The following is a 72089-nucleotide window of genomic DNA, read 5'->3' as shown; positions in this document are numbered from 1 at the left end:
AATGAGTGTCTGATCAAACTATGTGATCAAATTGATGGAATGAGTGTCTGATCAAACTATGTGATCAAATTGATGGAATGAGTGTCTGATCAAACTATGTGATCAAATTGATGGAATGAGTGTCTGATCAAACTATGTGATCAAATTGATGGAATGAGTGTCTGATCAAACTATGTGATCAAATTGATGGAATGAGTGTCTGATCAAACTATGTGATCAAATTGATGGAATGAGTGTCTGATCAAACTATGTGATCAAATTGATGGAATGAGTGTCTGATCAAACTATGTGATCAAATTGATGGAATGAGTGTCTGATCAAACTATGTGATCAAATTGATGGAATGAGTGTCTGATCAAACTATGTGATCAAATTGATGGAATGAGTGTCTGATCAAACTATGTGATCAAATTGATGGAATGAGTGTCTGATCAAACTATGTGATCAAATTGATGGAATGAGTGTCTGATCAAACTATGTGATCAAATTGATGGAATGAGTGTCTGATCAAACTATGTGATCAAATTGATGGAATGAGTGTCTGATCAAACTATGTGATCAAATTGATGGAATGAGTGTCTGATCAAACTATGTGATCAAATTGATGGAATGAGTGTCTGATCAAACTATGTGATCAAATTGATGGAATGAGTGTCTGATCAAACTATGTGATCAAATTGATGGAATGAGTGTCTGATCAAACTATGTGATCAAATTGATGGAATGAGTGTCTGATCAAACTATGTGATCAAATTGATGGAATGAGTGTCTGATCAAACTATGTGATCAAATTGATGGAATGAGTGTCTGATCAAACTATGTGATCAAATTGATGGAATGAGTGTCTGATCAAACTATGTGATCAAATTGATGGAATGAGTGTCTGATCAAACTATGTGATCAAATTGATGGAATGAGTGTCTGATCAAACTATGTGATCAAATTGATGGAATGAGTGTCTGATCAAACTATGTGATCAAATTGATGGAATGAGTGTCTGATCAAACTATGTGATCAAATTGATGGAATGAGTGTCTGATCAAACTATGTGATCAAATTGATGGAATGAGTGTGTCTGATCAAACTATGTGATCAAATTGATGGAATGAGTGTCTGATCAAACTATGTGATCAAATTGATGGAATGAGTGTCTGATCAAACTATGTGATCAAATTGATGGAATGAGTGTCTGATCAAACTATGTGATCAAATTGATGGAATGAGTGTCTGATCAAACTATGTGATCAAATTGATGGAATGAGTGTCTGATCAAACTATGTGATCAAATTGATGGAATGAGTGTCTGATCAAACTATGTGATCAAATTGATGGAATGAGTGTCTGATCAAACTATGTGATCGAAATTGATGGAATGTGTGTCTGATCAAACTATGTGATCAAATTGATGGAATGAGTGTCTGATCAAACTATGTGATCAAATTGATGGAATGAGTGTCTGATCAAACTATGTGATCAAATTGATGGAATGAGTGTCTGATCAAACTATGTGATCAAATTGATGGAATGAGTGTCTGATCAAACTATGTGATCAAATTGATGGAATGAGTGTCTGATCAAACTATGTGATCAAATTGATGGAATGAGTGTCTGATCAAACTATGTGATCAAATTGATGGAATGATCAAATTGTGTCTGATCAAACTATGTGATCAAATTGATGGAATGAGTGTCTGATCAAACTATGTGATCAAATTGATGGAATGAGTGTCTGATCAAACTATGTGATCAAATTGATGGAATGAGTGTCTGATCAAACTATGTGATCAAATTGATGGAATGAGTGTCTGATCAAACTATGTGATCAAATTGATGGAATGAGTGTCTGATCAAACTATGTGATCAAATTGATGGAATGAGTGTCTGATCAAACTATGTGATCAAATTGATGGAATGAGTGTCTGATCAAACTATGTGATCAAATTGATGGAATGAGTGTCTGATCAAACTATGTGATCAAATTGATGGAATGAGTGTCTGATCAAACTATGTGATCAAATTGATGGAATGAGTGTCTGATCAAACTATGTGATCAAATTGATGGAATGAGTGTCTGATCAAACTATGTGATCAAATTGATGGAATGAGTGTCTGATCAAACTATGTGATCAAATTGATGGAATGAGTGTCTGATCAAACTATGTGATCAAATTGATGGAATGAGTGTCTGATCAAACTATGTGATCAAATTGATGGAATGAGTGTCTGATCAAACTATGTGATCAAATTGATGGAATGAGTGTCTGATCAAACTATGTGATCAAATTGATGGAATGAGTGTCTGATCAAACTATGTGATCAAATTGATGGAATGAGTGTCTGATCAAACTATGTGATCAAATTGATGGAATGAGTGTCTGATCAAACTATGTGATCAAATTGATGGAATGAGTGTCTGATCAAACTATGTGATCAAATTGATGGAATGAGTCTGATCAAACTATGTGATCAAATTGATGGAATGAGTGTCTGATCAAACTATGTGATCAAATTGATGGAATGAGTGTCTGATCAAACTATGTGATCAAATTGATGGAATGAGTGTCTGATCAAACTATGTGATCAAATTGATGGAATGAGTGTCTGATCAAACTATGTGATCAAATTGATGGAATGAGTGTCTGATCAAACTATGTGATCAAATTGATGGAATGAGTGTCTGATCAAACTATGTGATCAAATTGATGGAATGAGTGTCTGATCAAACTATGTGATCAAATTGATGGAATGAGTGTCTGATCAAACTATGTGATCAAATTGATGGAATGAGTGTCTGATCAAACTATGTGATCAAATTGATGGAATGAGTGTCTGATCAAACTATGTGATCAAATTGATGGAATGAGTGTCTGATCAAACTATGTGATCAAATTGATGGAATGAGTGTCTGATCAAACTATGTGATCAAATTGATGGAATGAGTGTCTGATCAAACTATGTGATCAAATTGATGGAATGAGTGATCAAATTGATCAAATGAGTGTCTGATCAAATTGATCAAATTGATGGAATGTCTGATCAAACTATGTGATCAAATTGATGGAATGAGTGTCTGATCAAACTATGTGATCAAATTGATGGAATGAGTGTCTGATCAAACTATGTGATCAAATTGATGGAATGAGTGTCTGATCAAACTATGTGATCAAATTGATGGAATGAGTGTCTGATCAAACTATGTGATCAAATTGATGGAATGAGTGTCTGATCAAACTATGTGATCAAATTGATGGAATGAGTGTCTGATCAAACTATGTGATCAAATTGATGGAATGAGTGTCTGATCAAACTATGTGATCAAATTGATTGATCAAACTATGTGATCAAATTGATGGAATGAGTGTCTGATCAAACTATGTGATCAAATTGATGGAATGAGTGTCTGATCAAACTATGTGATCAAATTGATGGAATGAGTGTCTGATCAAACTATGTGATCAAATTGATGGAATGAGTGTCTGATCAAACTATGTGATCAAATTGATGGAATGAGTGTCTGATCAAACTATGTGATCAAATTGATGGAATGAGTGTCTGATCAAACTATGTGATCAAATTGATGGAATGAGTGTCTGATCAAACTATGTGATCGAATTGATGGAATGAGTGTCTGATCAAACTATGTGATGAAATTGATGGAATGAGTGTCTGATCAAACTATGTGATCAAATTGATGGAATGAGTGTCTGATCAAACTATGTGATCAAATTGATGGAATGAGTGTCTGATCAAACTATGTGATCAAATTGATGGAATGAGTGTCTGATCAAACTATGTGATCAAATTGATGGAATGTGTGTCTGATCAAACTATGTGATCAAATTGATGGAATGAGTGTCTGATCAAACTATGTGATCAAATTGATGGAATGAGTGTCTGATCAAACTATGTGATCAAATTGATGGAATGAGTGTCTGATCAAACTATGTGATCAAATTGATGGAATGAGTGTCTGATCAAACTATGTGATCAAATTGATGGAATGAGTGTCTGATCAAACTATGTGATCAAATTGATGGAATGAGTGTGTGATCAAACTATGTGATCAAATTGATGGAATGAGTGTCTGATCAAACTATGTGATCAAATTGATGGAATGAGTGTCTGATCAAACTATGTGATCAAATTGATGGAATGAGTGTCTGATCAAACTATGTGATCAAATTGATGGAATGAGTGTCTGATCAAACTATGTGATCAAATTGATGGAATGAGTGTCTGATCAAACTATGTGATCAAATTGATGGAATGAGTGTCTGATCAAACTATGTGATCAAATTGATGGAATGAGTGTCTGATCAAACTATGTGATCAAATTGATGGAATGAGTGTCTGATCAAACTATGTGATCAAATTGATGGAATGAGTGTCTGATCAAACTATGTGATCAAATTGATGGAATGAGTGTCTGATCAAACTATGTGATCAAATTGATGGAATGAGTGTCTGATCAAACTATGTGATCAAATTGATGGAATGAGTGTCTGATCAAACTATGTGATCAAATTGATGGAATGAGTGTCTGATCAAACTATGTGATCAAATTGATGGAATGAGTGTCTGATCAAACTATGTGATCAAATTGATGGAATGAGTGTCTGATCAAACTATGTGATCAAATTGATGGAATGAGTGTCTGATCAAACTATGTGATCAAATTGATGGAATGAGTGTCTGATCAAACTATGTGATCAAATTGATGGAATGAGTGTCTGATCAAACTATGTGATCAAATTGATGGAATGAGTGTCTGATCAAACTATGTGATCAAATTGATGGAATGAGTGTCTGATCAAACTATGTGATCAAATTGATGGAATGAGTGTCTGATCAAACTATGTGATCAAATTGATGGAATGTGTGTCTGATCAAACTATGTGATCAAATTGATGGAATGAGTGTCTGATCAAACTATGTGATCAAATTGATGGAATGAGTGTCTGATCAAACTATGTGATCAAATTGATGGAATGAGTGTCTGATCAAACTATGTGATCAAATTGATGGAATGAGTGTCTGATCAAACTATGTGATCAAATTGATGGAATGAGTGTCTGATCAAACTATGTGATCAAATTGATGGAATGAGTGTCTGATCAAACTATGTGATCAAATTGATGGAATGAGTGTCTGATCAAACTATGTGATCAAATTGATGGAATGAGTGTCTGATCAAACTATGTGATCAAATTGATGGAATGAGTGTCTGATCAAACTATGTGATCAAATTGATGGAATGAGTGTCTGATCAAACTATGTGATCAAATTGATGGAATGAGTGTCTGATCAAACTATGTGATCAAATTGATGGAATGAGTGTCTGATCAAACTATGTGATCAAATTGATGGAATGAGTGTCTGATCAAACTATGTGATCAAATTGATGGAATGAGTGTCTGATCAAACTATGTGATCAAATTGATGGAATGAGTGTCTGATCAAACTATGTGATCAAATTGATGGAATGAGTGTCTGATCAAACTATGTGATCAAATTGATGGAATGAGTGTCTGATCAAACTATGTGATCAAATTGATGGAATGAGTGTCTGATCAAACTATGTGATCAAATTGATGGAATGAGTGTCTGATCAAACTATGTGATCAAATTGATGGAATGAGTGTCTGATCAAACTATGTGATCAAATTGATGGAATGAGTGTCTGATCAAACTATGTGATCAAATTGATGGAATGAGTGTCTGATCAAACTATGTGATCAAATTGATGGAATGAGTGTCTGATCAAACTATGTGATCAAATTGATGGAATGAGTGTCTGATCAAACTATGTGATCAAATTGATGGAATGAGTGTCTGATCAAACTATGTGATCAAATTGATGGAATGAGTGTCTGATCAAACTATGTGATCAAATTGATGGAATGAGTGTCTGATCAAACTATGTGATCAAATTGATGGAATGAGTGTCTGATCAAACTATGTGATCAAATTGATGGAATGAGTGTCTGATCAAACTATGTGATCAAATTGATGGAATGAGTGTCTGATCAAACTATGTGATCAAATTGATGGAATGAGTGTCTGATCAAACTATGTGATCAAATTGATGGAATGAGTGTCTGATCAAACTATGTGATCAAATTGATGGAATGAGTGTCTGATCAAACTATGTGATCAAATTGATGGAATGAGTGTCTGATCAAACTATGTGATCAAATTGATGGAATGAGTGTCTGATCAAACTATGTGATCAAATTGATGGAATGAGTGTCTGATCAAACTATGTGATCAAATTGATGGAATGAGTGTCTGATCAAACTATGTGATCAAATTGATGGAATGAGTGTCTGATCAAACTATGTGATCAAATTGATGGAATGAGTGTCTGATCAAACTATGTGATCAAATTGATGGAATGAGTGTCTGATCAAACTATGTGATCAAATTGATGGAATGAGTGTCTGATCAAACTATGTGATCAAATTGATGGAATGAGTGTCTGATCAAACTATGTGATCAAATTGATGGAATGAGTGTCTGATCAAACTATGTGATCAAATTGATGGAATGAGTGTCTGATCAAACTATGTGATCAAATTGATGGAATGAGTGTCTGATCAAACTATGTGATCAAATTGATGGAATGAGTGTCTGATCAAACTATGTGATCAAATTGATGGAATGAGTGTCTGATCAAACTATGTGATCAAATTGATGGAATGAGTGTCTGATCAAACTATGTGATCAAATTGATGGAATGAGTGTCTGATCAAACTATGTGATCAAATTGATGGAATGAGTGTCTGATCAAACTATGTGATCAAATTGATGGAATGAGTGTCTGATCAAACTATGTGATCAAATTGATGGAATGAGTGTCTGATCAAACTATGTGATCAAATTGATGGAATGAGTGTCTGATCAAACTATGTGATCAAATTGATGGAATGAGTGTCTGATCAAACTATGTGATCAAATTGATGGAATGAGTGTCTGATCAAACTATGTGATCAAATTGATGGAATGAGTGTCTGATCAAACTATGTGATCAAATTGATGGAATGAGTGTCTGATCAAACTATGTGATCAAATTGATGGAATGAGTGTCTGATCAAACTATGTGATCAAATTGATGGAATGAGTGTCTGATCAAACTATGTGATCAAATTGATGGAATGAGTGTCTGATCAAACTATGTGATCAAATTGATGGAATGAGTGTCTGATCAAACTATGTGATCAAATTGATGGAATGAGTGTCTGATCAAACTATGTGATCAAATTGATGGAATGAGTGTCTGATCAAACTATGTGATCAAATTGATGGAATGAGTGTCTGATCAAACTATGTGATCAAATTGATGGAATGAGTGTCTGATCAAACTATGTGATCAAATTGATGGAATGAGTGTCTGATCAAACTATGTGATCAAATTGATGGAATGAGTGTCTGATCAAACTATGTGATCAAATTGATGGAATGAGTGTCTGATCAAACTATGTGATCAAATTGATGGAATGAGTGTCTGATCAAACTATGTGATCAAATTGATGGAATGAGTGTCTGATCAAACTATGTGATCAAATTGATGGAATGAGTGTCTGATCAAACTATGTGATCAAATTGATGGAATGAGTGTCTGATCAAACTATGTGATCAAATTGATGGAATGAGTGTCTGATCAAACTATGTGATCAAATTGATGGAATGAGTGTCTGATCAAACTATGTGATCAAATTGATGGAATGAGTGTCTGATCAAACTATGTGATCAAATTGATGGAATGAGTGTCTGATCAAACTATGTGATCAAATTGATGGAATGAGTGTCTGATCAAACTATGTGATCAAATTGATGGAATGAGTGTCTGATCAAACTATGTGATCAAATTGATGGAATGAGTGTCTGATCAAACTATGTGATCAAATTGATGGAATGAGTGTCTGATCAAACTATGTGATCAAATTGATGGAATGAGTGTCTGATCAAACTATGTGATCAAATTGATGGAATGAGTGTCTGATCAAACTATGTGATCAAATTGATGGAATGAGTGTCTGATCAAACTATGTGATCAAATTGATGGAATGAGTGTCTGATCAAACTATGTGATCAAATTGATGGAATGAGTGTCTGATCAAACTATGTGATCAAATTGATGGAATGAGTGTCTGATCAAACTATGTGATCAAATTGATGGAATGAGTGTCTGATCAAACTATGTGATCAAATTGATGGAATGAGTGTCTGATCAAACTATGTGATCAAATTGATGGAATGAGTGTCTGATCAAACTATGTGATCAAATTGATGGAATGAGTGTCTGATCAAACTATGTGATCAAATTGATGGAATGTGTGTCTGATCAAACTATGTGATCAAATTGATGGAATGAGTGTCTGATCAAACTATGTGATCAAATTGATGGAATGAGTGTCTGATCAAACTATGTGATCAAATTGATGGAATGAGTGTCTGATCAAACTATGTGATCAAATTGATGGAATGAGTGTCTGATCAAACTATGTGATCAAATTGATGGAATGAGTGTCTGATCAAACTATGTGATCAAATTGATGGAATGAGTGTCTGATCAAACTATGTGATCAAATTGATGGAATGAGTGTCTGATCAAACTATGTGATCAAATTGATGGAATGAGTGTCTGATCAAACTATGTGATCAAATTGATGGAATGAGTGTCTGATCAAACTATGTGATCAAATTGATGGAATGAGTGTCTGATCAAACTATGTGATCAAATTGATGGAATGAGTGTCTGATCAAACTATGTGATCAAATTGATGGAATGAGTGTCTGATCAAACTATGTGATCAAATTGATGGAATGAGTGTCTGATCAAACTATGTGATCAAATTGATGGAATGAGTGTCTGATCAAACTATGTGATCAAATTGATGGAATGAGTGTCTGATCAAACTATGTGATCAAATTGATGGAATGAGTGTCTGATCAAACTATGTGATCAAATTGATGGAATGAGTGTCTGATCAAACTATGTGATCAAATTGATGGAATGAGTGTCTGATCAAACTATGTGATCAAATTGATGGAATGAGTGTCTGATCAAACTATGTGATCAAATTGATGGAATGATGTCTGATCTGATCAAACTATGTGATCAAATTGATGGAATGAGTGTCTGATCAAACTATGTGATCAAATTGATGGAATGAGTGTCTGATCAAACTATGTGATCAAATTGATGGAATGAGTGTCTGATCAAACTATGTGATCAAATTGATGGAATGAGTGTCTGATCAAACTATGTGATCAAATTGATGGAATGATCAAATGTCTGATCAAACTATGTGATCAAATTGATGGAATGAGTGTCTGATCAAACTATGTGATCAAATTGATGGAATGAGTGTCTGATCAAACTATGTGATCAAATTGATGGAATGAGTGTCTGATCAAACTATGTGATCAAATTGATGGAATGAGTGTCTGATCAAACTATGTGATCAAATTGATGGAATGAGTGTCTGATCAAACTATGTGATCAAATTGATGGAATGAGTGTCTGATCAAACTATGTGATCAAATTGATGGAATGAGTGTCTGATCAAACTATGTGATCAAATTGATGGAATGAGTGTCTGATCAAACTATGTGATCAAATTGATGGAATGAGTGTCTGATCAAACTATGTGATCAAATTGATGGAATGAGTGTCTGATCAAACTATGTGATCAAATTGATGGAATGAGTGTCTGATCAAACTATGTGATCAAATTGATGGAATGAGTGTCTGATCAAACTATGTGATCAAATTGATGGAATGAGTGTCTGATCAAACTATGTGATCAAATTGATGGAATGAGTGTCTGATCAAACTATGTGATCAAATTGATGGAATGAGTGTCTGATCAAACTATGTGATCAAATTGATGGAATGTGATGTCTGGAATCAAAACTATGTGATCAAATTGATGGAATGAGTGTCTGATCAAACTATGTGATCAAATTGATGGAATGAGTGTCTGATCAAACTATGTGATCAAATTGATGGAATGAGTGTCTGATCAAACTATGTGATCAAATTGATGGAATGAGTGTCTGATCAAACTATGTGATCAAATTGATGGAATGAGTGTCTGATCAAACTATGTGATCAAATTGATGGAATGAGTGTCTGATCAAACTATGTGATCAAATTGATGGAATGAGTGTCTGATCAAACTATGTGATCAAATTGATGGAATGAGTGTCTGATCAAACTATGTGATCAAATTGATGGAATGAGTGTCTGATCAAACTATGTGATCAAATTGATGGAATGAGTGTCTGATCAAACTATGTGATCAAATTGATGGAATGAGTGTCTGATCAAACTATGTGATCAAATTGATGGAATGAGTGTCTGATCAAACTATGTGATCAAATTGATGGAATGAGTGTCTGATCAAACTATGTGATCAAATTGATGGAATGAGTGTCTGATCAAACTATGTGATCAAATTGATGGAATGAGTGTCTGATCAAACTATGTGATCAAATTGATGGAATGAGTGTCTGATCAAACTATGTGATCAAATTGATGGAATGAGTGTCTGATCAAACTATGTGATCAAATTGATGGAATGAGTGTCTGATCAAACTATGTGATCAAATTGATGGAATGAGTGTCTGATCAAACTATGTGATCAAATTGATGGAATGAGTGTCTGATCAAACTATGTGATCAAATTGATGGAATGAGTGTCTGATCAAACTATGTGATCAAATTGATGGAATGAGTGTCTGATCAAACTATGTGATCAAATTGATGGAATGAGTGTCTGATCAAACTATGTGATCAAATTGATGGAATGAGTGTCTGATCAAACTATGTGATCAAATTGATGGAATGAGTGTCTGATCAAACTATGTGATCAAATTGATGGAATGAGTGTCTGATCAAACTATGTGATCAAATTGATGGAATGAGTGTCTGATCAAACTATGTGATCAAATTGATGGAATGAGTGTCTGATCAAACTATGTGATCAAATTGATGGATGAAATCTGATCAAACTATGTGATGTCTTGATGGAACTATGTCTGATCAAACTATGTGATGGAATTGATGGAATGTGTCTGATCAAACTATGTGATCAAATTGATGGAATGAGTGTCTGATCAAACTATGTGATCAAATTGATGGAATGAGTGTCTGATCAAACTATGTGATCAAATTGATGGAATGAGTGTCTGATCAAACTATGTGATCAAATTGATGGAATGAGTGTCTGATCAAACTATGTGATCAAATTGATGGAATGAGTGTCTGATCAAACTATGTGATCAAATTGATGGAATGAGTGTCTGATCAAACTATGTGATCAAATTGATGGAATGAGTGTCTGATCAAACTATGTGATCAAATTGATGGAATGAGTGTCTGATCAAACTATGTGATCAAATTGATGGAATGAGTGTCTGATCAAACTATGTGATCAAATTGATGGAATGAGTGTCTGATCAAACTATGTGATCAAATTGATGGAATGAGTGTCTGATCAAACTATGTGATCAAATTGATGGAATGAGTGTCTGATCAAACTATGTGATCAAATTGATGGAATGAGTGTCTGATCAAACTATGTGATCAAATTGATGGAATGAGTGTCTGATCAAACTATGTGATCAAATTGATGGAATGAGTGTCTGATCAAACTATGTGATCAAATTGATGGAATGAGTGTCTGATCAAACTATGTGATCAAATTGATGGAATGAGTGTCTGATCAAACTATGTGATCAAATTGATGGAATGAGTGTCTGATCAAACTATGTGATCAAATTGATGGAATGAGTGTCTGATCAAACTATGTGATCAAATTGATGGAATGAGTGTCTGATCAAACTATGTGATCAAATTGATGGAATGAGTGTCTGATCAAACTATGTGATCAAATTGATGGAATGAGTGTCTGATCAAACTATGTGATCAAATTGATGGAATGAGTGTCTGATCAAACTATGTGATCAAATTGATGGAATGAGTGTCTGATCAAACTATGTGATCAAATTGATGGAATGAGTGTCTGATCAAACTATGTGATCAAATTGATGGAATGAGTGTCTGATCAAACTATGTGATCAAATTGATGGAATGAGTGTCTGATCAAACTATGTGATCAAATTGATGGAATGAGTGTCTGATCAAACTATGTGATCAAATTGATGGAATGAGTGTCTGATCAAACTATGTGATCAAATTGATGGAATGAGTGTCTGATCAAACTATGTGATCAAATTGATGGAATGAATGTGTCTGATCAAACTATGTGATCAAATTGATGGAATGAGTGTCTGATCAAACTATGTGATCAAATTGATGGAATGAGTGTCTGATCAAACTATGTGATCAAATTGATGGAATGAGTGTCTGATCAAACTATGTGATCAAATTGATGGAATGAGTGTCTGATCAAACTATGTGATCAAATTGATGGAATGAGTGTCTGATCAAACTATGTGATCAAATTGATGGAATGAGTGTCTGATCAAACTATGTGATCAAATTGATGGAATGAATGTCTGATCAAACTATGTGATCAAATTGATGGAATGAGTGTCTGATCAAACTATGTGATCAATGGAATGAGTGTCTGATCAAACTGTGATTGATGGAATGAGTGTCTGATCAAACTATGTGATCAAATTGATGGAATGAGTGTCTGATCAAACTATGTGATCAAATTGATGGAATGTGTCTGATCAAACTATGTGATCAAATTGATGGAATGAGTGTCTGATCAAACTATGTGATCAAATTGATGGAATGAGTGTCTGATCAAACTATGTGATCAAATTGATGGAATGAGTGTCTGATCAAACTATGTGATCAAATTGATGGAATGTGTGTCTGATCAAACTATGTGATCAAATTGATGGAATGAGTGTCTGATCAAACTATGTGATCAATTGATGGAATGAGTGTCTGATCAAACTATGTGATCAAATTGATGGAATGAGTGTCTGATCAAACTATGTGATGGATGGAATGTGTCTGATCAAACTATGTGATCAAATTGATGGAATGAGTGTCTGATCAAACTATGTGATCAAATTGATGGAATGAGTGTCTGATCAAACTATGTGATCAAATTGATGGAATGAGTGTCAAACTATGTGATCAAAAACTATGTGATCAAATTGATGGAATGAGTGTCTGATCAAACTATGTGATCAAATTGATGGAATGAGTGTCTGATCAAACTATGTGATCAAATTGATGGAATGAGTGTCTGATCAAACTATGTGATCAAATTGATGGAATGAGTGTCTGATCAAACTATGTGATCAAATTGATGGAATGTGTCTGATCAAACTATGTGATCAAATTGATGGAATGAGTGTCTGATCAAACTATGTGATGGAATGAGTGTCTGATCAAACTATGTGATCAAATTGATGGAATGAGTGTCTGATCAAACTATGTGATCAAATTGATGGAATGAGTGTCTGATCAAACTATGTGATCAAATTGATGGAATGATGTCTGAAAACTATTGATCAATGATGAATGAGTGTCTGATCAAACTATGTGATCAAATTGATGGAATGAGTGTCTGATCAAACTATGTGATCAAATTGATGGAATGAGTGTCTGATCAAACTATGTGATCAAATTGATGGAATGAGTGTCTGATCAAACTATGTGATCAAATTGATGGAATGAGTGTCTGATCAAACTATGTGATCAAATTGATGGAATGAGTGTCTGATCAAACTATGTGATCAAATTGATGGAATGAGTGTCTGATCAAACTATGTGATCAAATTGATGGAATGAGTGTCTGATCAAACTATGTGATCAAATTGATGGAATGAGTGTCTGATCAAACTATGTGATCAAATTGATGGAATGAGTGTCTGATCAAACTATGTGATCAAATTGATGGAATGAGTGTCTGATCAAACTATGTGATCAAATTGATGGAATGAGTGTCTGATCAAACTATGTGATCAAATTGATGGAATGTGTGTCTGATCAAACTATGTGATCAAATTGATGGAATGAGTGTGATCTGATGGAAACTATGTGATCAAATTGATGGAATGAGTGTCTGATCAAACTATGTGATCGAATTGATGGAATGAGTGTCTGATCAAACTATGTGATCAAATTGATGGAATGAGTGTCTGATCAAACTATGTGATCAAATTGATGGAATGATGGAATGTGTCTGATCAAACTATGTGATCAAATTGATGGAATGAGTGTCTGATCAAACTATGTGATCAAATTGATGGAATGAGTGTCTGATCAAACTATGTGATCAAATTGATGGAATGAGTGTCTGATCAAACTATGTGATCAAATTGATGGAATGAGTGTCTGATCAAACTATGTGATCAAATTGATGGAATGAGTGTCTGATCAAACTATGTGATCAAATTGATGGAATGAGTGTCTGATCAAACTATGTGATCAAATTGATGGAATGAGTGTCTGATCAAACTATGTGATCAAATTGATGGAATGAGTGTCTGATCAAACTATGTGATCAAATTGATGGAATGAGTGTCTGATCAAACTATGTGATCAAATTGATGGAATGAGTGTCTGATCAAACTATGTGATCAAATTGATGGAATGAGTGTCTGATCAAACTATGTGATCAAATTGATGGAATGAGTGTCTGATCAAACTATGTGATCAAATTGATGGAATGAGTGTCTGATCAAACTATGTGATCAAATTGATGGAATGAGTGTCTGATCAAACTATGTGATCAAATTGATGGAATGAGTGTCTGATCAAACTATGTGATCAAATTGATGGAATGAGTGTCTGATCAAACTATGTGATCAAATTGATGGAATGAGTGTCTGATCAAACTATGTGATCAAATTGATGGAATGAGTGTCTGATCAAACTATGTGATCAAATTGATGGAATGAGTGTCTGATCAAACTATGTGATCAAATTGATGGAATGAGTGTCAATCAAACTATGTGATCAAATTGATGGAATGAGTGTCTGATCAAACTATGTGATCAAATTGATGGAATGAGTGTCTGATCAAACTATGTGATCAAATTGATGGAATGAGTGTCTGATCAAACTATGTGATCAAATTGATGGAATGAGTGTCTGATCAAACTATGTGATCAAATTGATGGAATGAGTGTCTGATCAAACTATGTGATCAAATTGATGGAATGAGTGTCTGATCAAACTATGTGATCAAATTGATGGAATGAGTGTCTGATCAAACTATGTGATCAAATTGATGGAATGAGTGTCTGATCAAACTATGTGATCAAATTGATGGAATGAGTGTCTGATCAAACTATGTGATCAAATTGATGGAATGAGTGTCTGATCAAACTATGTGATCAAATTGATGGAATGAGTGTCTGATCAAACTATGTGATCAAAACTATGATGGAATGAGTGTCTGATCAAACTATGTGATCAAATTGATGGAATGATCAAACTGTCTGATCAAACTATGTGATCTGATCAAACTATGATGGATTGATGAGTGTCTGATCAAACTATGTGATCAAATTGATGGAATGAGTGTCTGATCAAACTATGTGATCAAATTGATGGAATGAGTGTCTGATCAAACTATGTGATCAAATTGATGGAATGAGTGTCTGATCAAACTATGTGATCAAATTGATGGAATGAGTGTCTGATCAAACTATGTGATCAAATTGATGGAATGAGTGTCTGATCAAACTATGTGATCAAATTGATGGAATGAGTGTCTGATCAAACTATGTGATCAAATTGATGGAATGTGATGTCTGATCAAACTATGTGATCAAATTGATGGAATGAGTGTCTGATCAAACTATGTGATCAAATTGATGGAATGAGATCAAACTATGTGATCAAACTGATGGAATGATGTGATCAAATTGATGGAATGATGGAATGTCTGATCAAACTATGTGATCAAATTGATGGAATGAGTGTCTGATCAAACTATGTGATCAAATTGATGGAATGAGTGTCTGATCAAACTATGTGATCAAATTGATGGAATGAGTGTCTGATCAAACTATGTGATCAAATTGATGGATGATGAGTGTCTGATCAAACTATGTGATCAAATTGATGGAATGAGTGTCTGATCAAACTATGTGATCAAATTGATGGAATGAGTGTCTGATCAAACTATGTGATCAAATTGATGGAATGAGTGTCTGATCAAACTATGTGATGATGGAAATGATCAAATTGATGGAATGAGTGTCTGATCAAACTATGTGATCAAATTGATGGAATGAGTGTCTGATCAAACTATGTGATCAAATTGATGGAATGAGTGTCTGATCAAACTATGTGATCAAATTGATGGAATGAGTGTCTGATCAAACTATGTGATCAAATTGATGGAATGAGTGTCTGATCAAACTATGTGATCAAATTGATGGAATGAGTGTCTGATCAAACTATGTGATCAAATTGATGGAATGAGTGTCTGATCAAACTATGTGATCAAATTGATGGAATGAGTGTCTGATCAAACTATGTGATCAAATTGATGGAATGAGTGTCTGATCAAACTATGTGATCAAATTGATGTGAATGGAATGTGTCTGATCAAACTATGTGATTGATGGAATGAGTGTCTGAATTGATGGAATGATGTCTGTCAAACTATGTGATCAAATTGATGGAATGAGTGTCTGATCAAACTATGTGATCAAATTGATGGAATGAGTGTCTGATCAAACTATGTGATCAAATTGATGGAATGAGTGTCTGATCAAACTATGTGATCAAATTGATGGAATGAGTGTCTGATCAAATCAAACTATGTGATCAAATTGATGGAATGAGTGTCTGATCAAACTATGTGATCAAATTGATGGAATGAGTGTCTGATCAAACTATGTGATCAAATTGATGGAATGAGTGTCTGATCAAACTATGTGATCAAATTGATGGAATGAGTGTCTGATCAAACTATGTGATCAAATTGATGGAATGAGTGTCTGATCAAACTATGTGATCAAATTGATGGAATGAGTGTCTGATCAAACTATGTGATCAAATTGATGGAATGAGTGTCTGATCAAACTATGTGATCAAATTGATGGAATGAGTGTCTGATCAAACTATGTGACTATGTGATCAAATTGATGGAATGAGTGTCTGATCAAACTATGTGATCAAATTGATGGAATGAGTGTCTGATCAAACTATGTGATCAAATTGATGGAATGAGTGTCTGATCAAACTATGTGATCAAATTGATGGAATGAGTGTCTGATCAAACTATGTGATCAAATTGATGGAATGAGTGTCTGATCAAACTATGTGATCAATCAATGGAATGAGTGTCTGATCAAACTATGTGATCAAATTGATGGAATGAGTGTCTGATCAAACTATGTGATCAAATTGATGGAATGAGTGTCTGATCAAACTATGTGATCAAATTGATGGAATGAGTGTCTGTGATCAAACTGATGTGATGTCTGATCAAACTGATGGAATGAGTGTCTGATCAAACTATGTGATCAAATTGATGGAATGAGTGTCTGATCAAACTATGTGATCAAATTGATGGAATGATGTGTGTGTCTGATCAAACTATGTGATCAAATTGATGGAATGAGTGTCTGATCAAACTATGTGATCAAATTGATGGAATGAGTGTCTGATCAAACTATGTGATCAAATTGATGGAATGAGTGTCTGATCAAACTATGTGATCAAATTGATGGAATGAGTGTCTGATCAAACTATGTGATCAAATTGATGGAATGAGTGTCTGATCAAACTATGATGAAACTATGTGATCAAATTGATGGAATGAGTGTCTGATCAAACTGTGATGATTGATGGAAATTGATGGAAATGAGTGTCTGATCAAACTATGTGATCAAATTGATGGAATGAGTGTCTGATCAAACTATGTGATCAAATTGATGGAATGAGTGTCTGATCAAACTATGTGATCAAATTGATGGAATGAGTGTCTGATCAAACTATGTGATCAAATTGATGGAATGAGTGTCTGATCAAACTATGTGATCATTGATGGAATGATGTCTGAAAACTGTGTGTCTGATCAAACTATGTGATCAAATGAATTGATGGAATGAGTGTCTGATCAAACTATGTGATCAAATTGATGGAATGAGTGTCTGATCAAACTATGTGATCAAATTGATGGAATGAGTGTCTGATCAAACTATGTGATCAAATTGATGGAATGAGTGTCTGATCAAACTATGTGATCAAATTGATGGAATGAGTGTCTGATCAAACTATGTGATCAAATTGATGGAATGAGTGTCTGATCAAACTATGTGATCAATTGATGATGGAATGTCTGATCAAACTATGTGATCAAATTGATGGAATGTGTCTGATCAAACTTGATGGAAATTGATGGAATGAGTGTCTGATCAAACTATGTGATCAAATTGATGGAATGAGTGTCTGATCAAACTATGTGATCAAATTGATGGAATGAGTGTCTGATCAAACTATGTGATCAAATTGATGGAATGAGTGTCTGATCAAACTATGTGATCAAATTGATGGAATGATCAAATATGTGATGGAATGAGTGTCTGATCAAACTATGTGATCAAATTGATGGAATGAGTGTCTGATCAAACTATGTGATCAAATTGATGGAATGAGTGTCTGATCAAACTATGTGATCAAATTGATGGAATGAGTGTCTGATCAAACTATGTGATCAAATTGATGGAATGAGTGTCTGATCAAACTATGTGATCAAATTGATGGAATGAGTGTCTGATCAAACTATGTGATCAAATTGATGGAATGAAACTATGTGTCTGATCAAACTATGTGATCAAATTGATGGAATGAGTGTCTGATCAAACTATGTGATCAAATTGATGGAATGAGTGTCTGATCAAACTATGTGATCAAATTGATGGAATGAGTGTCTGATCAAACTATGTGATCAAATTGATGGAATGAGTGTCTGATCAAACTATGTGATCAAATTGATGGAATGAGTGTCTGATCAAACTATGTGATCAAATTGATGGAATGAGTGTCTGATCAAACTATGTGATCAAATTGATGGAATGAGTGTCTGATCAAACTATGTGATCAAATTGATGGAATGAGTGTCTGATCAAACTATGTGATCAAATTGATGGAATGAGTGTCTGATCAAACTATGTGATCAAATTGATGGAATGAGTGTCTGATCAAACTATGTGATCAAATTGATGGAATGAGTGTCTGATCAAACTATGTGATCAAATTGATGGAATGAGTGTCTGATCAAACTATGTGATCAAATTGATGGAATGAGTGTCTGATCAAACTATGTGATCAAATTGATGGAAAACTGAGTGTCTGATCAAACTATGTGATCAAATTGATGGAATGAGTGTCTGATCAAACTATGTGATCAAATTGATGGAATGAGTGTCTGATCAAACTATGTGATCAAATTGATGGAATGAGTGTCTGATCAAACTATGTGATCAAATTGATGGAATGATGTGTCTGATCAAACTATGTGATCAAATTGATGGAATGGTCTGATCAAACTATGTGATCAAATTGATGGAATGAGTGTCTGATCAAACTATGTGATCAAATTGATGGTGTCTGATCAAACTATGTGATCAAATTGATGGAATGATGTCTGATCAAACTATGTGATCAAATTGATGGAATGAGTGTCTGATCAAACTATGTGATCAAATTGATGGAATGTGTGATCAAACTGATCAAATCTGATCAAACTATGTGATCAAATTGATGGAATGAGTGTCTGATCAAACTATGTGATCAAATTGATGGAATGAGTGTCTGATCAAACTATGTGATCAAATTGATGGAATGAGTGTCTGATCAAACTATGTGATCAAATTGATGGAATGAGTGTCTGATCAAACTATGTGATCAAATTGATGGAATGAGTGTCTGATCAAACTATGTGATCAAATTGATGGAATGAGTGTCTGATCATCAAATTGATGGAATGTGTCTGATCAAACTATGTGATCAAATTGATGGAATGAGTGTCTGATCAAACTATGTGATCAAATTGATGGAATGAGTGTCTGATCAAACTATGTGATCAAATTGATGGAATGAGTGTCTGATCAAACTATGTGATCAAATTGATGGAATGAGTGTCTGATCAAACTATGTGATCAAATTGATGGAATGAGTGTCTGATCAAACTATGTGATCAAACTATGATGGAATGATGGAATGAGTGTCTGATCAAACTATGTGATCAAATTGATGGAATGAGTGTCTGATCAAACTATGTGATCAAATTGATGGAATGAGTGTCTGATCAAACTATGTGATCAAATGGAATGATGTCTGATCAAACTATGTGATCAAATTGATGGAATGAGTGTCTGATCAAACTATGTGATCAAATTGATGGAATGAGTGTCTGATCAAACTATGTGATCAAATTGATGGAATGAGTGTCTGATCAAACTATGTGATGGAAATTGATGGAATTGATGGAATGTGTCTGATCAAACTATGTGATCAAATTGATGGAATGAGTGTCTGATCAAACTATGTGATCAAATTGATGGAATGAGTGTCTGATCAAACTATGTGATCAAATTGATGGAATGAGTGTCTGATCAAACTATGTGATCAAATTGATGGAATGAGTGTCTGATCAAATGGAATATGTGATCAAATTGATGGAATGATGTGTGTCTGATCAAACTATGTGATCAAATTGATGGAATGAGTGTCTGATCAAACTATGTGATCAAATTGATGGAATGAGTGTCTGATCAAACTATGTGATCAAATTGATGGAATGAGTGTCTGATCAAACTATGTGATCAAATTGATGGAATGAGTGTCTGATCAAACTATGTGATCAAATTGATGGAATGAGTGTCTGATCAAACTATGTGATCAAATTGATGATCAAACTATGTGATCAAATTGATGGAATGAGTGTCTGATCAAACTATGTCAAATTGATCAAAACTATGATGGATCAAAAATTGATGGAATGAGTGTCTGATCAAACTATGTGATCAAATTGATGGAATGAGTGTCTGATCAAACTATGTGATCAAATTGATGGAATGAGTGTCTGATCAAACTGTGATCAAATGATGGAATGAGTGTCTGATCAAACTATGTGATCAAATTGATGGAATGAGTGTCTGATCAAACTATGTGATCAAATTGATGGAATGAGTGTCTGATCAAACTATGTGATCAAATTGATGGAATGTGTGTCTGATCAAACTATGTGATCAAATTGATGGAATGAGTGTCTGATCTGATCAAACTATGTGATCAAATTGATGGAATGAGTGTCTGATCAAACTATGTGATCAAATTGATGGAATGAGTGTCTGATCAAACTATGTGATCAAATTGATGGAATGAGTGTCTGATCAAACTATGTGATCAAATTGATGGAATGAGTGTCTGATCAAATTGATATGTGATCAAATTGATGGAATGATGTGTCTGATCAAACTATGTGATCAAATTGATGGAATGAGTGTCTGATCAAACTATGTGATCAAATTGATGGAATGAGTGTCTGATCAAACTATGTGATCAAATTGATGGAATGAGTGTCTGATCAAACTATGTGATCAAATTGATGGAATGTGTGTCTGATCAAACTATGTGATCAAATTGATGGAATGAGTGTCTGATCAAACTATGTGATCAAATTGATGGAATGAGTGTCTGATCAAACTATGTGATCAAATTGATGGAATGAGTGTCTGATCAAATTGATATGTGATCAAATTGATGGAATGATGGAATGTGTCTGATCAAACTATGTGATCAAATTGATGGAATGAGTGTCTGATCAAACTATGTGATCAAATTGATGGAATGAGTGTGATCAAACTGATCAAACTGGATGTGATCAAACTATGTGATCAAATTGATGGAATGAGTGTCTGATCAAACTATGTGATCAAATTGATGGAATGAGTGTCTGATCAAACTATGTGATCAAATTGATGGAATCAAAACTATGTGATCAAATTGATGGAATGAGTGTCTGATCAAACTATGTGATCAAATTGATGGAATGAGTGTCTGATCAAACTATGTGATCAAATTGATGGAATGAGTGTCTGATCAAACTATGTGATCAAATTGATGGAATGATGTGTGTGATCAAACTATGTGATCAAATTGATGGAATGAGTGTGTGATCAAACTATGTGATCAAATTGATGGAATGAGTGTCTGATCAAACTATGTGATCAAATTGATGGAATGAGTGTCTGATCAAACTATGTGATCAAATTGATGGAATGAGTGTCTGATCAAACTATGTGATCAAATTGATGGAATGAGTGTCTGATCAAACTATGTGATCAAATTGATGGAATGAGTGTCTGATCAAACTATGTGATCAAATTGATGGAATGAGTGTCTGATCAAACTATGTGATCAAATTGATGGAATGAGTGTCTGATCAAACTATGTGATGAAATTGATGGAATGAGTGTCTGATCAAACTATGTGATCAAATTGATGGAATGAGTGTCTGATCAAACTATGTGATCAAATTGATGGAATGAGTGTCTGATCAAACTATGTGATCAAATTGATGGAATGAGTGTCTGATCAAACTATGTGATCAAATTGATGGAATGAGTGTCTGATCAAACTATGTGATCAAATTGATGGAATGAGTGTCTGATCAAACTATGTGATCAAATTGATGGAATGAGTGTCTGATCAAACTATGTGATCAAATTGATGGAATGAGTGTCTGATCAAACTATGTGATCAAATTGATGGAATGAGTGTCTGATCAAACTATGTGATCAAATTGATGGAATGAGTGTCTGATCAAACTATGTGATCAAATTGATGGAATGAGTGTCTGATCAAACTATGTGATGATGGAATGAAACTCTGATCAAACTTGATGTGATCAAATTGATGGAATGAATGTGTCTGATCAAACTATGTGATCAAATTGATGGAATGAGTGTCTGATCAAACTATGTGATCAAATTGATGGAATGAGTGTCTGATCAAACTATGTGATCAAATTGATGGAATGAGTGTCTGATCAAACTATGTGATCAAATTGATGGAATGAGTGTCTGATCAAACTATGTGATCAAATTGATGGAATGAGTGTCTGATCAAACTATGTGATCAAATTGATGGAATGAGTGTCTGATCAAACTATGTGATCAAATTGATGGAATGAGTGTCTGATCAAACTATGTGATCAAATTGATGGAATGAGTGTCTGATCAAACTATGTGATCAAATTGATGGAATGAGTGTCTGATCAAACTATGTGATCAAATTGATGGAATGAGTGTCTGATGTATGTGATCAAATTGATGGAATGAGTGTCTGATCAAACTATGTGATCAAATTGATGGAATGAGTGTCTGATCAAACTATGTGATCAAATTGATGGAATGAGTGTCTGATCAAACTATGTGATCAAATTGATGGAATGAGTGTCTGATCAAACTATGTGATCAATTGATGGAATGAGTGTCTGATCAAACTATGTGATCAAATTGATGGAATGAGTGTCTGATCAAACTATGTGATCAAATTGATGGAATGAGTGTCTGATCAAACTATGTGATCAAATTGATGGAAAACTATGTGATCATGTCTGATCAAACTATGTGATCAAATTGATGGAATGAGTGTCTGATCAAACTATGTGATCAAATTGATGGAATGAGTGTCTGATCAAACTATGTGATCAAATTGATGGAATGAGTGTCTGATCAAACTATGTGATCAATTGATGGAATGAGTGTCTGATCAAACTATGTGATCAAATTGATGGAATGAGTGTCTGATCAAACTATGTGATCAAATTGATGGAATGAGTGTCTGATCAAACTATGTGATCAAATTGATGGAATGAGTGTCTGATCAAACTATGTGATCAAATTGATGGAATGAGTGTCTGATCAAACTATGTGATCAAATTGATGGAATGAGTGTCTGATCAAACTATGTGATCAAATTGATGGAATGAGTGTCTGATCAAACTATGTGATCAAATTGATGGAATGAGTGTGATCAAACTATGTGATCTTGATGGAATGAGTGTCTGATCAAACTATGTGATCAAACTATGTGATCAAATTGATGGAATGAGTGTCTGATCAAACTATGTGATCAAATTGATGGAATGAGTGTCTGATCAAACTATGTGATCAAATTGATGGAATGAGTGTCTGATCAAACTATGTGATCAAATTGATGGAATGAGTGTCTGATCAAACTATGTGATCAAATTGATGGAATGAGTGTCTGATCAAACTATGTGATCAATTGATGGAATGAGTGTCTGATCAAACTATGTGATCAAATTGATGGAATGAGTGTCTGATCAAACTATGTGATCAAATTGATGGAATGAGTGTCTGATCAAACTATGTGATCAAATTGATGGAATGAGTGTCTGATCAAACTATGTGATCAAATTGATGGAATGAGTGTCTGATCAAACTATGTGATCTGAAAACTTGATGGAATGGAATGAGTGTCTGATCAAACTATGTGATCAAATTGATGGAATGTGTGTCTGATCAAACTATGTGATCAAATTGATGGAATGAGTGTCTGATCAAACTATGTGATCAAATTGATGGAATGAGTGTCTGATCAAACTATGTGATCAAATTGATGGAATGTGTGTCTGATCAAACTATGTGATCAAATTGATGGAATGAGTGTCTGATCAAACTATGTGATCAAATTGATGGAATGAGTGTCTGATCAAACTATGTGATCAAATTGATGGAATGAGTGTCTGATCAAACTATGTGATCAAATTGATGGAATGAGTGTCTGATCAAACTATGTGATCAAATTGATGGAATGAGTGTCTGATCAAACTATGTGATCAAATTGATGGAATGAGTGTCTGATCAAACTATGTGATCAAATTGATGGAATGAGTGTCTGATCAAACTATGTGATCAAATTGATGGAATGAGTGTCTGATCAAACTATGTGATCAAATTGATGGAATGAGTGTCTGATCAAACTATGTGATCAAATTGATGGAATGAAACTATCTGATCAAACTATGTGATCAAATTGATGGAATGAGTGTCTGATCAAACTATGTGATCAAATTGATGGAATGAGTGTCTGATCAAACTATGTGATCAAATTGATGGAATGAGTGTCTGATCAAACTATGTGATCAAATTGATGGAATGAGTGTCTGATCAAACTATGTGATCAAATTGATGGAATGAGTGTCTGATCAAACTATGTGATCAAATTGATGGAATGATGTGTCTGATCAAACTATGTGATCAAATTGATGGAATGAGTGTCTGATCAAACTATGTGATCAAATTGATGGAATGAGTGTGTCTGATCAAACTATGTGATCAAATTGATGGAATGAGTGTCTGATCAAACTATGTGATCAAATTGATGGAATGAGTGTCTGATCAAACTATGTGATCAAATTGATGGAATGAGTGTCTGATCAAACTATGTGATCAAATTGATGGAATGAGTGTCTGATCAAACTATGTGATCAAATTGATGGAATGAGTGTCTGATCAAACTATGTGATCAAATTGATGGAATGAGTGTCTGATCAAACTATGTGATCAAATTGATGGATCAAACTGATCAAATGATGGAATGTGTGTCAAAAACTATGTGATCAAATTGATGGAATGAGTGTCTGATCAAACTATGTGATCAAATTGATGGAATGAGTGTCTGATCAAACTATGTGATCAAATTGATGGAATGAGTGTCTGATCAAACTATGTGATCAAATTGATGGAATGAGTGTCTGATCAAACTATGTGATCAAATTGATGGAATGAGTGTCTGATCAAACTATGTGATCAAATTGATGGAGTGTCTGATCAAACTATGTGATCAAATTGATGGAATGAGTGTGTCAATCAAACTATGTGATCAAATTGATGGAATGAGTGTCTGATCAAACTATGTGATCAAATTGATGGAATGAGTGTCTGATCAAACTATGTGATCAAATTGATGGAATGTGTGTCAAACTATGTGATCAAACTGATGGAATGATGTCTGATCAAACTGATCAAATTGATGGAATGTCTGATCAAACTATGTGATCAAATTGATGGAATGAGTGTCTGATCAAACTATGTGATCAAATTGATGGAATGAGTGTCTGATCAAACTATGTGATCAAATTGATGGAATGAGTGTCTGATCAAACTATGTGATCAAATTGATGGAATGAGTGTCTGATCAAACTATGTGATCAAATTGATGGAATGAGTGTCTGATCAAACTATGTGATCAAATTGATGGAATGAGTGTCTGATCAAACTATGTGATCAAATTGATGGAATGAGTGTCTGATCAAACTATGTGATCAAATTGATGGAATGAGTGTCTGATCAAACTATGTGATCAAATTGATGGAATGAGTGTCTGATCAAACTATGTGATCAAATTGATGGAATGTGTCTGATCAAACTATGTTGATGGAATGAGTGTCTGATCAAACTATGTGATCAAATTGATGGAATGAGTGTGATCTGATCAAACTATGTGATCAAATTGATGGAATGAGTGTCTGATCAAACTATGTGATCAAATTGATGGAATGAGTGTCTGATCAAACTATGTGATCAAATTGATGGAATGAGTGTCTGATCAAACTATGTGATCAAATTGATGGAATGAGTGTCTGATCAAACTATGTGATCAAATTGATGGAATGAGTGTCTGATCAAACTATGTGATCAAATTGATGGAATGAGTGTCTGATCAAACTATGTGATCAAATTGATGGAATGAGTGTCTGATCAAACTATGTGATCAAATTGATGGAATGAGTGTCTGATCAAATTGATGGAATGTGATCAAACTATGTTGATGGAATGAGTGTCTGATCAAACTATGTGATCAAATTGATGGAATGAGTGTCTGATCAAACTATGTGATCAAATTGATGGAATGATCAAACTGTGATCTTGATGGAATCTGATCAAACTATGTGATCAAATTGATGGAATGAGTGTCTGATCAAACTATGTGATCAAATTGATGGAATGAGTGTCTGATCAAACTATGTGATCAAATTGATGGAATGAGTGTCTGATCAAACTATGTGATCAAATTGATGGAATGAGTGTCTGATCAAACTATGTGATCAAATTGATGGAATGAGTGTCTGATCAAACTATGTGATCAAATTGATGGAATGAGTGTCTGATCAAACTATGTGATCAAATTGATGGAATGTGTGTCTGATCAAACTATGATGATCAAATTGATGGAATGAGTGTCTGATCAAACTATGTGATCAAATTGATGGAATGAGTGTCTGATCAAACTATGTGATCAAATTGATGGAATGAGTGTCTGATCAAACTATGTGATCAAATTGATGGAATGAGTGTCTGATCAAACTATGTGATCAAATTGATGGAATGATGTGTCTGATCAAACTATGTGATCAAATTGATGGAATGAGTGTCTGATCAAACTATGTGATCAAATTGATGGAATGAGTGTCTGATCAAACTATGTGATCAAATTGATGGAATGAGTGTCTGATCAAACTGTGATGTTGATGGAATGAGTGTCTGATCAAACTGTGATCAAATGATGGAATGAGTGTCTGATCAAACTATGTGATCAAATTGATGGAATGAGTGTCTGATCAAACTATGTGATCAAATTGATGGAATGAGTGTCTGATCAAACTATGTGATCAAATTGATGGAATGAGTGTCTGATCAAACTATGTGATCAAATTGATGGAATGAGTCTGATCAAACTATGATCAAATGGAATGATGTGATCAAACTATGTGATCAAATTGAATGAGTGTCTGATCAAACTATGTGATCAAATTGATGGAATGAGTGTCTGATCAAATTATGTGATCAAATTAGTGGAATGAGTGTCTGATCAAACTATGTGATCAAATTGATGGAATGAGTGTCTGATCAAAAAATGTGATCAAATTGTTTGAAATAGTGTCTGATCAATCTATGTGATCAAATTGATGGAATGAGTGTCTGATCAAACTATGTGATCAAATTGATGGAATGAGTGTCTGATCAAACTATGTGATCAAATTGATGGTCTGATCAAACTATGTGATCAAATGATGTGTCTGATCAAACTATGTGATCAAATTGATGGAATGAGTGTCTGATCAAACTATGTGATGAAATTGATGGAATGAGTGTCTGATCAAACTATGTGATCAAATTGATGGAATTGATCAAATGTGATCAAATGATGGAATGTGTCTGATCAAACTATGTGATCAAATTGATGGAATGAGTGTCTGATCAAACTATGTGATCAAATTGATGGAATGAGTGTCTGATCAAACTATGTGATCAAATTGATGGAATGAGTGTCTGATCAAACTATGTGATCAAATTGATGGAATGAGTGTCTGATCAAACTATGTGATCAAATTGATGGAATGATGTGTCTGATCAAACTATGTGATCAAATTGATGGAATGAGTGTCTGATCAAACTATGTGATCAAATTGATGGAATGAGTGTCTGATCAAACTATGTGATCAAATTGATGGAATGAGTGTCTGATCAAACTATGTGATCAAATTGATGGAATGAGTGTCTGATCAAACTATGTGATCAAATTGATGGAATGAGTGTCTGATCAAACTATGTGATCAAATTGATGGAATGAGTGTCTGATCAAACTATGTGATCAAATTGATGGAATGAGTGTCTGATCAAACTATGTGATCAATGATGTCTGATGTGATGAAATGATGGAATGATGTCAAACTATGTGATCTGAAACTATTGATGGATGGAATGAGTGTCTGATCAAACTATGTGATCAAACTATGTGATCAAACTATGTGATCAAATTGATGGAATGTCTGTCTGATCAAACTATGTGATCAAATTGATGGAATGAGTGTCTGATCAAACTATGTGATCAAATTGATGGAATGAGTGTCTGATCAAACTATGTGATCAAATTGATGGAATGAGTGTCTGATCAAACTATGTGATCAAATTGATGGAATGAGTGTCTGATCAAACTATGTGATCTGAAAACTATGTGATCAAATTGATGGAATGAGTGTCTGATCAAACTATGTGATCAAATTGATGGAATGAGTGTCTGATCAAACTATGTGATCAAATTGATGGAATGAGTGTCTGATCAAACTATGTGATCAAATTGATGGAATGAGTGTCTGATCAAACTATGTGATCAAATTGATGGAATGAGTGTCTGATCAAACTATGTGATCAAATTGATGGAATGAGTGTCTGATCAAACTATGTGATCAAATTGATGGAATGAGTGTCTGATCAAACTATGTGATCAAATTGATGGAATGAGTGTCTGATCAAACTATGTTATAAATTGATGGAATGAGTGTCTGATCAGAGTATGTGATCAAATTGATGTTGTGTGTGTATGGTCTAACTATGTGATCAAATTGATTGATGGTGTGAGTGATCAAACTATGTGATCAAATTGATGGAATGAGTGTCTGATCAAACTATGTGATCAAATTGATGGAATGAGTGTCTGATCAAACTATGTGATCAAATTGATGGAATGAGTGTCTGATCAAACTATGTGATCAAATTGATGGAATGAGTGTCTGATCAAACTATGTGATCAAATTGATGGAATGAGTGTCTGATCAAACTATGTGATCAAATTGATGGAATGAGTGTCTGATCAAACTATGTGATCAAATTGATGGAATGAGTGTCTGATCAAACTATGTGATCAAATTGATGGAATGAGTGTCTGATCAAACTATGTGATCAAATTGATGGAATGAGTGTGATCTGATCAAACTATGTGATCAAATTGATGGAATGAGTGTCTGATCAAACTATGTGATCAAATTGATGGAATGAGTGTCTGATCAAACTATGTGATCAAATTGATGGAATGAGTGTCTGATCAAACTATGTGATCAAATAATGGAATGAGTGTCTGATCAAACTATGTGATCCAATTGATGGAATGAGTGTCTGATCAAACTATGTGATCAAATTGATGGAATGAGTGTCTGATCAAACTATGTGATCAAATTGATGGAATGTCTGATCAAACTATGTGATCAAATTGATGGAATGAGTGTCTGATCAAACTATGTGATCAAATTGATGGAATGAGTGTCTGATCAAACTATGTGATCAAATTGATGGAATGAGTGTCTGATCAAACTATGTGATCAAATTGATGGAATGAGTGTCTGATCAAACTATGTGATCAAATTGATGGAATGAGTGTCTGATCAAACTATGTGATCAATTGATGGAATGAGTGTCTGATCAAACTATGTGATCAAATTGATGGAATGAGTGTCTGATCAAACTATGTGATCAAATTGATGGAATGAGTGTCTGATCAAAAAATGTGATCGAATTGTTTGAAATAGTGTCTGATCAATCTATGTGATCAAATTGAGGGAATGAGTGTCTGATCAAACTATGTGATCAAATTGATGGAATGAGTGTCTGATCAAACTATGTGATCAAATTGATGGAATGAGTGTCTGATCAAACTATGTGATCAAATTGATGGAATGAGTGTCTGATCAAACTATGTGATCAAATTGATGGAATGAGTGTCTGATCAAACTATGTGATCAAATTGATGGAATGAGTGTCTGATCAAACTATGTGATCAAATTGATGGAATGAGTGTCTGATCAAACTATGTGATCAAATTGATGGAATGAGTGTCTGATCAAACTATGTGATCAAATTGATGGAATGATCAAACTATGTGATCAAATTGATGTCTGATCAAACTATGTGATCAAATTGATGGAATGAGTGTCTGATCAAACTATGTGATCAAATTGATGGAATGAGTGTCTGATCAAACTATGTGATCAAATTGATGGAATGAGTGTCTGATCAAACTATGTGATCAAATTGATGGAATGAGTGTCTGATCAAACTATGTGATCAAATTGATGGAATGAGTGTCTGATCAAACTATGTGATCAAATTGATGGAATGAGTGTCTGATCAAACTATGTGATCAAATTGATGGAATGAGTGTCTGATCAAACTATGTGATCAAATTGATGGAATGAGTGTCTGATCAAACTATGTGATCAAACTATGTGATCAAATTGATGGAATGAGTGTCTGATCAAACTATGTGATCAAATTGATGGAATGAGTGTCTGATCAAACTATGTGATCAAATTGATGGAATGAGTGTCTGATCAAACTATGTGATCAAATTGATGGAATGAGTGTCTGATGAAACATTGTGATGAAATTGATGGGATAAGTGTCTGATTAAAGTATGTGATGAAATTGATGAATGAGTGTCTGAACAAACTATGTGATCAAATAATGGAATGAGTGTCTGATCAAACTATGTGATCAAATTGATGGAATGAGTGTCTGATCAAACTATGTGATCAAATTGATGGAATGAGTGTCTGATCAAACTATGTGATCAAATTGATGGAATGAGTCTGATCAAACTATGTGATCAAATTGATGTGATGTCTGAAAACTTGATGATGAATGAGTGTCTGATCAAACTATGTGATCAAACTTGATGGATGGAATGAGTGTCTGATCAAACTATGTGATCAAATTGATGGAATGAGTGTCTGATCAAACTATGTGATCAAATTGATGGAATGAGTGTCTGATCAAACTATGTGATCAAATTGATGGAATGAGTGTCTGATCAAACTATGTGATCAAATTGATGGAATGAGTGTGATCTGATCAAATGATGTGATCAAATGGATGGAATGAGTGTCTGATCAAACTATGTGATCAAATGATGGAATGAGTGTCTGATCAAACTATGTGATCAAATTGATGGAATGAGTGTCTGTCTGATCAAACTATGTGATCAAATTGATGGAATGAATGTCTGATCAAACTATGTGATCAAATTGATGGAATGAGTCTGATCAAACTATGTGATCAAATTGATGGAATGAGTGTCTGATCAAACTATGTGATCAAATTGATGGAATGAGTGTCTGATCAAACTATGTGATCAAATTGATGGAATGAGTGTCTGATCAAACTATGTGATCAAATTGATGGAATGAGTGTCTGATCAAACTATGTGATCAAATTGATGGAATGAGTGTCTGATCAAACTATGTGATCAAATTGATGGAATGAGTGTCTGATCAAACTATGTGATCAAATTGATGGAATGAGTGTCTGATCAAACTATGTGATCAAATTGATGGAATGAGTGTCTGATCAAACTATGTGATCAAATTGATGGAATGAGTGTCAAATCAAAATTGATGTGATCAAATTGATGGAATGGAATGTGTCTGATCAAACTATGTGATCAAATTGATGGAATGAGTGTCTGATCAAACTATGTGATCAAATTGATGGAATGAGTGTCTGATCAAACTATGTGATCAAATTGATGGAATGAGTGTCTGATCAAACTATGTGATCAAATTGATGGAATGTGTCTGATCAAACTATGTGATCAAATTGATGGAATGAGTGTCTGATCAAACTATGTGATCAAATTGATGGAATGAGTGTCTGATCAAACTATGTGATCAAATTGATGGAATGAGTGTCTGATCAAACTATGTGATGGAATGATGGAATGTGTCTGATCAAACTATGTGATCAAATTGATGGAATGAGTGTCTGATCAAACTATGTGATCAAATTGATGGAATGAGTGTCTGATCAAACTATGTGATCAAATTGATGGAATGAGTGTCTGATCAAACTATGTGATCAAATTGATGGAATGAGTGTCTGATCAAACTATGTGATCAAATGATGGAATGAGTGTCTGATCAAACTATGTGATCAAATTGATGGAATGAGTGTCTGATCAAACTATGTGATCAAATTGATGGAATGAGTGTCTGATCAAACTATGTGATCAAATTGATGGAATGAGTGTCTGATCAAACTATGTGATCAAATTGATGGAATGAGTGTCTGATCAAACTATGTGATCAAATTGATGGAATGAGTGTCTGATCAAACTATGTGATCAAATTGATGGAATGAGTGTCTGATCAAACTATGTGATCAAATGAGTGATCAAACTATGTGATCAAATTGATGGAATGAGTGTGATCAAACTATGTGATCAAATTGATGGAATGAGTGTCTGATCAAACTATGTGATCAAATTGATGGAATGAGTGTCTGATCAAACTATGTGATCAAATTGATGGAATGAGTGTCTGATCAAACTATGTGATCAAATTGATGGAATGAGTGTCTGATCAAACTATGTGATCAAATTGATGGAATGAGTGTCTGATCAAACTATGTGATCAAATTGATGGAATGAGTGTCTGATCAAACTATGTGATCAAATTGATGGAATGAGTGTCTGATCAAACTATGTGATCAAATTGATGGAATGAGTGTCTGATCAAACTATGTGATCAAATTGATGGAATGAGTGTCTGATCAAACTATGTGATCAAATTGATGGAATGAGTGTCAAACTGATCAAACTATGTGATGTCTGATCAAACTATGTGATCATTGATGGAATCAAACTATGTGATCAAATTGATGGAATGAGTGTCTGATCAAACTATGTGATCAAATTGATGGAATGAGTGTCTGATCAAACTATGTGATCAAATTGATGGAATGAGTGTCTGATCAAACTATGTGATCAAATTGATGGAATGAGTGTCTGATCAAACTATGTGATCAAATTGATGGAATGAGTGTCTGATCAAACTATGTGATGAAATTGATGGAATGAGTGTCTGATCAAACTATGTGATCAAATTGATGGAATGAGTGTCTGATCAAACTATGTGATCAAATTGATGGAATGAGTGTCTGACCAAACTATGTGATCAAATTGATGGAATGAGTGTCTGATCAAACTATGTGATCAAATTGATGGAATGAGTGTCTGATCAAACTGTGTGATCAAACTATGTCAAACTATGTGATCAAATTGATGGAATGAGTGTCTGATCAAACTATGTGATCAAATTGATGGAATGAGTGTCTGATCAAACTATGTGATCAAATTGATGGAATGAGTGTCTGATCAAACTATGTGATCAAATTGATGGAATGAGTGTCTGATCAAACTATGTGATCAAATTGATGGAATGAGTGTCTGATCAAACTATGTGATCAAATTGATGGAATGAGTGTCTGATCAAACTATGTGATCAAATTGATGGAATGAGTGTCTGATCAAACTATGTGATCAAATTGATGGAATGAGTGTCTGATCAAACTATGTGATCAAATTGATGGAATGAGTGTCTGATCAAACTATGTGATCAAATTGATGGAATGAGTGTCTGATCAAACTATGTGATCGAATTGATGGAATGAGTGTCTGATCAAACTATGTGATCAAATTGATGGAATGAGTGTCTGATCAAACTGTGATCAAATTGATGGAATGAGTGTCTGATCAAACTATGTGATCAAATTGATGGAATGAGTGTCTGATCAAACTATGTGATCAAATTGATGGAATGAGTGTCTGATCAAACTATGTGATCAAATTGATGGAATGAGTGTCTGATCAAACTTTGTGATAAAATTGATGGAATGAGTGTCTGATCAAACTTTGTGATCAAATTGAAGAAATGAGTATCTGATCAAAGTATGTGATCAATTTGATGGTTTGTGTGTCTGATCAAACTGTGTGATCAAATTGATGGAATGTGTGTGTGATAAAACTATGTGATCAAATTGATGGAATGAGTGTCTGATCAAACTATGTGATCAAATTGATGGAATGAGTGTCTGATCAAACTATGTGATCGAATTGATAGAATGAGTGTCTGATCAAACTATGTGATCAAATTGATGGAATGAGTGTCTGATCAATGAGTGTCTGATCAATGTGATGATCAAATTGATGGAATGAGTGTCTGATCAAACTATGTGATCGTTGATGGAATGAGTGTCTGATCAAACTATGTGATGGAATGATGTCTGATCAAACTGTCTGATCAAACTATGTGATCAAATTGATGGAATGAGTGTCTGATCAAACTATGTGATCAAATTGATGGAATGAGTGTCTGATCAAACTATGTGATCAAATTGATGGAATGAAATGTCTGATCAAACTATGTGATCAAATTGATGGAATGAGTGTCTGATCAAACTATGTGATCAAATTGATGGAATGAGTGTCTGATCAAACTATGTGATCAAATTGATGGAATGAGTGTCTGATCAAACTATGTGATCAAATTGATGGAATGAGTGTCTGATCAAACTATGTGATCAAATTGATGGAATGAGTGTCTGATCAAACTATGTGATCAAATTGATGGAATGAGTGTCTGATCAAACTATGTGATCAAATTGATGGAATGAGTGTCTGATCAAACTATGTGATCAAATTGATGGAATGAGTGTCTGATCAAACTATGTGATCAAATTGATGGAATGAGTGTCTGATCAAACTATGTGATCAAATTGATGGAATGTGTCTGTGTCTGATCAAACTATGTGATCAAATTGATGGAATGAGTGTCTGATCAAACTATGTGATCAAATTGATGGAATGTGTGATCTGATCAAACTATGTGATGAAATTGATGGAATGAGTGTCTGATCAAACTATGTGATCAAATTGATGGAATGAGTGTCTGATCAAACTATGTGATCAAATTGATGGAATGAGTGTCTGATCAAACTATGTGATCAAATTGATGGAATGAGTGTCTGATCAAACTATGTGATCAAATTGATGGAATGAGTGTCTGATCAAACTATGTGATCAAATTGATGGAATGAGTGTCTGATCAAACTATGTGATCAAATTGATGGAATGAGTGTCTGATCAAACTATGTGATGATGGAATGAGTGTCTGATCAAACTATGTGATGATGGAATGAGTGTCTGATCAAACTATGTGATCAAATTGATGGAATGAGTGTCTGATCAAACTATGTGATCAAATTGATGGAATGTGTCTGTCTGATCAAACTATGTGATCAAACTATTGATGGAATGATGGATGTCTGATCAAACTATGTGATCAAATTGATGGAATGAGTGTCTGATCAAACTATGTGATCAAATTGATGGAATGAGTGTCTGATCAAACTATGTGATCAAATTGATGGAATGAGTGTCTGATCAAACTATGTGATCAAATTGATGGAATGAGTGTCTGATCAAACTATGTGATCAAATTGATGGAATGAATGTCTGATCAAACTATGTGATCAAATTGATGGTGTGTGTGTCTGATCAAACTATGTGATCAAATTGATGGAATGAGTGTCTGATCAAACTATGTGATCAAATTGATGGAATGAGTGTCTGATCAAACTATGTGATCAATTGATGGAATGAGTGTCTGATCAAACTATGTGATCAAATTGATGGAATGAGTGTCTGATCAAACTATGTGATCAAATCAAACTATGTGATCAAATTGATGGAATAAGTGTCTGATCAAACTATGTGATCAAATTGATGGAATGTGTCTGATCAAACTATGTGATCAAATTGATGGAATGTGTGTCTGATCAAACTATGTGATCAAATTGATGGAATGAGTGTCTGATCAAACTATGTGATCGAATTGATGGAATGAGTGTCTGATCAAACTATGTGATCAAATTGATGGAATGAGTGTCTGATCAAACTATGTGATCAAATTGATGGAATGAGTGTCTGATCAAACTATGTGATCAAATTGATGGAATGAGTGTCTGATCAAACTATGTGATCAAATTGATGGAATGAGTGTCTGATCAAACTATGTGATCAAATTGATGGAATGAGTGTCTGATCAAACTATGTGATCAAATTGATGTGAGTGTCTGATCAAACTATGTGATCAAATTGATGGAATGAGTGTCTGATCAAACTATGTGATCAAATTGATGGAATGAGTGTCTGATCAAACTATGTGATCAAATTGATGGAATGAGTGTCTGATCAAACTATGTGATCAAATTGATGGAATGAGTGTCTGATCAAACTATGTGATCAAATTGATGGAATGAGTGTCTGATCAAACTATGTGATGATCTGATCAAACTATGTGATGATGATGGAATGAGTGTCTGATCAAACTATGTGATCAAATTGATGGAATGAGTGTCTGATCAAACTATGTGATCGAATTGATGGAATGAGTGTCTGATCAAACTATGTGATCAAATTGATGGAATGTGTCTGATCAAACTATGTTATCAAATTGATGGAATGTGTGTCTGATCAAACAATGTGATCAAATTGATGAAATGAATGTCTGATGAAACTATGTGATCAAATTGATGGAATGAGTGTCTGATCAAACTATGTGATCAAATTGATGGAATGAGTGTCTGATCAAACTATGTGATCAAATTGATGGAATGAGTGTCTGATCAAACTATGTGATCAAATTGATGGAATGAGTGTCTGATCAAACTATGTGATCAAATTGATGGAATGAGTGTCTGATCAAACTATGTGATCAAATTGATGGAATGAGTGTGTGATGGAATGATCAAACTATGTGATCAAATTGATGGAATATGTGTCTGATCAAACTATGTGATCAAATTGATGGAATGTGTGTCTGATCAAACTATGTGATCAAATTGATGGAATGACTGTCTGATGAAAATATGTGATCAAATTGATGGTGTGTGTGGCTGATCAAACTATGTGATCAAATTGATGGAATGTGTGTGTGATCAAACTATGTGATCAAATTGATGGAATGAGTGTCTGATCAAACTATGTGATCAAATTGATGGAATGAGTGTCTGATCAAACTATGTGATCAAATTGATGGAATTAGTGTCTTATCAAACAATGTGATCAAATTGATGGAATGAGTGTCTGATCAAACTATGTGATCAAATTGATGGAATGAGTGTCTGATCAAACTATGTGATCAAATTGATGGAATGAGTGTCTGATCAAACTATGTGATCAAATTGATGGAATGAGTGTCTGATCAAACTATGTGATCAAATTGATGGAATGAGTGTCTGATCAAACTATGTGATCAAATTGATGGTCAAACTGTGTCTGATCAAACTATGTGATCAAATTGATGGAATGAGTGTCTGATCAAACTATGTGATCAAATTGATGGAATGAGTGTCTGATCAAACTATGTGATCAAATTGATGGAATGAGTGTCTGATCAAACTATGTGATCAAATTGATGGAATGAGTGTCTGATCAAACTATGTTATCAAATTGATGGAATGTGTTACTGATCAAACAATGTGATCAAATTGATAAAATGAATGTCTGATCAAAGTATGTGATCAAATTGATGGAGTGAGTGTCTGATCAAACTATGTGATCAAATTGATGGAATGAGTGTCTGATCAAACTATGTGATGATTGAAATATGTGATGGTGATCAAATTGATGGAGTGTGTGTCAGATCAAACTATGTGATCAAATTGATGGAATGAGTGTCTGATCAAACTATGTGATCGAATTGATGGAATGAGTGTCTGATCAAACTATGTGATCAAATTGATGGAATGAGTGTCTGATCAAAATATGTGATCAAATTGATGGAATGTGTGTGTGATCAAACTATGTGATCAAATTGATGGAATGAGTGTCTGATCAAACTATGTGATCGAATTGATGGAATGAGTGTCTGATCAAACTATGTGATCAAATTGATGGAATGAGTGTCTGATCAAACTATGTGATCAAATTGATGGAATGTGTGTCTGATCAAACTATGTGATCAAATTGATGGAATGAGTGTCTGGGATCAAACAATGTGATCAAATTGATAAAATAAGTGTCTGATCAAACTATGTGATCAAATTGATGGAATGAGTGTCTGATCAAACTATGTGATCAAATTGATGGAATGTGTGTCTGATCAAACTATGTGATCAAATTGATGGAATGAATGTCTGATCAAACTATGTGATCGAAATTGATGGAATGTGTGTCTGATCAAACTATGTGATCAAATTGATGGAATAGTGTCTGATCAAACTATGTGATCAAATTGATGGAATGAGTGTCTGATCAAACTATGTGATCAAATTGATGGAATGAGTGTCTGATCAAACTATGTGATCGAATTGATGGAATGAGTGTCTGATCAAACTATGTGATCGAATTGATGGAATGTGTGTCTGATCAAACTATGTGATCAAATTGATGGAATGAGTGTCTGATCAAACTATGTGATCAAATTGATGGAAGAAGTGTCTGATCAAACTATGTTATCAAATTGATAAAATTAATGTCTGATTAAAGTATGTGATCACATTGATGGTGTGTGTGTCTGATCAAACAATGTCATTAAATTGATAATTCGAGTGTGTGATAAAACTATGTGATCAAATTGATGGAATGTGTGTCTGATCAAACTATGTGATCAAATTCATCAAACTATGAGTGTTTGATCAATATGTGTGATCAAATTGATGGTGTGTGTGTGATTGATCAATCTATGTTTTCAAATTGATGGAATGAGTGTCTGATCAAACAATGTGATAAAATTGATGGAATGAATGTCTGATCAAACTATGTGATCAAATTGATGGAATGAGTGTCTGATCAAACTATGTGATCAAATTGATGGAATGAGTGTCTGATCAAACAATGTGATCGAATTGATGGAATGTGTGTGTGATCAAACTATGTGATCAAATTGATGGAATGTGTGTCTGATCAAACAATGTGATCAAATTGATGGAATGAATGTCTGATCAAACTATGTGATCAAATTGATGGAATGTGTGATCAAACTATGTGATCAAATTGATCAAAACTATGTGATCAAATATGTGATCAAACTATTGATGGAATGAATGTCTGATCAAACTATGTGATGGAATTGATGGAATGAGTGTCTGATCAAACTATGTGATCAAATTGATGGAATAAGTGTCTGATCAAACTATGTGATCAAATTGATGGAATGTGTGTCTGATCAAACAATGTGATCAAATTGATAAAATTAATGTCTGATTAAAGTATGTGATCATATTGATGGTGTGTGTGACTGATCAAACTGTGTCATTAAATTGATAAATCGTGTGTGTGATAAAACTATGTGATCAAATTGATGGAATGAGTGTCTGATCAAACTATGTGATCGAATTGATGGAATGTGTGTCTGATGAAATTGATGGAATGAGTGTTTGATCAAACTATGTGATCAAATTGATGGAATGAGTGTCTGATCAAACTTTGTGATGAAATTGATGGAATGAATGTCTGATCAAACTATGTGATGAAATTGATGGAATGAGTGTCTGATCAAATTATGTGATCAAATTGATGGAATGAGTGTCTGATCAAACTATGTGATCGAATTGATGGAATGAGTGTCTGAGCAAACTATGTTGTCAAATTGATAAAATGAATGTCTGATTAAAGTATGTGATCAAATTGATGGTGTGTGTGTGTGATCAAACTATGTGATCTAATTGATGGAAAGAATGCCTGATGAAACTATGTGATGGTTCAGATGGAGTGTGTGTCACATTAAATTAAGTGATCAAATTAATGGAATGAGTGTCTGATCAAACCATGTGATCAAATTGATGGAATGAGTGTCTGATCAAACAATGTGATCAAATTGATGGTGTGTGTGGCTGATCAAATTATGTGATCAAATTGATGGAATGTGTGTCTGATCAAACTATGTGATCAAATTGATGGAATGAGTGTCTGATGAAACTATGTGATCAAATTGATGAAATAAGTGTTTGATCAAACTATGTGATAAAATTGATGGAATGAGTGTCTGGTAAAACAATGTGATCGATTTGATGAAATGAGTGTCTTATAAACAATGTGATCAAGTTGATGGAGTGTGTGTCTTTTCATCATGATTATAACAGAAAACAAACAAACAATATTTCTAACTTACACAGAAATATGTTCAAAAGAAAACAATTTGAATATACAAATAGAAGAGGAGAAAACGTAACACAAGTGAAAAGTAAAATAAGTTTAAATCTAGAATTTAAATTTTGTAATTATTTGTTTGTTTTTATATCCAGATTACTGATCATGGAATTCTGATTATTCGGAAATGTTTAATAAATACTTCCTAATATCATGTTTTGCTTTATAATTCCTTACTACTAAGTTCAACGATATTTTTGTCAGCATTTTAAAACCATTGTACGTGAATAATAAGAACATTTGTACGTTTTACATTTTCCACGATTATGACCGAGTCTAATTCCATTCTAACGCGGTCTAACGAAGGGCGTCTGTCCGTTACGTTGCTCAAATTAAAACCAGAAAACATTTTCATTTAGATGTATCAATTTACTCTTTTCTTTATCTCTGATCAAACACATTCTATTTTCCCTCAGCCATTATTTTAGAACCCTCGAAGACAGCAGCACTTTTGGACCTAACTATAACAAAATTCTAATTTTATTTCTTGAAGATTTAATTCATGTTCCTAATAAACTTCTGACGACTATGACATTTAATATTAAGCTAGCCAAACTAATAAAACATTTAATACGTTTCATTGGAGAAAATAATTATGCATAATATCAAATTACCTGAAGTTGGTGATCGCTGAAAGCTGTCCGAGCCTTTCTTGGTTTCTTAGCTTTCACAGAAGAACGAGTTTCTTCTTCTGTTGAATCTAATGAAATAATGGAAAATAGGTATTAAACACATACTCTCATGAATAAAACTACAGATATTAAAAACATACTCGCACTAATAAAACTGCAGATATTCAAAACATACTCTCATGAATAAAACTATAGATATATAAAACATACTCGCATTAATAAAACTACAGATATTAAAAACATACTCTCATAAATAAAACAACACTTATTAAAATCATGCTCTCACTAATCAAACTAAAAATATTAAAAACATACTTTCATTAATAAAACTACTGATATTAAAAAATAATTTCATGAATAAAACTACAGATATCAAAACATACTCTTATGAGTAAAACTATAGATAGTAAAAACATAATATCATTAATAAAACTACAGATATTAAAACATACTCTCATTAATAAAACTACAGATACTAAAAACATACTCTCATTAATAAAACTACTGATATTAAAAACATACTATCACGAATAAAACTATAGATAATAAAAACATTCATTAATAATACTGCAGATATTAAAAACATTCATAAATGAAACTACAAATATTAAAAACATTTTCTCATTAACTAAACTACAGATATTAAAAAACATACTCTCATTAATAAAACTACAGATACTAAAAATATACTCTCATTAAGAAAACGACAGATATTAAAACATACTCTCATTAATAAAACTACTGATATTAAAAATATTTTCATGAATAAAACTACAGATAATAAAAACATTCATTAATAACACTGCAGATATTAAAAACATACTCTCATTAATAAAACTACATATATTAAAATCATACTCTCATTAATAAAACTACAGATACTAAAACATACTCTTATTAATAAAACTACAGATATTAAAAATATACTCTCATTAATAAAACTACAGATACTAAAAACATACTCTCATTAATAAAACTACATATATTAAAATCATACTCTTATTAATAAAACTACATATATTAAAATCATACTCTCATGAATAAAACTAAAGATATTAAAAACATATTCTCATGAATAAAACTGCAGATATTAAAAACATATTCTCATGAATAAAACTGCAGATATTAAAAACATACTCTCATTAATAAAACTACAGATATTAAAATCATACTCTTATTAATAAAACTACATATATTAAAACATACTCTCATGAATAAAACTACAGATATTAAAAACATATTCTCATGAATAAAACTGCAGATATTAAAAACATAATCTCATTAATAAAACTACAGATATTAAAAACATTATCTCATTAATAGAACTACAGATATTAAAAACATACTCTCATTAATAAAACTACAAATATTAAAAACATTCATAAATAAAACTACAAATATTAGAAACATTCTCTCATTAATAAAATTACAGATATTAAAACATACTATCATGAATAAAACTACAGATATTATAAACATTCATTAATAAAATTACAGATATTAAAACATTCATAAATAAAACTACATATATTAAAATCATACTCTTATTAATAAAACTACATATATTAAAATCATACTCTCATGAATAAAACTAAAGATATTAAAAACATATTCTCATGAATAAAACTGCAGATATTAAAAACATATTCTCATGAATAAAACTGCAGATATTAAAAACATAATCTCATTAATAAAACTACAGATATTAAAATCATACTCTTATTAATAAAACTACATATATTAAAACATACTCTCATGAATAAAACTACAGATATTAAAAACATATTCTCATGAATAAAACTGCAGATATTAAAAACATAATCTCATTAATAAAACTACAGATATTAAAAACATTATCTCATTAATAAAACTACAAATATTAAAAAAATTCTCTCATTAATAAAACTACAGATATAAAAAACATACTTTCATTAATAAAACGATTGATAATAAAATCATACTCTCATTAATAAAACTTCAGATATTAAATTCATACCTTCAATCATCAAACTACAGATACTAAAAATATTCATACATAAAACTACAAATATTAAAAACATCATTAATAAAACTATAGATATAAAAAACATTTATTAATAAAACAACAGATATTAAAAACATACTCTCATGAATAAAACTACAGATATTATAAACATTCATTAATAAAACTACAGATATTAAAAACATACTCTCATTAATAAAACCACAGATATTACATTTTCACAAATAAAACTACATATACTAAAAACATACTCTAATTAATAAAACGACAGATATTAAAAACATGCTCTCATGAATAAAACTACATATATTAAAAACATGCTTTCATGAATAAAACTACATATATTAAAAACATGCTTTCATGAATAAAACTACAGATATTAAAAACATTCATTGATAAAACTACATATATTAAAACATACTCTCATTAATAAAACTATAGATACTAAAAACATACTCTCATTAATAAAACTACTGATATTAAAAATATTTTCATGAATAAAACTACAGATAATAAAAACATTCATTAATAACACTGCAGATATTAAAATCATACTCTCATTAATAAAACTACAGATACTAAAAACATACTCTCATTAATAAAACTACATATATTAAAATCATACTCTTATTAATAAAACTACATATATTAAAACATACTCTCATTAATAAAACTACAAATATTAAAAACATTCATAAATAAAACTACAAATATTAGAAACATTCTCTCATTAATAAAATTACAGATATTAAAAACATACTATCATGAATAAAACTACAGATATTATAAACATTCATTAATAAAATTACAGATATTAAAACATTCATAAATAAAACTACAAATATTAAAACATACTCTCTTTAATAAAACGACTGATACTAAAAACATACTCTCATTAATAAAACTACAGATATTAAAACATACTTTAATGAATAAAACTGCAGATATTAAAAACATACTCTCATGAATAAAACTACAGATATTAAAAACATACTCTCATGAATAAAATTACGAATATTAAAAACATTCATAAATAAAACTACAAATCTTAAAAACATTCTCTCATTAATAAAACTACAGATATAAAAACATACTTTCATTAATAAAACTACAGATATAAAAAACATACTTTCATTAATAAAACGACTGATAATAAAACATACTCTCATTAATAAAACTACAGATATTAAATTCATACCTTCAATCATCAAACTACAGATACTAAAAATATTCATACATAAAACTACAAATATTAAAAACTTCATTAATAAAACTATAGATATTAAAAACATTTATTAATAAAACAACAGATATTAAAACATACTCTAATTAATAAAACTAGAGATATTAAAAACATACTTTCAGGAATAAAACTACATATACTAAAAACATACTCTCATTAATAAAATTACAGATATTAAAATAATAATCTCATTAATAAAACGATAGATATTAAAAACATACTCTCATGAATGAAATTACAAATATAAAAAAACATACTCTCATTATAAAACTACAGATATTAAAACATACTCTCATTAATAAAACTACATATATTAAAATCATACTCTTATTAATAAAACTACATATATTAAAACATACTCTCATTAATAAAACTACAAATATTAAAAACATTCATAAATAAAACTACAAATATTAGAAACATTCTCTCATTAATAAAATTACAGATATTAAAAACATACTATCATGAATAAAACTACAGATATTAAAAACATTCATTAATAAAACTACAGATATTAAAAACATTCATAAATAAAACTACAAATATTAAAAACATACTCTCATTAATGATACTAAAGATATTAAAAACATACACTCATTAATAAAATGACTGATACTAAAAATATACTCTCATTTATAAAACTACAGATATTAAAAACATACTCTCATCAATAAAACTACACATATTAAAAAACATAATCTCATGAATAAAACTACAGATATTAAAAAACATTCTCTCATTAATAAAACTACAGATACTAAAAACATACTCTCATTAATAAAACTACAGATATTAAAATCATACTCTCATTAATAAAACTACAGATACTAAAACATACTCTCATTAATAAAACTACAGATATTAAAAGCGTGTCCTCAAAAATAATACTATAGGTACTAAAAACATACTCTCAGAACTAAAACTGTAGATACTAAAAACATGCTCTCAGAAATAAAATATAGGTACCAAAACATACTCTCATAAATGAAACTATAGATACAAAAATATACTCTCAGAAATCAAACTTTAGATACTAAAAACACATTCTCAGAAATAAAACTATGGATACTAGATACCCATACTTAATCTAAAATACAAAGTAAAATATAAGATACTTTAAGTTAGCTTAAAAGTTAGCGAAAGATATAAAAGTATGTTCTAGGTACCCTTACTTAACTGAAACATACAGGTAAAAAGAAGACTAAATACGTGAATTTTGTAGTTTGATATTACCTACTAACTTTATTTTCATACGTTGTGCTCTCCAATATATAATTTGCAAATCGTAAGCTATCTTTTGTTACAAAAATGAATAGATAGTAGTATTTGAAGTTAAACTACGTTAATAGATGTGATGTATCTATGCTATTAATTACTTTAAATATCGAATAATATTATAATATTTGTATACTATAAATAACTTTAAATATCCAATAGTATCATGATGTTTTATACTACTAATGACTTTAAATATAATGTAATATTATGATGTATCTATGTCGTTAATGACTTTAAATGTCCACAAATATGGTCATGTTTCTATATAGAAATTATTAATGACCTTAAATATCGAATAATATTATGATGTTTCTCTACTATTACTGCTTTGAAATTTTTAATAATATCATAATGTTTCTGTGCTATTAATGACCTGAAATTTCCTGTAATATCATGATGTTTCTAAGCTATTAATAACTTTAAATATCCAATAGTATCATAACGTATTCATACATCTACTGACTTTAAGAATCCAATAATGTTATGATGTATCTGTGCTATTAATGACTTGAAATTTCCTGTAATATCATATTGTTTTATACTATTAATGATTTTAAATGTACAAAAATATCGTCATGTTTTTATATATAAACTATTAATGACTTTAAATATTAAATTATATTATAATGCTTCTATACTAATAATGATTTGAAATTTCCTGAAGTATCATGATATTTCTATACTATTAATAACTCTAAATATCTTATAATATCATGATGTATTTTTGTTATTAATGATTTCAAATATCCAAAAATATTATGATGTATCTCTGCCATTAATGGCTTTAAATATCCAATAATATCATGATGTATTTTTGCTATTAATCACTTTAAATATCCAAAAATATGGTCATGTTTCTATACAGAAATTATTAATGACTTTAAATATCGAATAATATCACAATATTTCTATACTATTAATGACTTGAAATTTCCTGTAATATCCTAACGTTTTAAGCTATTGATAACTTTAAATATCCAATAATATATGACGTTTCCATACGACTAATGACTTTAAAAATCCAATAACATTATGTGTCTATCTTTAAATATCCCAAAATATCGTCATGTTTTTGTATAGTTTCTATACAGGATATTTCAAGTCATTGTTAGTTTAGAAATATTATGAACTATCATTAATAATATATATTAATAATATAGAAACATCATGATGTTTTAAGGTGTTAATGACTTTAAACATCCTATAATATAATGATGTTTCTATATTATTAATAACTTTAAATATCCAATAATATCATGATGTATCTTTCCTACTAATGATTTTATGAATCCAATAGTATTATGATGTATCTATGCTATTAATAACTTTAAATATACAAAAATGCCATGTTTCTATACAGAAACTGTTAATGAGTTAAATATCGAAAAGTATAATAACGTTTCTATAATGTTAATAACTTTAAATATCCCATAATATCATAAAGTTTCTATACTATTAATGACTTTAAATACCCAATAATATTATGATGTATCTATGCTATTAATAACCTTAAATATCTAAAAATATCATCAAGTTTCTACATAGAAACTATTAATGACCCTAAATATCCAATCATGTCATAATGTTATTATATTATTAATGACTTTAAATATCCTGTAACATCATGATGTAACTATGCCATTAATTCCATTAAATATTCTATAATATCATGAAGTTTTTATACTATAAATGACGTTAAATATCCAATTATATCATAATGTTTCTATAGTATTAATAACTTTAAATATTCATTAATATTGTGATTTTTTATAGTATTAATGACTTTAAATTTCCAATTATATCATGATGTGTCTAAACTGTTAACGACTTTACATATCCAATAAATTTATGATGTTTTATACTATTAATGACGTTAAATATCCAATAATCTTATGATGTATCTATGTTATTAATAACTTTAAATATCCAATAATAAATATCGTAAGCGATGTGATAAAACATACAAGAGATAATTCTCGGTCTTTGGTATTACACGAATGTGAAATAAGATGTAATATGTCTATTTTCAATGGAATCTATATTACTGCTTTACTATGTTTAATGTATGAGGTTTGTCAAGACACATTAGAATTAGTTATTAGATATGTATCAGTTCAAAAGATAACAGGTTTCTATATCATACTCAACAGTTTAAGAATTTGAATAAGAACTAAATAAAACTTCAGGTTTTATTCATAAAGAAAGTAAAATATAACATGAAATTCTGACATTCGATAATGTATAAGATGCAAGTGTTTACCCAACATTAAGTATACATTAAACTGATGTTACTATGTAAACACTTCCCGTAATTCCTCACTTGTTACCGGTTAATTCCTGGGTGAGTACGATTCTATTTATGTACGAATCAAAACACATTCAACGCATGTGTTTTAGCAGACACCCAACTATAACACTGTAACTCAGTTGTGGACTGTGTCCCATTCTCCAAAGCAACGTAGCTCTTTAACGTTAAACAAAACAACTGCTTGTGTTAACCTGCCAAAATCCGAAAATAAGAGAGCATGGCGACTATTTGTTTATCATTACTATCACATACTAGCGTACATGAAATAGAATATATAACATACATTATAGATGCAATGAACTGACACACACTAGCGACTCGAACATACAATATATGCTATGCATTATCGGTTAAACAAACGTTATTCTCCAAGATAAACTAAATACGATTGTACTGTTTGTTCACTATGAAAATGATAAACACTTTATCCAAGAGTAAAATAAATAAATGGTTAATCTTTGATAGTTGCAGTCCATTAAATTCTTAAGCCTACTATGTCTGAAGTTCTGTTGAAACAATGTCATCTATGAAACGGGAACAGGAAGAGAAAGACTGGACAAGTCTTACGAATACACTGTATCAACTGGACAAGTCTTATGAACACACTCTGTCAACTGGTCAAGTCTTGTAAACACATTGTGTCAACTGTACAAGTCTTATGAAAATTCTGCTGTTGCAGAACACACTCTGTCACCTGGACAAGTTTTATAAACACACTGTGTCAACTGAACAAATCTTATGAACACACTGTGTCAACTGGACAAGTCTCGTGAAAATTCTGTTGTTGTAGAACACACTATATCAACTGGACAAGTCTTATGAACATACTGTGTCAACTGGACAAGTCTTATGAACACACTCTGTCAACTGGACAAGTCTTATAAACACATTGTGTCAACTGGGCAAGTCTTATAAACACACTGTGTCAACCGGACAAGTCTTATGAACATACTGTGTCATCTGGACAAGTCTTATGAAAATTCTGCTGTTGCAGAACACACTGTGCCAACTGGACAAGTTTTATAAACACACTGTGTCAACTGGACAAGTCTCGTGAAAATTCTGTTGTTGTAGAACACACTATATCAACTGGACAAGTCTTATGAACATACTGTGTCAACTGGACAAGTCTTATGAGCACACTCTGTCAACTGGACAAGTCTTATAAACACATTGTGTCAACTGGACAAGTCTTATGAAAATTCTGCTGTTGCAGAACACACTCTGTCAACTGGACAAGTCTTATGAACACACTGTGTCAACTGGACAAATCTTATGAACACACTGTGTCAACTGGACAAGTCTCGTGAAAATTCTGTTGTTGTAGAACACACTATATCAACTGGACAAGTCTTATGAACACACTCTGTCAACTCGACAAGTCTTATGAACACACTCTGTCAACTGGACAAGTTTTATGAATACACTGTGTCAACTGGACAAGTCTCATGAAGATTCTGCTGTTGCAGAACACACTGTGTCAACTGGACAAGTTTTATAAACACACTGTGTCAACTGGACAAGTCTTATGAACATACTGTGTCAACTGGACAAATCTTATGACCACATTGTGTCAACTGGACAAGTCTTGTGAAAATTCTGCTGTTGCAGAACACACTGTGTCATCTGGACAAGTCTTATGAAAATTCTGCTGTTGCAGAACACACTGTGCCAACTGGACAAGTCTTATGAACATACTGTGTCAACTGGACAAGTCTTATGAACACACTCTGTCAACTGGACAAGTCTTATAAACACATTGTGTCAACTGGGCAAGTCTTATAAACACACTGTGTCAACCGGACAAGTCTTATGAACATACTGTGTCAACTGAACAAATCTTATGAACACACTGTGTCAACTGGACAAGTCTCGTGAAAATTCTGTTGTTGTAGAACACACTATATCAACTGGACAAGTCTTATGAACATACTGTGTCAACTGGACAAGTCTTATGAACACACTCTGTCAACTGGACAAGTCTTATAAACACATTGTGTCAACTGGGCAAGTCTTATAAACACACTGTGTCAACCGGACAAGTCTTATGAACATACTGTGTCATCTGGACAAGTCTTATGAAAATTCTGCTGTTGCAGAACACACTGTGCCAACTGGACAAGTTTTATAAACACACTGTGTCAACTGGACAAGTCTCGTGAAAATTCTGTTGTTGTAGAACACACTATATCAACTGGACAAGTCTTATGAACATACTGTGTCAACTGGACAAGTCTTATGAGCACACTCTGTCAACTGGACAAGTCTTATAAACACATTGTGTCAACTGGACAAGTCTTATGAAAATTCTGCTGTTGCAGAACACACTCTGTCAACTGGACAAGTCTTATGAACACACTGTGTCAACTGGACAAATCTTATGAACACACTGTGTCAACTGGACAAGTCTCGTGAAAATTCTGTTGTTGTAGAACACACTATATCAACTGGACAAGTCTTATGAACACACTCTGTCAACTCGACAAGTCTTATGAACACACTCTGTCAACTGGACAAGTTTTATGAATACACTGTGTCAACTGGACAAGTCTCATGAAGATTCTGCTGTTGCAGAACACACTGTGTCAACTGGACAAGTTTTATAAACACACTGTGTCAACTGGACAAGTCTTATGAACATACTGTGTCAACTGGACAAATCTTATGACCACATTGTGTCAACTGGACAAGTCTTGTGAAAATTCTGCTGTTGCAGAACACACTGTGTCATCTGGACAAGTCTTATGAAAATTCTGCTGTTGCAGAACACACTGTGCCAACTGGACAAGTTTTATAAACACACTGTGTCAACTGGACAAATCTTATGAACACATTGTGTCAACTGGACAAGTTTTATAAACACACTGTGTCAACTGGACAAGTCTTATGAACATACTGTGTCATCTGGACAAGTCTTGTGAAAATTCTCTTGTTGGAGAACACACTGTGCCAACTGGACTAGTTTTATAAACACACTGTGTCATCTGGACAAGTCTTATGAAAATTCTGCTGTTGCAGAACACACTGTGACAACTGGACAAGTTTTATAAACACACTGTGTCAACTGGACAAATCTTATGACCACATTGTGTCAACTGGACAAGTCTAATGAAAATTTTGCTGTTGCAGAACACACTGTGTCAACTGGACAAGTTTTATAAACACACTGTGTCAACTGGACAAGTCTTATGAACATACTGTGTCATCTGGACAAGTCTTGTGAAAATTCTGCTGTTGCAAAACACACTGTGTCATCTGTACAAGTTTTATAAACACACTGTGTCAACTGGACAAGTCTTATGAACATACTGTGTCATCTGGACAAGTCTTATGAAAATTCTGCTGTTGCAGAACACACTGTGCCAACTGGACAAGTTTTATAAACACACTGTGTCAACTGGACAAATCTTATGACCACATTGTGTCAACTGGACAAGTCTAATGAAAATTCTGCTGTTGCAGAACACACTGTGCCAACTGGAGACAAAATAAACCGAGACAAAACTATAATTTTCGACACAGACAATTTTTTTTGGAAAATAAAAAGAGGGAAGTTCAATAATATTTCTGCATGAACACAATAAAGCCTTCACTGAACAGATATTGGGGATTAGACGTGGCTACCAGTTGGAGTATTTCTACCAATCAGAACTAAGGATAAACAGACCAATCACCAAATGTTCTTCATAATCCACCAGGAAAACACGATAAAGACCTGCAACATCTTACGCAGGCTCGCCTGAAGATGGAAGGCTGATGTAGCTATTTTATCGCTTCTCAATAACACTAAGCATTCTACTCAAAAACATTATTATATCATTTTTTTAGTCTACTAAAACGCGAATCAATCTCAGGTTTCAACAAAGCCTATCACTTTGCCTCATTTATTCATCACTACATAGCTGTTAATCAAAGAGAGACTATCTCTCATGGAATGTGTTTTTTAAATACGATGAAGTTGTTTAACGTGTTTATAAACTAATTTATTCCATTTTTTGTACGATTTTAACTTTTTCATTGCTACGAAGCAGGCTTTCTTTGTTTGTTTGTTTTTTGAATTTCGCACAAAGCTACTCGAAAGCTATCTGTGCTAGCCGTCCCTAATTAATGTAAGACTAGAGGGAAGACAGCTAGTCATCACCACCCACCGCCAACTCTTGGGCTACTCTTTTACCAACGAATAGTGGGATTTACTGTCACATTATAACGCCCCCACGGCTGAAAGAGCGATCATGTTTGGTGCGACCGGGATTCGAACCCGCGACCCTCGGATTACGAGTCGTATGCCTTAACACGTTTGGCCATGCCGGGCACGAAGCAGGCTATCCAGCCTTGAAAAGTGCACAAATGAGTTTGAATTTCATTAAAATAGGGTTTTGCCGGTAAATTTTCATATAACTTTATTTTTTAAAGTTTATTGAATATATAAAATATATCTAATACTGAATAAGTAGTTGATGTTACCAACGAAGCAAAATGTCGAGTAACTATATATACCAATTGTTTATCTGTAGTGGAACGTGTAGCAGCAGCCTTCTCATTGTCCAGAATGAGTAACTTCCTATCTCGTGCACGCCGAGCACATTATACGATTAGTAATAGCTATTAAGGCCCTCCTAACCACCGGAATTGCTACACATTTATCTGTTAAGCAAGAAAAGACATATAACACAACTCCTTATTGCCAAAAACAGTTTTGTCGTGTCTCAGTATTCTTCTTTACGAAGCCACGAATGATTTAGGAGAACGAAATCAGATACTTTAAATTTTCATCACAAACATACGCAACTACAGTTTTAACATCTTTCGATGCTTCTAATTATCTGTGAGTTTTAGCTGATGTCTTGTTGTCCGAAACAAGAAAGTATGGGTGCTTTAACTCATAATAATCACAACAAATGTAACTGGGGTTTATATTTCATAATGTTGATTTTAAACCATCATTAAAAATTTTAATCATCAGAAACAATTATTATTGTCAAATTAAAACAATTATATCAATCAACTATTCATACTGTTAAATTACAACAATTACATAAACCAATAATTCGTATTTTAAAGCTACAACAATTATATAAACCAATAATTCGTGTTGTTAATTTACAACAATTATATAAACCAATGATTCGTATTCTTAAGTTACAACAATAATATATACCAAAGATTTCTACTGTTAAATTACAACAATTCTATAAACCAATTACTCGTGTTGTTAAGCTACAACAATTATATAAACCAATGATTCTACATTTAAGCGAAAACGATTATCTAAACGAATGATTTGTATTGTTAAGAAACAACAATTATATAAATCAAATTTTCATACTGTTAAGCTACAACAATTATATAATCCAAAGATTCATACTCTTAAGTTACAACAATTAGATAAACCCATGATTAGTATTGTAAAGTTACAACAATTATATGAACCAAAGATTCATATCCTTAAGTTACTACAATTATATAAAGGAAAAATACATATTGTTAAGTTACAACAATTATGTAAACCAAAAATTCATGCAGTTAAGCTACAACAATTATATGAACCAAAGATTCATATTCTTAAGTTACTACAATTATATAAAGGAAAAATACATACAGTTAAGCTACAACAATTATATGAACGAATGATTCGTATTGTTAAGCTACAACAATTATATAAACCAAACATTGATACTATTAAGCTACAAAACTTATATAAACCAATTAATCATATTGATAAATTAAGACAATTATGTAAATTAAAGATTCATAATATTTAACGACAATAATCATATAAACCAAAGATTCGTATTTTTGAGGTAGAGCAATTATATAAATCAATGATTTGTATTTTTGAGGTAGAGAAATTATATAAACCAATGGTTCGTAGTAATAGGCTACAATAATTATATAAACCAATGATTTGTACTCTTAGGTTAAACAATTATAAAAAAAAACAATGGTTCTTATTTTTAAGTTACAACAATCATGTAAGCCACAAATTTATACTGTTAAGTTACAACAATAATACAGATCAAAGATTCATATTGTTAAGCTACAACAGATATACAAACCAACGTTCATAATTTTAAGCTACAACAATTGTAAGACAAATATTCGTATTTGTAAGTAATAAGAATTATATAAACCAATGATTCGTATTTTTAAGCTACAACCAATGTATAAACCAAAGATTCGTATTGGTAAGTTACAACAATAATATAAACCAATTATTCGTATTGATAACTTACAACAATTATATAAATCAAAGATTCATTTAGTTAAGTTACAACAATTACATAAACCAATGATTCGTATTTTAAAAGTACAACAATTATATAAACCAATAATTCATATTGTTAAGTTACAACAATTACATAAACCACAGTTTGTTATACTTAAGTTACAACAATTATATAACCCAAAACTTATATTGTTACGTTACAACAATTATATAAACCAATGATTCGTATTGTTAACTTACAACAATAATATAAACCAATGATTCGTATTTAAAATATAACAATCAATTATATAAACGAATGATTCCAATTGTTAAGCTACAAAAATTGTGTAAACCAATTATTCGTACTTTGAAGGTTGAACAATTATATAAACCAATGATTTGTACATATAAGCTACAAAAATTGTATCATCCAATAATTCGTATTGTTATGTTACAACAATTATATGAACCAATTATTCGTATTGTTAGCTTACAACATTTATATAAACCAAAGATTCATATTGTTAAGTTACAATAAGTACATCAACAAAAGACTTATACCGTTAAGTTACAACAATTATATAAACTAAACATCCCTGTTGTAAAATTACAAGAATCCAAAAAACCAATTACTCGTGTTGTTGAGCTGCAAACGGATATAAACCAAGTATTCACTTTTAAGCTACAACAATCATCTAAACGAATGATTCGTATTGTTAAGCTACAACAAGTACATAAACCAAATTTTCATACTATTAAGTTACAACAATTATATAAAACAAAGATACATAGTATTGAGTTACAACAATTATATAAACCACAGTTTGATATACTTAAGTTACAATAATTATATAGACCACAGTTTGATGTACTTAAGTTACAACAATTATATAAACCAACATTCCTATTGTTAAGTTATGAAAATCATAGAAACCAAGCATTCTACTTTTCAGCTATTATAATTATCTAAACGAATGATTCGTATTGTTAAGCTACAACAAGTATATGAACAAGAGATTGATATTTTAAGTTACAAAAATATATAAAGGAAAGATACATATTGTTAAATTTTAACAATAATGTAAACCAAAAATTCATACAGTCAAGCTACAACAATTACATGAACGAATGATTCCGACTCTTAAGTTAAGAATTATATAAATCAGTTATTACTATTGTTAAGGTACAACAATTGCATGAACAAATGATTCGTATTTTTAAACTGCAACAATTATATAAACTAAAAATTCATATTTTTAAGCCACAACAATAATATAAACCAACGTTTATAATTTTAAACTACAACAATTGTATAAGCCAAATATTCGTATTCTTAAGTTAAAACAATTATATAAACCAAATATTCGTATTCTTAAGTTACAACAATTATATAAACCAAATATTCGTATTCTTAAGTTAAAACAATTATATAAACCAAATATTCGTATTCATAAGTTAAAACAATTATATAAACCAAATATTCGTATTCTTAAGTTAAAACAATTATATAAACCAAATATTCGTATTCTTAAGTTACAACAATTATATAAACCAAATATTCGTATTCTTAAGTTAAAACAATTATATAAACCAAATATTCGTATTCATAAGTTAAAACAATTATATAAACCAAATATTCGTATTCTTAAGTTAAAACAATTATATAAACCAAATATTCATATTTTCCAACTACTAAATTATATAAACCAAATATTCATACTATTAAACTACTACAATTATATAAACCAAAGATTCATATTATTAAACTACTACAATTATATAATCCAATGATTCGTATTGTTATGTTACAACAATTATATAAACCAATCATTCGTACTGGTACCTTACAACAATTATATAAACCAATCATTCGTACTGGTACCTTACAACAATTATATAAATCAAAGATTCATATACTTAAGTTAAAGCAATTATATAAATTAAAGATTCATACTGTCAAGTTACAACAATTACATAAACCAATGATTCGTATTTTAAAACTACAACAATTATATAAACCAATGATTCATATTGTTAAGTTGCAACAGTTATATAAAGCAAAGATTCATATTGTTAAATTACAACAATCATATAAAACAAAGATTCATATTATTAAGTTATAACAATTATATAAACCAAAAATTCATATTGTTAAGTTGCAACAATTATATAAACCAAAGATTCATACTGTTCAGTTATAACAATTATATAAACCAAAAATTCATATTGTTAAGTTGCAACAATTATATAAACCAAAAATACATATAATTAAGTTAGAACAATTATATAAATCAAAGATTCATACTGTTCAGTTATAACAATTATATAAACCAATGATTCGTACTGTTAACTTACAACAGTATTATAAATAAATGATTCGTATTTTAGGGTTACAACAGTTATAAAAACTAATTATTATTATTCTTAAGTTACAACATTTATATAAGCCAAAGATTTATACTGTTAAGTTACAACAACTATGTAAACAAATGGTTCGTATTTTAAAACTACAACAATTATATAAACCAATGATTCATATTGTTAAGTTGCAACAATTATATAAAGCAAAGATTCATATTGTTAAGTTACAACAATCATATAAAGCAAATATTCATATTATTAAGTTATAACAATTATATAAACCAAAAATTCATATTGTTAAGTTACAACAATTATATAAACCAAAAATTCATATCGTTAAGTTACAACAATTATATAAACCAATTATTGGTATTGTTAAATTACAACAATTATGTAAACCAAAAATTCATATCGTTAAGCTACAACAATTATATAAACCAATTATTGGTATTGTTAAATTACAACAATTATGTAAACCAAAAGGGCCCGGCATGGCCAAGCGCGTAAGGCGTGCGACTCGTAATCCGAGGGTCGCGGGTTTGTGCCCGCGTCGCGCCAAACATGCTCGCCCTCCCAGCCGTGGGGGCGTTATAATGTGACGGTAAATCCCACTATTCGTTGGTAAGAGAGTAGCCCAAGAGTTGGTGGTGGGTGGTGATGACTAGCTGCCTTCCCTCTAGTCTTACACTAATAAATTAGGGACGGTTCGGTGCAGTGGGCGAACAACCTACTCACTTAAATACCTGTTGAAGAATCCGCAAGATTGCGGCCCTATGTTCCTTGATGGAATCTAATGGTGAATGAATGATGAATGTAGCTACAGCAATTATATAATCATTATATAATAATGATTCGTATTGTTAAGTTACAATAATTATATAAACGAATGCTTCGTATCTTAAAGCTTCAACAATAAACCAAATTTCATAATTTTTAACTGCAACACTGCACAACAATATTTTTGAAAAGTTTTTGCTCATAGTACCTGGTGGGTATGCACAAATATAGTTCTGGTTTTGCTTCATCACGTAGGAACTCTGAGAAATAGACAGTTAACTGTTTATCGGCAATAACGTATTTAATTGCGTTTATGTTTCTAATACGCTAGTAAGTTCAACATAATTAAAAGTGTTTTGCTCCTGATTTTCGTTTGTATTAAATATCCGGTGCATCACGTTGCAGTGTCCAACAGTAGTCAGCAAGCATTGACGAATTCCAGTTGTCCTGATGTCGTTTTTCCATTTTAGTAATGTCCTGGTAAAACTGAAGATTTCGATGAAACGGTACTTGATGGTCAAATTTGGATATGATTTTCGTGATCAGCAGCCAAAAATCTATAAGGAACACCCAACAGTGTTCAAGAAGCAAAACCTTTGTTGTGCAGTGTTATATAAGCCAAAGATTCGTATTGGTAAGTTACAACAATAATATAAACCAATTATTTGTATTTTTAAGGTAGAACAATTATATAAACTAATTATTCGTATTTTTAAGGTAGAACAATTATATAAATTAATGATTCATATTAATGAACTACAACAACAATGTAAACCAATTATTCGTATTCTTAGGTTACAATAATTATATAAAGCTATATTCCTAACTTACAACAATTATGTAAACCAATTATTCGTATTCTTAGGTTACAATAATTATATAAAGCTATATTCCTAACTTACAACAATTATGTAAACCAATCATTCGTTATGTTAAGCTATAACAATTATATAAACAAATGACGAAATGCTTAAGACTTTCGAAATGTCTTCCTCTACAGTTGTGTCTCCACATCAAGCAGTTGCCGTCCATTCCACTAAGTTTCATTCATTATATAAATCAGTTATTCGTATTGTAGAGATACAACAATTACGTATATGGATGATTCGTATTTTTAAGCTACAACAATTATATAAATGAATGATTCATATTGTTAAGCTTCAACAATTGTATAAGCCAAAGATTTATATTGTTGAGCTACAACAATTATGTAAACGAATGATTCGTATTGTTAGGCTTCAACATTTATATAAACGAATTTTTAAGTTGCAACAATTATATCATTGCTTTAACTGGTTTGAGTTTTGATCAACCTCACATATAACTGCATCAGTTTTAAGTACATTTACGATGTCACTTTTCAATTCTTCATAATGTTGTGTTACAATAACTATAACACAACTGTAACTGGTTAATGACAGTTTCTAATGATTTATAACATTCACGTCGTACTTTAATCGACTGAGACAGTATCTAGTTGTAAATAACGCGTAGTTGGAGAGTGCATGAAACAATTACAGCTTGTGAATGGATAATCTAATGATGACACGTTAAATATTATATACTAGCTTATGGAAGAAACTTTTTATCGGTAAAAGCATTTGCTGGGAGTTATGAAAATATATTTACTGATGCAAAATAATTATTTTATCTATTTTCGTGTTGAAGTAGATAAAAACCGCTCTTTTCACTGGATCTATGAAGCATAGAGTGAAATAATCCATCACCTCAAGCATAAATATTATCCGTGGTAACACAAATAACAAGTTTAACGATCGTTTCTTCGTTTTAAGAAAGCACAATGAGCTGCTTCAATTGTTTTAATACAAACTTCTCCGTTAGTCCAATGCAGTGAAATAATTATGAGAGATAACATGTTTTTTTATTGAATTCGGAGGCGGAGAGGAAGGAAACAGAGAAATGAGGAAGAGAAACAGGTTGAAGAAGAATTATAACAGGGGGGGTCTAGTTGAGGGTGAAGAGATAAACAGAAGATTAAGAGAAGGAGAGAGGATGGCAGAAGCGACAGAAGTATGAATATGAAAGAAGGAAGAATTACTGGAGGGAAGAAAGAGTAAAGACTAGAGGTATGAGGGAAGTGGGTGGAGTTCCCGCCTAAGGACTAGAAACTTCAGTCCACACTATATAATTACACTTTTTAATATGAAGAAAACTGAAGTATGGTAGAAAAAACACAAAGTTGTCTGTCTTTTCTTTACGTGAAACACTGATGTTCTGAGGACAAAATTCCTACTGCAAGCACACTCACAAACTTGCAAAATACAACATAAGTTAAAGTAAAATAACAACCAAAACACATCTTAGCTTATGATAAATAATTTAAACAAAACAATAATATCCATAATGTCTTTATTTCAAATTTTGTTGTATTTGGTAGAAAGACTTAACAAATTACTTTCTTAGCTTTAATAAAATTATCAATTTTACACTGTCATCCATAAGACATGTGCTGGGCAACGGTCAGTTGCAAACTCTTTTTATTAACGCAAATATGACCTAAGAAGGTCGAAACTTTGTTCTCTGCTTTATTTTGGTAAATGAGTTAATACCCATACCAGCCGTCCTGAGGTGCATGTCAAATAAATCGTTTTAATCGAGAGATTTTCCAGTTTCATATTCAATAGACGAAACAGCCAGTCCGGTTAAGCGCTGCTCATTCATTACGAGAGTGAAGTCAATATTTTAATTACTATATAATACTAAATAGCGAGTCATTACTAAAGACTAAAGAGTGAAGTCAATAACTTATTACCATATAATACTGCATACAGCAAGTCATTACTAATGACTAAAGAGTGAAGTAAGTAACTTATTACCATATCATACTACACAAAACAAGTCATTACTAAAGACTAAAGAGTGAAGTCAGTAACTTATTACCATATAATACTACACACAACAAGTCATTACTAAAGACTAAAGAGTGAATTCAATAACTTATTACCATATAATACTACACACAACAAGTCATTACTAAAGACTAAAGAGTGAAGTCAATATTTTAATTACTATATAATACTAAATAACGAGTCATTACTAAAGACTAAAGAGTGAAGTCAATATTTTAATTACTATATGATACTAAATAGCGAGTCATTACTAAAGCCTAAAGAGTGACGTCAATATTTTTATTACTATATAATACTAAATAGCGAGTCATTACTAAAAACTAAAGAGTGAAGTCAATATTTTAATTACTATATAATACTAAATAGCGAGTCATTACTAAAAACTAAACAGTGAGGTCAGTAACTTATTACCATACAATACTGCATACAGCAAGTCATTTCTAAAGACTAAAGAGTGAAGTCAGTAACTTATTACCATATCATACTACACAGAACAAGTCATTACTAAAGACTAAAGAGTGAAGTCAGTAACTTACTACCATATCATACTACACACAACAAGTCATTACTAAAGACTAAAAAGTGAAGTCAATAACTTATTACCATATCATACTACACAGAGCAAGTAATTACTAAAGACTAAATAGTGAAGTCAGTAACTTATTACCATATAATACTACATACATCAAGTCATTACTAAAGACTAAAGAGTGAAGTCAGTAACTTATTACCATATCATACTACACACAACAAGTCATTACTAAAGACTAAAGAGTAAAGTCAATAACTTATTACCATATCATACTACACACAACAAGTCATTACTAAAGACTAAAGAGTGAAGTCAATAACTTATTACCATATCATACTACACAGAGCAAGTCATTACTAAAGACTACAGAGTGAAGTCAGTAACTTATTACCATATAATACTACACACAGCAAGTCATTACTAAAGACTAAAGAGTGAAGTCAATAACTTATTACCATATCATACTACACAGAGCAAGTCATTACTAAAGACTAAAGAGTGAAGTCAATAACTTATTACCATATCATACTACACACAACAAGTCATTACTAAAGACTAAAGAGTGAAGTCAATAACTTATTACCATATCATACTACACAGAGCAAGTCATTACTAAAGACTACAGAGTGAAGTCAGTAACTTATTACCATATAATACTACACACAACAAGTCATTACTAAAGACTAAAGAGTGAAGTCAGTAACTTATTACCATATAATACTACACACAACAAGTCATTACTAAAGACTAAAGAGTGAATTTAATAACTTATTACCATATAATACAACACACAGCAAGTCGTTACTAAAGACTAAAGAGTGAAGTCAATAACTTATTACCATATAATACTACACACAACAAGTCATTACCAAAGACTAAAGAGTGAAGTCAGTAACTTATTACCATATAATACTACATACAGCAAATCATTACTAAAGACTAAAGAGTGAAGTCAATATTTTAATTACTATATAATACTAAATAACGAGTCATTACTAAAGACTAAAGAGTGAAGTCAATATTTTAATTACTATATAATACTAAATAGCGAGTCATTACTAAAAACTAAAGAGTGAGGTCAGTAACTTATTACCATACAATACTACATACAACAAGTCATTACTAAAGACTAAAAAGTGAAGTCAATAACTTATTACCATATCATACTACACAGAGCAAGTCATTACTAAAGACTAAAGAGTGAAGTCAGTAACTTATTACCATATCATACTACACACAACAAGTCATTACTAAAGACTAAAGAGTAAAGTCAATAACTTATTACCATATCATACTACACACAACAAGTCATTACTAAAGACTAAAGAGTGAAGTCAATAACTTATTACCATATCATACTACACAGAGCAAGTCATTACTAAAGACTACAGAGTAAAGTCAGTAACTTATTACCATATAATACTACACACAACAAGTCATTACTAAAGACTAAAGAGTGAAGTCAGTAACTTATTACCATATAATACTACACACAACAAGTCATTACTAAAGACTAAAGAGTGAATTTAATAACTTATTACCATATAATACAACACACAGCAAGTCGTTACTAAAGACTAAAGAGTGAAGTCAATAACTTATTACCATATAATACTACACACAACAAGTCATTACTAAAGACTAAAGAGTGAAGTCAGTAACTTATTACCATATAAAACTACATACAGCAAATCATTACTAAAGACTAAAGAGTGAAGTCAATATTTTAATTACTATATAATACTAAATAACGAGTCATTACTAAAGACTAAAGAGTGAAGTCAATATTTTAATTACTATATGATACTAAATAGCGAATCATTACTAAAGACTAAAGACTGAAGTCAATATTTTAATTACTATATGATACTAAATAGCGAGTCATTACTAAAGCCTAAAGAGAGACGTCAATATTTTTATTACTATATAATACTAAATAGCGAGTCATTACTAAAGACTAAAGAGTGAAGTCAATATTTTAATTACTATATAATACTAAATAGCGAGTCATTACTAAAAACTAAAGAGTGAGGTCAGTAACTTATTACCATACAATACTACATACAACAAGTCATTACTAAAGACTAAAGAGTGAAGTCAGTAACTTATTACCATATAATACTACATACAGAAAGTCATTACTAAAGACTAAAGAGTGAAGTCAGTAACTTATTACCATATAATACTACACACAACAAGTCATTACTAAAGACTAAAGAGTGAAGTCAATAACTTATTACCATATCATACTACACAGAGCAAGTCATTACTAAAGACTACAGAGTGAAGTCAGTAACTTATTACCATATAATACAACACACAGCAAGTCGTTACTAAAGACTAAAGAGTGAAGTCAATAACTTATTACCATATAATACTACACACAACAAGTCATTACTAAAGACTAAATAGTAAGTCAGTAACTTATTACCATATAATACTACATACAGCAAGTCATTACTAAAGACTAAAGAGTAAAGTCAATAACTTATTACCATATCATACTACACACAACAAGTCATTACTAAAGACTAAAGAGTGAAGTCAATAACTTATTACCATATCATACTACACAGAGCAAGTCATTACTAAAGACTACAGAGTAAAGTCAGTAACTTATTACCATATAATACTACACACAACAAGTCATTACTAAAGACTAAAGAGTGAAGTCAATAACTTATTACCATATCATACTACACACAACAAGTCATTACTAAAGACTAAAGAGTGAAGTCAATAACTTATTACCATATCATACTACACAGAGCAAGTCATTACTAAAGACTACAGAGTGAAGTCAGTAACTTATTACCATATAATACTACACACAACAAGTCATTACTAAAGACTAAAGAGTGAAGTCAGTAACTTATTACCATATAAAACTACATACAGCAAATCATTACTAAAGACTAAAGAGTGAAGTCAATATTTTAATTACTATATAATACTAAATAACGAGTCATTACTAAAGACTAAAGAGTGAAGTCAATATTTTAATTACTATATGATACTAAATAGCGAATCATTACTAAAGACTAAAGACTGAAGTCAATATTTTAATTACTATATGATACTAAATAGCGAGTCATTACTAAAGCCTAAAGAGAGACGTCAATATTTTTTATTACTATATAATACTAAATAGCGAGTCATTACTAAAGACTAAAGAGTGAAGTCAATATTTTAATTACTATATAATACTAAATAGCGAGTCATTACTAAAAACTAAAGAGTGAGGTCAGTAACTTATTACCATACAATACTACATACAACAAGTCATTACTAAAGACTAAAGAGTGAAGTCAGTAACTTATTACCATATAATACTACATACAGAAAGTCATTACTAAAGACTAAAGAGTGAAGTCAATAACTTATTACCATATAATACTACACACAACAAGTCATTACTAAAGACTAAATAGTGAAGTCAGTAACTTATTACCATATAATACTACATACAGCAAGTCATTACTAAAGACTAAAGAGTGAAGTCAGTAACTTATTACCATATCATACTACACACAACACGTCATTACTAAAGACTAAAGAGTGAATTCAATAACTTATTACCATATCATACTACACAGAACAAGTCATTACTAAAGACTAAAGAGTGAAGTCAGTAACTAATTACCATATCACACTACACACAACAAGTCATTACTAAAGACTAAAGAGTGAAGTCAATAACATATTACCATATCATACTACACACAACAAGTCATTACTAAAGACTAAAGAGTGAAGTCAGTAACTTATTACTATATCATACTACACAGAACAAGTCATTACTAAAGACTAAAGAGTGAAGTCAGTAACTAATTACCATATCACACTACACAGAACAAGTCATTACTAAAGACTAAAGAGTGAAGTCAGTAACTAATTACCATATCACACTACACACAACAAGTCATTACTAAAGACTAAAGAGTGAAGTCAGTAACTTATTACCATATCATACTACACAGAACAAGTCATTACTAAAGACTAAAGAGTGAAGTCAATAATTTATTACCATATAATACTACACACAGCAAGTTATTACTAAAGACTAAAGAGTGAAGTCAATAACTTATTACCATATCATACTACACACAACAAGTCATTACTAAAGACTAAAGAGTGAAGTCAATAACTTATTACCATATCACACTACACACAACAAGTCATTACTAAAGACTAAAGAGTGAAGTCAATAACTTATTACCATATCATACTACACACAAAAAGTCATTACTAAAGACTAAAGAGTGAAGTCAGTAACTTATTACCATATAATACTACACAGAACAAGTCATTACTAAAGACTAAAGAGTGAAGTCAATAACTTATTACCATATCATACTACACAGAACAAGTCATTACTAAAGACTAAAGAGTGAAATCAATAACATATTACCATATCATACTACAAACAACAAGTCATTACTAAAGACTAAAGAGTGAAGTCAATAACTTATTACCATATAATACTACACACAGCAAGTCATTACTAAAGACTAAAGAGTGAAGTCAATAACTTATTACCATATCATACTACACAGAGCAAATTGCCGTACTTAACACGGATGATAATTTCAAATGGTAAGGTTTTATTTGCCTCCAGTCTAGTAATTTACCAAATAAAAAACTAAGAGCTCAGTCTATGCACAACTTCCGGCTATGCTTTGGGCAACTACCCCTGGAGCACTACACTAACTAAGGCTCTGACCTTTTTTATGCACATAATGGGCTTAGCAACTAAGCCAGAGATGCCTATAGTTTAGCTATGGCCATTCTTAATTTTGAACAGCGTACAAGAGTGAAGGCAATTAGTAGGCAGCACCCGCCGCCTGAAGTGATTATTCTTAACCGAATAAAAAAACTGAATATTTACGTTGATATCTCAGACACAACTGAATGTTCATAATCTTCAGATCTCTTGTCCAATCCGACACCTTTGGTCCCCATAATTGAAATTGATAAAAACAAGGCGGTTACCCGATCAAACAGGCTGCTTCAGTTCACCTCCACATCATTATTAATAATGTTCTTTACCTTTAAAATACACAAACATCGATTAAAATTACAAAAACGTGGTCACTACAACACTATACTATGCATTTATTGTGTTACTCAAGCTGTTTACTGCGAAATTATAAAATAGAGTAAAACTCGATACATGTGGTAAATAATAGAAACCAACCAAGAGGTAAAAAATATTTGAAATTCAACTCTACACCAGGGAAGGTTTGATTTCAGAACAGACAATTTGTGATCACTTTCCTTTATAATCCTGGAAAACAAAACTGACTTACAAGTTCAAATACTGCGTGAAAACATTGCTTTCAAACTTGACGAATCAGAACTTCATTAACTGACTGTTTCACGCAAAACTCATTAACTGACTTGGAATATTTTACAAATGCATAAAACCTTTCTCAATCCTGAATGTTTCACCCAAAATTTATTAATTGACTTGAGATATTTCAGATATAGGTAAAACGTTTCTCAACTCGTTAACTACTTCACCAAAAATGTATTAATGGACTTGGAATATTCCAGAAATACATAAAATCTCAAAGTTCTATTCCTGTGGTGTTAGCTTGTAATTTAAGCATTATGCAGAATAATTGTATTCTGTAATAAGTGTTTTAATAAGTGAAATACATATTTTATTTACAAGTAAACAGTAAACGTTTCACTGCTAGCTGCTAAAACCACTATCACTCTACACATTACACAAGAGTTAAAATATTTTTACGGGTTTTGAGTCCGGTTAACTTCACTATACCTCCCAGTGGCACAGCGATATGTCTGTGAGCTTACAACACTAAAACTAGGTTTCGATACAATAGGGAGTAACTTAACTTCAGGTTACTATATGATGAAGTAAAACGAGGTGAAAACTCTACAGATTTATTTAATGTAGTTCACATTAGAAAATGTAGTCAATCAAATAATGCGCTGGTTCTTTACGTCACACATTTTACTTTCAACTTTAACTCTGGTGAAAAATAAAATAAATATTTAGTATATATATGAATATATATATATATATGAATATTTTATTTGGATTTGCTTCGGTGAACAATACCATTTTAAATTTTCTTGTGCGTTAACGTTTCAAGTTTCACTCTTAATGTTACAGTTTAGTTTTATAGAGACACACATATATATATATACAGACACAAGTACACATACATATATATATATACACACGAGTACACACACATACATACATATATAAACATATATACAGACACAAGTACACATACATATATATATTCCCATATCTTATTAATAATGATATGCTAACAGTGCTTCATATAACTATTTATCTGTTAAACAGTGTTTGTTTCATCTTCCACAATGTGCATAATCTGTAGAAACAACGTTATTATCTGTTAAATTTTTTATTCTACCTCATATAACGTAAATGTTCTTCGGAAACAATGTAAGCTACGGGTTATTACAGTTGACACGTTTTGTAGAATCGCCTGACTTATCTGTAGGGCTTGTTCATAATCGTCTGCTATAACACAAACTTTCTGAAGAGAAATCGCAAGTTGTGTTTTAATTTGTACATTCTCTTCTTATAATGTACTATTAGTATAAAAAATAACTTATAGAATAACTGCGAACCACTTACAACATGAAGGTTATTTAAACTATAAGGTATAGAATAACTCTGAACCACCTGCTACATAAAGGTTATATAAACTATAAGGTATAGAATAACTCTGAACCACTTACTACATGAAGGTTATTTTATCTATAAGGTACAGAATAACACTGAACCACTTACTACATGAAGGTTATTTTATCTATAAGGTACAGAATAACTGTGAGCCTCTTATTACGTGAAGGTTATTTTATCTATAAGGTACAGAATAACTGTGAACATCTTATTACGTGAAGGTTATTTTATCTATAAGGTACAGAATAACTGTGAACCTCTTGTTACGTGAAGGTTATTTTATCTATAAGGTACAGAATAACTGCGAACATCTTACTACGTGAAGGTTATTTTGTTATACATGAAGCAATATTTTAGTTTGGCTAGCACCAAATATATTTTAATTTTAATATCACAATAACTTTATTCTAGCTGGATTCACCCTCTCTATTTTACTTTAATGAGCACGGAAACCATATTTGAACTTGATCTGACATCTTATAAATGACAACAGGAAGAAAAAGAAACAATAATGTTCTCTGTTTTAAAAGAACGTATCGAACTACAACTAAACACGTTTCTATCCCGATATGCCTTTATAAAGAATCTTTATAGTGTAGTAATTTTTCTCATTGAATGTTTGTTAGAGAGTTTCACTATATCTGAGGTTCCAGTGTTAATCTACATGTTCCTTCACAGCATTTAAAGATTTGAAAATGTGTAGATTCACCTTTCTTCATCACTGATTGGAGAACTTTCTCTTCTGACTTCTCGGAACTCGACTGGGCCGTCATGTCTGGTGCTTGTGCAGCGTGGCCAAGGATGTCGCGTATTAAGAACGAAGTTGTAGGAACGCAAGGATCGTGGTGAGAACCGGCCACTTTCGGCGAATCGTTTTCCAATGAACGAGGAGAGAAGTGGCCGACGGTCTCCCTAGTTGCAAGGTTATCGGGCTTCTCGATGAGCGTTGGACTACTGCTCGTTGATTCGAAGCCCTGAGAAAACATTGCCACGAGTAGTAAAAGGCTTCCTAGACTACACCATCTAAACCATTACTAAATCGATTGTTACTAAACTGCATAATAAAGACAGAAGTCCTCTATAAAAACTTTAAGTACATTTTTCTGCGTAAAATATAAATATTACCGAATATTTCAAAAACTGTCGTAATATACCTTAAGCCTAATATTAAAGCATCACAAAAATTTCACTTTGGTTTAAAGTCTTAGTTCTTGCTTATTACCGGAAGACTAATATCGAATGCTTTAAGTCTGGTGGGACTACTCTAGCGTGTCGCCGGGCTAAGTGAAAAGTAAACAGAGCATTTAGCACAGATTGGATAACTTAACAGCCATTCCTGACATGGTGACTTAAGGTATGGCTTTGTGGCTTTGGTTGCGGGTCGAGCAGGGCCTGGGGGTGTGGCTCGGTTTCAGCTTATACCAATAAGATCATTGGTTATATCACCGTGGTCTGGAAAGGGTGTCTCGTGATTGGCTCTACGGTCGATAACTGTAAGAAGAATGTGCTGTGCAATGGAGGCGGCATACAGGGATTTTCATATACATTGTATAAAACGTTATGTGAGGTGTTGCAACAGGTGTTAGTACTATTACCGTTGGCTTTATTTAAGGTACGTAATGTGACAAGTTTCTTATACACTGTGTAACATTAAATTAATCACCTGACGTCACAGAAGCTCTCTTTTGGTCGTTACAACTTTTATTTTATGTTATTGTTTGTTTAAAGTGAAGAAAAATAAAATAAAAGATTGCATTTAGGGTATTAACAGAGAAAATCTTACTAAACCAGTTTTGATTACGTTTTAATCTTCTCTAGCAATTGGAAAAAGATAATTCAATCATCGATTATCAGGAAGTTATATCGATTTTAGAAAATTCCATTTCTCAATAAAAACCATGTAAACAGTCAAATCGAAAGAATTTTATATAAACTTTGTACGATGAATGAAGTTCATTTGATTTTATGATTGCGCTCAATAAGCATTAGGACACTTCCTTATCATTTTGAATTTTTAGAGAACTCGTGTTTAGACTTTTGATAGAAGTTACACTACTTCGTAATGAAAAACCGGAATCGTAAAAACGACACCCACTAAAGTTAAAAGTTATATCTTTCGGTTTATGTGAGACCTATAACAGAAGCTAATTTTTTAAATCATTATTGGTTCATTACCTGAAATTTACCAAAGTATGTTAAAGCTCTTGGACCGTTTTTCACAAATGTTAACATTTTTTTAAATTCAAATCGATATTTCTTTAATTTCAAAAAGTAGACTCAACAAATATTCCTCTCTTGATATATTCAACAAATATTCCTCTCTTGATATATTCAACAAATATGTTAATAAAGTGAAGAAACCTGACCTCAGGACTTCAAAAATACGCGTTTTTAACATTCTTATATTAAATAATACAAAACCAAGAAGTTTTGGAAGTACTATGAAAGTTTCTATCAAATGTACGAGCTCGTGCTGTTCCAAATAAGTCTAGTCCTAAGCAAGAAAGAGAATACATGCTTCTGTTTGTCGATTTGTTTCCTTATTTTATGAAAATATTCTCGATAAAAAAACCCCTTCCTTTGTATACTTGTCATCAGAACTACAAATCCTAAAAAGTAAGCATAATGTATTTCAAATAAATAGTGAAGTCGGTAGTGTATAGATTTCTGTAAAAAAACAACGTTTTTCTCATAATAGGTGGCATAGAATAGACGTTTGTAGAAAGTAGATATTACATACAGAGTAGTTGGTAGAGTATAGACAATACAGTGAGTAATAAGTAGTGAGGTGTAATTATGTCATACAATTATGGATATTTAGGGATGAAACAACATCAAAAGTGATATATAGTGGAGCGAGAACTATCCATAATTGTATGAATAACGTATTTAAATGAAGCTGTACTTGGATGGCATAAGTGTAGTTTCAGCATAGCATTAAATTTTAGTTAAGGATAATAGATATGGAAAAAATACTGAATACTTTTGATCTTAATATCATCTTTCTTTTATTAGCAACAATGAAGTTTTGTTTTTTTTCTTTCCTGGGTGACTAGATAAATGACTAGACAGTCATTTATGTAAATAATGAATTTTCAAGTTGAGTACCAGCTATAAGTTTTGGTCTCGAACAAGCTCGTCCATGAAGGTTACTGAGCTTAGTGCAGTTTGATCACAAGTTAGTCGAAACAGAATTTCTGGAAACAGATATCAGAAGCAGAGCCAGAACATGAAGTTTATTATACTGAGATATTTACTTATGAGGCTTAACTTCCAAAAAAGATACGTATTTCAAAATGATAAACAGTTGTTTTTTTTGGGGGGGTGAACAATTTTTAGGAAAGGTGTATCGTAACAGAGGAGTTCTTTTCAAATGAATGTACCCCCTCAAAATTTGGTTTCGATACCCGTAGTGGGCACAGTACAGATAGCCAGTTTTTCTTAACTAATAAACAAAATAATTCGGACGGTAGCTGTATTTTTACATAAATTCAGTTTGACCACTATTCCATTACTTTAAGCTGTTTTGCTGCTCTGACTTTATACCAAGAACATATTTTAAACAGATAAAGTGTTTTATCAAAACAAATCACTGAAATTCTCTCAAGATGAGTCCTCTGGTGCCCAGTTCATAAAAGTATCAAAGTTCAAGTATACCATTATAACGTTTAGAAGTTAAGTATCATTAGCTTATCGTACGGGAGCTAATGAAACGTTATAGACTTGTATAGATCGTCACGCTTACTTTGTTTTCTTAAGTTCAATTACATATGAAAACTTGCTGTAGAATGAATTGCACGTATCTAAATAATGTTTACAACCTTATATTTTAGACATCCAAATAAAATGTACGAAGTCTTTGATATGTTTATAAAAATAGAAGGATTTATACAAGAATTAATAAAAGTAACCAGTTTTACAGTGTTACAAAAACATTAAAACTGTTAGTAACTTATTTCACTTTGTTACAAACAAATGTCGTTTTCATTACATCTTTAGAGTAATGAATAGAAAGGTATAACAACTTTCACTCTTTTGAAGAATAAAAACGGAATGATATATGAAAAGTTTAGTAGCAGAAGGCTAATGTTTGTGTTACAAACATTAGAAACAAAAATATACTACAAACACTATCCAGAAACACGTTAGAAAGTAAAGACTCACACAGGCAGTGTTACGTAAAGATACATACGGTAGAAAATGAAACAAAACAACAGAGGTGTTAGAAAGAAAACTTACTACTTTCATATTATTTATATAACTGAATGAATACAAATAGCAGCATTTATACACTTCGCAGTTAAGACAGTCAAAGGACGTATAAATGGAAGGTACAGGCAGATATCAAAACGGATCCCAGATTTTGAT

The 72089-nt window shown here is 31.9% G+C and overlaps 1 protein-coding gene across 1 annotated transcript; it reads right to left on the bottom strand.

Moving 5' to 3' along the window:
• Window positions 1-41424: 41424 nt before the first annotated feature.
• Window positions 41425-69116, bottom strand: LOC143243265 (uncharacterized). Its single transcript, XM_076487113.1, has 2 exons — window positions 68431-69116; window positions 41425-41519 (listed from the first exon to the last, which is right to left on the bottom strand). Exons 1-2 carry the CDS (start codon window positions 68705-68707, stop codon window positions 41425-41427), a joined length of 372 nt encoding a protein of 123 aa, XP_076343228.1. The 5' UTR covers window positions 68708-69116.
• Window positions 69117-72089: the final 2973 nt, after the last annotated feature.

Source organism: Tachypleus tridentatus, unplaced genomic scaffold (assembly GCF_004210375.1).
Source record: "Tachypleus tridentatus isolate NWPU-2018 unplaced genomic scaffold, ASM421037v1 Hic_cluster_2, whole genome shotgun sequence".
In the NCBI taxonomy this organism is placed as follows: domain Eukaryota; kingdom Metazoa; phylum Arthropoda; class Merostomata; order Xiphosura; family Limulidae; genus Tachypleus; species Tachypleus tridentatus.
The sequence above is the reverse complement of the archived record's forward strand: the minus strand, read 5'-3'. Positions and strand labels throughout refer to the sequence as shown.

Bases quoted from the DNA above. Each gene is read 5' to 3' on its own strand.
- LOC143243265 (XM_076487113.1), bottom strand. From the start codon at position 68,707: ATGTTTTCTCAGGGCTTCGAATCAACGAGCAGTAGTCCAACGCTCATC. The intron at 41,520-68,430 runs GTGAATCTACAC...TTATTTCATTAG, and splicing joins CCAATCAGTGATGAAGAAAG to ATTCAACAGAAGAAGAAACT.